We start from the raw sequence: 72,089 nt of genomic DNA, 5'->3' as shown, positions 1-72,089 counted from the left end.
CCAAGGTCGGATAATATGAGGGATTACCTAGAGGCTAGCAATTGAAAGGATATCTATAAGTCTCCTCGTATCCAATATCAAATAATGAGCAAGATTATCCAAAGATTGATAATTAAAGGGAAATTTATAAATCGATCATCAGCTATACCAAAGAGGTTATCATTCCACATGCAACAAGTGATATAGGTAACCAAAAAGGTTTCCACACCAGCACAAGATTACACGGTTGTAGGGACCGTTCCGCAAGAACCCCACTTTGAAGACATATTCGCTCAACAAATACGCTAATTATGAAACAACCAAGAAGGTTGTTGTGTCATTATTGCAAGTTATTTCTTGCCAAATAGGTACAAGAAAGGATGACTTCTCTTTTAGACAACAGCTCACGCGGAGATATGGTAAAAAACTATACACCTCTTTCGTGAATTGGGCTTATTACTAATGATTTCTTTTTGAGATATTGTCGAGAGCATTCGAGTGGATGAAAATCTCAAATCAAAACCACAGGTGCGGATGACTCCAAAACGGACACATCACAACATGGAATTCTTTCTTTGTAGCAAAATGGGACCTAGTCTAAAGAGGGACGTCAAACTCTTTGGATGAGAGCTAAAGGATGATCACCACCACAATCCAAGCACACCCCTGTTAGAAGGCATGTCGGTATTTCAGGATATTCTGGTTTCAGCTTCACCTCCTGGATATTTCTAAACTCATATCCAGGGAAACATTCTCTTTTTTTCAAATTCGGGTGGCAACACAGTTAGAGTCTTGGAAATTATGGCCAGGTAAATTCGAACCTATGGATATGAAGAGCTCCACGTTCATGGTTAAGAGGTTACAAGCCTCTTTTCCTCAACTCAATCAACTTGTCACTCATCTTGAGCCCAAGATCATCTGAAATAAAAGACTATCTTTTCTACCGATTGTCGAACTACAAGCAGTCTAATTCCCTGAGTCTTAGGGATATGTAGGTTGGGCTCTATGTAGAAAACTCAACTGCATTCTGACCTCCCCCAAATCCCTTCATTCCCCGGCTTCTCAGTTTTATCAAAAACTCTAAAATCGTGATAGCTTGTAAATTTTCTTAAAAATTGTGCTTAAAATCAAGCTTTATAAACTACAAGTGGCCTGAATTCTCATGTAACCTGAGATATGTAAGAAACCTAATACCGAGGTTCAGCCATAATTCCATGAAACTGGTGCGAAGATTAACCTCTTTTTAATTTGAATTGATGGTCGGACAAACATTAGGAATGCTAACCTCCCTTTGCCCAGGGTTACTTGCTTCCAACCTACCCAAAGGGAGGGGACGGTTGTTGACCCCTAATTTTTGCCCTCCGCAATCCAATTTAATTTCGAGTTTCTTTAATTTTAAAATAAAATCACAATAATTATTTTATTCCAAAAAATGCAATTTAAAATATTTATTTGAGTTAATTTTGTCATTTAATTTACGATTATACATTTTTGTATTTTTATACGAGAATGTATAAATTTTGTTATTTAAATGAACATTTTTTAATTAAAATTAGACTTTTATTGATTCAATTTGAAAATTAATCCAAATGGACAAAGTTTTGATTTTTACATATAATATATTTTTACACATAATTTATTTGAATAAATATGTGTTTGATTTTATCGAATCAAGAAACTCGGGGTTAAAAATGATGTTAATTCATTTCGAATTTTGACTTAATTGAGTCAATCTATTAGATTTGACCATATTTGAAATAAAATTGGCCCCAATTACGATGCAATTAGCAAATTGATTTTCAATTTTACAAAACTTAAATGAATTGGTCAAATCCCCAATTCCCATAACCTAATCAAAACCAAAATCAGCCCATTCCCTTCACTAATTAATCCAATAACCCAGGCCCAAAATCCCTCCGACCCAGGCCCAAAATCCCTCTGACCCGGCCAACTCCCCATCCATTATCTCCTTCAAACAAAACATACGCATAAATAAGCGTACAATCCTCACTTAAAGCTGCGTACCAACTCCATCAACTTCGCGACCTGCCTCCAACAACCTGATTCAGCCAAAACCGAACCATCTCCAACCCGTTTTTGAAATGACTTAGCCCCAGCCTGTCAGTTTTGTTTTCACACGCGTTTCATGCAACATTTTGACGAAGAGAAGCCTCGAATCTTCTAGAAATGAGGGGTGGCCTCTCCAATGGATCAATCCCGTGATTATCGGATAAGATTGTACAATTTCGTACATATTGGGACGTTTTTCATTGGTTCATGAGGGGAATTGATTTTTCCAAAACCCTATTGGTCCACCCATCGCAAATTTCTCGGAGAAAATCCAAAAATTGGTACGAATTGAGCACGAAAACGGGCTGCGGGTGGAGATTTTAGAATTTAAAAATTCAAAATATCATTTTTTTTTCAAATCCCAAAAGGACCCCTAATTCGGCTTCTATATATAAACCCCTTGGGTCACTGTTTCAGAGGATTTTTTTTTTGAAGGGTTGGAAATTCTTGGGTTAGGAATTTGAGGGAAAAGTTCTCAAAAGGCAGAAACACAAGAGAGGAAATTTTGGGTTTGAGAAATTGAGAGAGAAAAGAATAGATCAGAAAAGAAAGAAAACTCTTGTAAAAAATTCAGTTGTTTAGAAGGAATTCTGCTTTTGTATTCAAAGGTTTATCCACTAGATTAGAGGCTCGATTCACAGGAAGATGTTTTCTTTAGTGTTTATGATTCTGAAGTTAGCCTCGAGGTACCGTTTTGCTGCTTCGTAAAAGGTGAACGTCTTTCCTTTTGTTCTTTCTTCACAGTGTGTGTTTCTTTCTTTTGCTACTATTCTATGAACGTAGTCCAGTAATCGAGTCCAGGCTTCTGATTGTGATGTTGATTTTTCTGTGTTCTCTCTCAAGCTCACTGTCTTATTATTGCTTCTACCGTTAATTCCCTCACTGCTTCCCGTTCTTTCTTCTTCATCTCTTTGTATCTGCGTATGTTTGTTCCGTACAAGTGTGTGAATGAATTACGTCATTGTGCTTGCAGAGGTAAAGCTGGGTACTTAAGTATGTAGCGACAGTTCTATATTGTGCTTTAATGAAAAAGGGGGGTAAATGGGGTCCCTATCACCGATTATTGTCATTGTCAAAATTATAATTTTGGGTGTAATTAGATTTGGTCATTGTTTGACGTTTCTGATGTTGGAAAATCCTTGTAGTTTGCAAACTCTTTCTTGAACCTGGTTTGCATCGTTTCTTCTCCCATTTAGGTAGTGATTTCAGGGTCTAAAACTCTTAAAATTTTGCAAGACCATGTTTTGGAGAATTGCTGCATTCATTTTCATTTCCCGAAAATTGTTATAGACGAAGTGACCAAGAATGATGCATCATTACGATTCATGATAGGTAAATTTGTTAGTTTTGAATGGTGGTTCTTTTTGGGGGGTTTTCTTACCGTCATCGTGGTTTTCAGTTGTTTGGGGGGTTCTACAATTTAAGATGAGAACTTTGAGAATTTTCGTTCTTTTTTTTATTGATTGCTTAGTAGTTGTTCGTATTAATTTAGCTGTTGCTCGTTTCGAATTGGCATGTCATTTACCTAGTAGTATTACTGTCCTTCTTGGTTCATCTATTTTTAGATCACCATAGGTGCAGTTTCGAGCTATCTATGTTGGTTTATAGTTACAGATTCTATTTTGATTTTAGTAAATGCAACCTGCCCACTTGCTAAGTTCTAGTTAATTTGAATGGCTATTTTGTGTTCAAATCGAAATATTTCTTTGTTCTCTAGTAGCTAATTGTCTTCGTGATTAATTGGTTGTATAAATAATTGTCTCGTATAATGACAAATCAATGAAGTTACCACTACACTAGGGATCTATAGAAGCCTTGATCTCTAAAATATCAGGAAGAGCCTTATAGTTATTTCTAGATCAATGATTGTTGAGATGAATAAAGAATTTGTGCCTTTGAAAGTGTATAAAAACAAGTTGTTTGCTGTACCAATTTAAGATTCAAAGGTGTTCGGTTGTTTACCTGCGACATTACATAGTAATATTTGGAAAGACCTACAACTAAATTCATGTAGATTCTATATTCTAATTAACACTTACCCTTCTCAATGTGATAATGGATCTTAAGATTCTCTCAGATCCTCTTTTGAACTGTCTTGGATATAAGTTCTCTAAGTGATCATCATCTGCAGTTTGATCATAATGTGTTTAAATAAGACCAAATCGAATAGTAGAATTGTTAATTATATTTTTCTTTTTTGATGCATGTGAATGTGTTGCATCTGAGTTCGCAATGGACTCTCAATTGCATTTTCCTCGTCGAGTAAATTCTAAGAGAAAGCCCAAACATCGATCATATAGAGTATGGAAGCAAGAAGAAAACGAGAGAAGAAGCAATGGTTAAACCCATAATTGAAGCGGCCAAGAGACTTGCAAGTCTCGATTTTTATTTTTTATTTTTATTTAGTTTTCTTATGTTGCTTATTTACTCATTTATTGTCACCTTTAGTTATTTATTTCATTTATTCCTTTATTTAGGCCTCGAAGCCAAGGTTGTAAATTTAATACAGGTGATACAAACTCGAGCCAAGGGCTCGAGAGAAAAAACTAGACTAGGACAGGTGAAATGGGTCGAAAGCCCAATTAGACTAGGATAGGTCTTATTGATTTTGCCCAATGGCCTAAATCCCTTACTTCCTCCCCTTTCCCTCTTCTTTATGCTTGTTTGTCTTATGCGTTTTACGAACCTATTTAAATCCTCAGTCAAGTCGCTAAAAAACTGATTTAGTATAAATACCAAAATATTCCTAACATTGTTTTCTTTTCAAAAATCAACTTTTTTAAAGGTTAATCACAGATGATTTTCAAACAGTCCGGATAGCCGTAAGTTAGCGGACGTTTTAGGTGCCTAACACCTTCCTAAAATGTTAATAGGAACCACTTATGTAGAATCTCTAAGTTAAACGATTTCCTGTTTTGAATCGTTTGAAATAATTTTATAAGGGTTTCTTAATTCTTTTTCAAAATTAAGTGGTGACTCTTCAAAAGTAGAAAATTTCTCCACAAAACACTTAGTACTCCCCTCATGTTCCAGACCCCGATATTCCAACTTTTCAGTGACCTTTTCCCTTAGGTCAAGTTTGTGATGATGAACAGTTGTCTAGATAGGAAAGAGTAGACATTTCTTGTTGATGAAAGATAGTTGTATCCTTATTTGAGTTAAAGCAGTAATTGTGGAGTAAGATTGAGGCAAAGTCTTCGATACATCTCAAGGTTAGTTGATGTTTTATGTGTTATATTTGGGAAAAATTGTTGTGTTCTTGTTTTATGTAAGTCTATAAGTTGAAAGAATTTTGAGGTGAAGTTTTGTGTATGGCTTGGTTAGTCGAGGATATTATATGTGTATCATCTGAATAGTGCAGGGAAGTTGTTATGGATAGAAGTATTAGAGAATATGAGAAAGATGGTTTATGCGTGTTTGTTTAGAAGTGCATATGTGGGTATGAAGATAGGCTTGAATGTAATGTTTGTATACAACCGGATGGATGCTTTGAGTGTTTGTGAAGTCTTGGTGCGTTTCCGACTATTGAATGAACTAAAACTTCTCATTTTAGAACTGGAAGAGTATGTGACTCTCTATCATATACATGAACATGAACTATGATCATGGAACCGAAATTCAAAGTATGAGGAGGAATTGGGATAGTTGAAAAATACTGAGATAAGAATGGGTTGAGTCCCACCCTCACTTTCTAATGTTCTATATCATATTGGCATTACTATCAGAATCTGAGAGCCTGACTTGGTTATTTGATCTATCATCTCCCCCTTAGCTTCAAGCCATCATATTAAGTTTGATAGATTTCTTTCTAGACTTTAAACTGAACAACACTCATCGCACTCTAGGGTCTGGAAAACGACCATACACGCATATCATAGAACTTAAACCAAATGACTACACCTGGAAGTCAAAAATCCACTGTTAATACTATCTTCTGAGATACACTTTATCTTTCTATAGCCATCAATATTCATCATATAATACTTTCACACTTACTAACTTAGGGTCTTTATAAGTATCCATATAGTCGAAGTGTACACCCTGTAGTGTCTCAACTCTTATTTCAATTAGCTCAATCTTCAAAAACTCAAACTTAGATTCTAATACTTAACATGGATATCACCAAGCCTTTGATGAACCATACTACTTCCGTCATAGCCCACCAATAGCTCAACTCAAAATTGATATCTCTCTACCATGCGAATCAAGATCAAATCATAAGGCTCAACACTATCAATCAAAACTCCTTAACTTGGCTATTTAGAACACCATATACCATCTACTAATATTTCCCTACCTAGCAACTCAACGGTACTACTAGCCACATACAACATGTAATAGCCTTAGAAAATGCCGCAGCTCCATATCACCTTCGCCATAATTCTAAATCATACATACAACATCATACTTTATTACGAATCAAATAAACTTAAGATCTTGTATAAATCGTTCAAGCCTATTAGATTACTTCCATATAACTAGTATTATTAACCAAGAAATCATCACATCCACCTTCATGGACATCAATTGTTCAAACTTAATGTCTAGTGCTAAAAATGATTTACAACCCAACCTTACACATAATTCTCGCAAAACATACATCATTAATCTTAAGCCATTATTCTTACAACCACATTCTACATTAAATTCAAGCCTATAGTCTAACATCAATCATTTACCTCCAATAAAGAATGCAACACAATATACTAGTCCATCAAATTGGGATATTCCATCCCAATACCTCAAAAATCTACTACATACCTTCTCACAAGTAGTACTAGTTTACAACTACCAACGAGAAGAAGGTCGGGGGGGGGGGGGGGGGGGGGGGGGTAAAGTCACATAGTAGACATGGGCAACCTTAATCTTATATTATAGCCCCATACAATCTTATCTACTACACATCTTTCCGACATCACACTTACTTACCCAAGCGTACATTTTGACTACCTTCAGATTCCATAAACAACCATGAGTCTATAAGTATAACTTACTGGCCAATCTAGTCACTTTCATACTTCAGGCAACCAACAATTCACCATGACTAATAACTCCTTCTCTATCTTCTACTAACCTAACATATAAAGACGTATCACTTCATTACCAACTCATTCTCATGCAAAAAAATTTGACTAAACATATATTCAATAAATTGGCCTTACCACTTTTCTTGCCGTTACGCCTCTAAAACCCCAGTTTCAACCAACAAAGGAACAACAAGATGAACATGAAGTTGCTAGTGAATCAAAATAAGCCTCACACGGATTCACTAGACTTTGATTTTCAACAACACAATGATAACAAGATTACAAGAGTTAGAAACTTGACACACAATAATCAATGATCTAAGAATACACATCTTACTCTATATAAATAAAAATCTGAGTCAAACACTTCCCCCACAGACTACCATGCAATACACAAATGCTACTAGCTACCACATTAGTCTATAACTATAAAGGTGTAGATCATCCTCAAACATCGGTTATTCAACTAAAATATTTATTTACAAAAAAGGCACCGTCACTCTAACTTCTAACTTTGTGACTTCACATCACCAACTTCTTGGTCCAACATCACTACAATTAGGTCATGACACTGACACTTAACTTATACTACTACTCGGGTGGAAATACAGTTCCAACATTATGCTACACATCATCCTCCCTTAAGCATAAAATCTGCAACATAAATTTTTGATAAAATAGACTGAATACACTTAATACCATAGGCTAAAAAGCACGATTTTATCAAGATCAAGGTTCACACTAGAATCAAAATACCCCGAAGCACTAATAGACTCTTAACAAGTCCTTGTAAAATTTCAAAATGTTATATGGCTCAATCAGAAAGGACCATACCATTTAAACTCTAAACTTCTGCACTTGAATCACCCCAATAATGAGACATGTCTGAGAACATCATAGTAAGGAAAGAATGGGGATAACTATTACTTTCGTATGGGCGACACCATAGCACAAATTAGAGTATAAAAGAGGAACATTCTGACTCCATAGCACGAACTAGAACATAAAGAAAGGGAGATATTCCTAAACGCCTTGTAGCCTTCGGCTTATAAGTGTGGCGTGTTACACACCCATAAACAAGACTCTACCCGATGTGATTTTGCAGACACCCTGGGACCATGAACCGTGCATTGATACCAAGTTTTTCACGACCCGAATTGGGGCCCTGGTTGTGACGAACATCCCGAACCATAAAGGCCCGAAAGCCCTTCTAACTTGTAATAATATACACCATTCATATATATATAAATAGGGAATACAAAAATAAAATTTGCTTCAAAAATATGGTTAGATTCTAGATTTATCTTAACAATGAGGAATAAAATCCAATATCAACTAAATATCATCTGAAACCATCTACAAAATTTCTACTACATGAAAATCTGACAACTATCTAAAAACTGGGATAAGGCCCATAGTAGACCAAAACTGAAATAAATGACATATTATGAAAGGACAGGCCTTCTGAAACAGAGAAGGCTCACCGCTGCAAAATCTGATCTGTTATCTGAATTATCTACTACTTATTTGGACCCCTAGACTGAGCCTTAGAACCTAAGAGGAAGGGGGAGGAGGTCAATGCAGATGTACTGGTCCGCAAAGCAATCCAAATTAATGCTTCTATATAAATAAAATAGTTGAGAGCTAGTCATAATGATATAAATTCAAGACGCATAGGCATTTTTGATAAATCGTAAAACTTTCTGTCAATGTAGTTTCTGATCTTTGTATTGCTTCTGAGTTAGGTGGCACTCCCCTACGATTCTGATAAACCACGAGCTGTATGGAATCCGCCATTAACTCGGCGAGGAAGCCCCCAACCCGAGTGTACTGCAAGGGTTGGAGTTTCTGATTCTGATATACCACACGACACTAGGCCAGTGTAATATAATATACCCAGATCGGCAAATAACAGTTTTAGGCAATGAGTTATCTGAACTCATGCCTTCTTTGGGGAACCACCTAAGCTCTCTTTATTCCCAATTTAATCCTTTTTTGAAATTATGCATTTTTTTCTAGATTCAACATAAGAAAACTTGATTTCAAACATGTGTTCTATTCTGTTCTGAATTACCATGGCATTATCTAAGCTGTTATCATCACACCAATACTTGCAAGTCCTATTTTCTGAGCCATAATGTATCATGCATGATTCTTTCATGAAAACTCAGCTCAGACCACCCAAACATGCAAATAGTTTAAGAGATTTCATGTTCTGATACATAAGTCAAAACTATCAAAGAATTCCTTAAACATATGGTGGTCATGTGCTTTTCGCAAAATCATGTACTCTTTCATTATATAAATATTTTGACATTTACCAACAAAAACTACTCTCTCTATTTTGAAATCAAAATCATAATCTGAACATAATGTTATTCAAGACCTTTCATATCAATCTTTTCAAAACACATTTGGAACAATCTATAGCATGTCATAAGTAAAGGAAAAATCATAACCAGAGAGGGATTTTACATGGATCATGCTCTCAATTCAATCATCAACATTAAAACATTTACATATATACATATATCACTTTAAATCAATTTGGGGGAAGGTCTAAAGGCCAAAACAATATCTTCAACGCTTCAAAAACATGAATATGTTCATAAGTCTGAAACCCTTTTCCTAAAAACATGATTTCTATGCCCATGAGATTTTAGGAAAACCTCGCGTACCTTAAATTATATGATCTGAAAGATGGAACTCGAATCTAGATAGATGAAACCCGGATCTTGATCTATTTCTTGAATATCTTCACATAGGAAGATGAATTCTTGATCTATGGAAGGGAAGAAAACTTGAATCTTGATTTGTTTCCTAGAGATCTTGAACTTAAGGATTGATTTTCTTGATTTTTTGATCTTGGAGGAAACCCTAGTTTCCATCTTGTTCTTGAGAGTAGAGAGGATTGAGATGTTGTAAAACTGATAATATATGGATTATAATGCTTAGGGTTCAATTTATATTCGTATAGAAGGTTTTTGGATTGAGGGCAAGAGTAAAATACCCCTATGAAATCACATCTCAGTTGCTGAAATTTTTAGCTAACGTCCAAGGCTGATAAGCCGTTAGATCTGTTATAGCCCGTCAGCTCAGGTCGTCATCTCCGCACTGAAATTTATGATTTTATATCCTAGGCTGATGAAATTTTCTGATAAGGCGTCAGAAATATCATCAGAAATATGATAAGCCATCAGATATGTCGTTAGACAGTTTCCCGGCTGATATGCTGGAGTAAAACGGGCATAGCTTTTTACTCCAATATCGTATTTGGGTGAAATTTGTATTGTTGGAAAGATAATTCGAAGTGCTTTCATTTGATATATAGTAGGTCACCGAGTTAGTCATATACAACGAGTTATAGTGGATTGAATATTACCCAAGTTTTAACGCTTACTAAAACTTGAACGATAGGAAAGCTTTCAACTAGTCCTTTAGTTAAGGGACCTCTATGATATTGACTCATGCTAAAATAGATTCCCACACTAAATTAATGATTAACACACAAAATTTGAATTGGATTTATGGCCTTTTGAAACATCTATGCGTCGGAATGACGGTTTATGTTCTAGCCCAAAAATGTGGGGTGTTACATTATCTCCCCCTTGGGATCCTTCGTCCCCGAATTATGGGTAGGAAAGTTGAATTCTTTAAGGTATGGAATAACATGGACATGATATGTCTTCTAAGAAAGGATATAGCCGAGCTGAAACATTGAAACTTTTATCATGAATCTGAATTCTGAGCTGACTTGACTTTACGTCCTTCAAGGAGCTAATTCATGCTGAGAATTTTAGGATTCCCTTGAAATTTTCATCATCCGATCATACATATTGAAATTTGGAAGAGATGACTTGTGCAAGTACGAATAACGAGACAACAAGACTTAGATCGGACTAGGGTATTTATAATGTCTGAGCTAAAATATTTGGAAAATTTTGAGATTATACGTTGAACTCTTATGCACCGAGTCATGAATAGATAGCTGAATCTGAAACATGATGCTTGTATTGAACTGAATTCGCAATTTACATGGATGGAATAGATTATATCTTGGGATGGTCATATGCATAAGACTTCGGTTAGTAGGACCGAGTGAAAAGGTAGAAAACCACAATACTTGTTTGCCCGACTGTTAAACTGAATTGTCTGTTATATAGGCTGAATTATACTGGAAAATTATACTTAACTTGAGTATCTCTTCAACACTCTTTCTAATGAAGTTGTAGTAGCATTAAGGAGCAAAGAATCTTGGGCCTGAGCTACACAAGACATCCAACTAAGGAATCACAAAAATGACATCAATCTATGGCATGGAATAGAGACATATGACTCATAAACTAGGATAGAATTACTAGGCCTTAGGCAATGCAACTTCTTAATTTCAAGCTTCACACACATCTCGAATATCCCTTAACTATACTATTCTCCCCAAATGCCATGCTTATTTGATTCAACTTATAATTCTTATATGGGCATTGATAAATCTTTCTACTAATGTCTAAAGTAGCTTAAATCTTTCATCGTGATCAAGCCTAACTCTAAATCACAAAATACAACATGCCACCCATGATACTATTCTAACCATATGATTCAACCTTCCATATCTTTTTTTTTATCACATCCTAAGCATAATGTGCCCTACCACTTCAATGACTAACTCTAAACTCTTACTATGGATTCACTAGCGCATATTGCGTTTCTCCACTTAAATCCCAACATGACATTCAGGACTATTTAATAACAACCTATGAAATTCAAGGCAAACACCTGTAAATACATACTTCACATAGTCTCTAAACCATTGTCAATATAACTCCCATGCGCTACCCCAGGAACATACACACACAAATTTCAACTAACCATAACATGTATCAAAGACTTCGCCCCAAATCTCACTTCACTCTTATGGCCTTATCTAAAATAAGCATACAATGATCTTCCATCAGAAAGAAACATTTACTCATCACCACTATCATCACATAAGGAGGAGTCACTAAAAGGTTAGAATATAATATCTTGAAGCATGGAAGGATATTATACGAGACTTGACACTTAACTGAGGCCTGAGCAATAGCGAATCAACATCAGGGATTCATCAAAGTAACTATGAATTGAGGGCATACATGGCTATAAGCTAAACCTTTTTTTTCCAATCATTAGGAGTATAGCATGAGTTATAGGAACTAAGCACACTATAAAGCGTGAGTACAAGAGTCATGAGCTACATGACCTCAATTTGGATTTCATAGCACATGGAATGTGATTCTGACTACTAAATGAACTGCAACTCCTCATTTTAGAACTGTAAGAGTATATGACTCTCTATCATATGCATGAAAAAAAACAATGATCATGGAACCGAAACGCAAAGCATGAGTAGGTATTGGGATAGCTAAAAAATACTGATATAAGAATGGGTTGAGTCCCACCCTCATTTTTTAATGTTCTATATCAGACTGGCATTATTATGAGAATCTGAGGGCCTAACTTGGTTATTTGATCTATCATCTCCCCTTTAGCTTCAAGCCATCATCTTAAGTTTGATAGATTTCTTTCTAGACATTAAACTGAACTACACTCATTGCCCTTTGGGGCCTAGAAAATGACCATACGCGCATATCATAGAACTTAAACCGAATGACTACACTAGAAAGTGAAAAATCCACTGTTAATACTATCTTCTGAGATACACTTTATCTTTCTATAGCCATCAGTATTCATCATATAATACTTGCACACTTACTAACTTAGGGTCTTCATAAGTATCCATATAGTCGGAGTGTACACCCTCTAGTGTCTCAACTCTTATTTCTATTAGCTCAATCTTCAAAAACTCAAACTTAGATTCTAACACTTAACATGGATATGACCTAGCCTTTGATGAACCATACTACTTCCGTCATAACCCACCGATAGCGCGACTCAAAATTGATATCTCTCTACCATGCGAATCAAGATCATATCATAAGGCTCAACACTATCAATCAAAACTCCTTAACTTGGCTATTTAGAACACCATATACCATCTACTAGTATTTACCCACCTAGCAACTTAATGGTACTACTAGCCACATACAACATGTAATAGTCTTAGAAAATGCCTCAACTCCATATCACCTTGGCCATAACTCTACATCATACATTCAACATCATACTTCACTGCGAATCAAATAAACTTGAGCTCTTTTATAAACCGTTCAAGCCTATTAGATTACTTTCATATAACTAGTATTATTAACCAAGAAATCATCACATCGATCTTCATGGACATCAATTGTTCAAACTTAATATCTAGTGCTAAACATGATTTACAACCCAACCTTACACATAATTCTCACAAAACATACATTATTATTCTTAAGCCACTATTCTTACAACCACATTCTACATTAAATTCTACACAATATACTAGTCCATCAAATTGGGATATTCCATCCAAATATCTCAAAAATCTACTACATACCTTCTCACAAGTATTACTAGTTTACAACTACCAACGAAAAGAAGGTCAGGAGAGGGGGGGGGGGGGGGGGGGGAAGTCACATAGTATACATGGTAAACCTTAATCTTATATTATAACCCCATACAATCTTATCTACTTATACGTCTTTCTCACATCACACTTACTTACCCAAGCGTACATTTAGACTACCATCAGATTCCACAAACAACCATGAGTCTATAATTATAACTTACTGGCCAATCTAGTCATTTTCATACTTCAGGCAACCAACAATTCACCTTGACTAATAACTTCTCTATCTTCTACTAAACTAACACATAAAGACGTATCACTTCATTACCAACTCAGTCTTATACAAAAAGATTCGGCTAAACATATATTCAATAAATCTCCCTTACCACTTTTCTTGCCATTATGCCTCTAAAACCCTAGTTCCAACCAACATAAGAACAATAAGATGAACAACAAGTTGCTAGTGAATCGAAATAGGCCTCACACGGCTTGACTAGACTATGATTTTCAACAACACAATGATAAAAAGATTACAAGAGTTAAAAACTTAACACACAATAATCAATGATCTAAGAATACAAATCTTACTTGGTATAAATAAAAATCTAAGTCAAACACTTCCCCCACAGACTACCATGCAATACACACATGCTACTAGCTACCACATTAGTATATCATTATAAAGGGGTAGATCATCCTTAAACATCGGTTATACAACTAAAATATTTATTTACACAAAAGTCAGCCTCACTCTAACTTCTAACTTTGTGACTTCACATGACCAACTTCCCATAAACTTTTGAAAAAAAACACTCAACACACTTAATACCGCTGGCTGAAAAGCAAAATTTTATCAAGATCAAGGTTCACAGTAGAATCAATATACCCTGAAGCACTAATGGACTCTTCACAAGTCCTTCCACAATTTCAAATGTTATATGGCTCAATCAGAAAGAACCATACTATTTAAACTCTAAACTTCTGCACTTGAATCACACCAATAATAAGACATGTCTGAGAACATCATAGTAAGAAAAGAATGGGGATGACTGTTACTTTCGTGTGGGAGACACCATAGCATGAATTAGAGTATGATAGAGGAAAATTCTACTCCAAAACACAAACTAGAACATAAAGAAAGGGAGACATTCCTAAATGCCTTGTAGCCTCCTGCTTAAAAGTGTAGAGTGCTACACACCCATAAACAAGACTCTACCCGACGAGATATTGCAGACACCCTGGGACCATAAACCGTGCTTTGATACCAAGTTTGTCATGACCCAAACCGGGGCACTAGCCGTGACGGACATCCCAAACCATGAATGCCTGAGAGCCCTTCTAACTTGTAATCATATACACCATTCATATATATATATATATATATATATATATATATAAAAATATGAAATGCAGAAATAAAATCTTCTATGGAAACATGGTCATATTCTTGATTTAGTTTAACAAAAAGGAATAAAATCCAATATCAACTAAACATCGCCTGAAACCGTCTACAAAATCACTACTGTATGAAAATCTGATAACATTCTAAAAATTGGGACAAGGCCCCAGTAGACCAAAATTAAAATAAATGACATAATCTGAAAGGACAGGCCTTCTAGAAAAGAGAAGGCTCACCACTGCAAAATCTGATCTGTTGTCTGAATTATCTATTGCTTATTTGGACCCCTTGACTAAGCCTCAAAACCTAAGAGGTAGGGAAGGGGGTCAATACAGATCTACTGATATGCAAAGCAATCCAAAATAATGCTTTTATATAAATAAAATAGTTGAGAGCTAGTCATAAAACATCATGTATGATATGAATTAAAGACGCATGGGCATTTTTGATAAATCATAAAATTTTCTGTCAATGCAATTTCTGATCTTTGTATTTCTTCTGAGTTAGGTGTCACTCCCCTACAATTCTGATATTCCACGGGCAGTATGGAATCCGTCATTGACTCAGCTGGGAAGCTCCTAACCCGAGTATGCTGCAAGGAATAGAGTTTCTGATTCTGATGTGCCACGCGGCACTAGGCCAGCGTAATATAATATACCCAGATCGGCCAATCACGATTTTGGGGATTGAGTTATCTGAACTCATGCCTTCTTCGGGAACCATCTAAGCTCTCTTTATGCACAATTTTATCCTGTTCTGAATCATGCATTTTTTCTAGTTTCAACATATGAAAATCTGATTTCAAACATGTGTTCTATTCTGTTCTGAATTACCATGGTATTATCTGAGTTGGTGTCGTCACACCAAGACTTGCAAGTCTAATTTTCTGAGCCATAATATATTATGCATGGTTCTTTCATGAAAACTCAATTTAGACCACCCAAACATGTAAATAGTTTAAGAGATTTCATATTCCGAAACATAAGTTAAAACTATGCAAGAATTCCTCAAACATATGGTGGTCATCTGCTTTTGGCAAAATCATGCACTCTTTCATTATATGAATATTTTCACATTTACCAACAAAAACTACCTTCTCTCTTTTGAAATAAAATCATAATATGAACATAACATTATTCAAGACCTTTCATATCAAGCTTTTTGAAACACATTCGGAACAATCCATAGCATGTCATAAGTAAAGGAAAAATTATAACCAGAGAGGGATTTTACATGAATCATGCTCTCAATTAAATCATCAACCTTAAAACATATACATATATACATATATCACTTTAAATAAATTTGGGGGAATGTCTAAAGGCCAAAACAATATCATCAATGCTTCTACAATATGAATACGTTCATACGTCTGAAACCTTTTCCCTAAAAACATGATTTCTATGTCCATGAGATTTTAGGAAAACCTTGCGTACCGTAAATTATAAGATCTGAAAGATGGAACCCGTATCTAGATAGATGAAAACCGGATCTTGATCCGTTTCTTGAATATCTTCACTTAGGAAGATGAATTCTTGATCTATGGAAGGGAAAACAACTTGAATCTTGATTTGTTTCTTGGAGATCTTGAACTTAAGGATTGATTTTCTTGATTTCTTGATCTTGGAGGAAACCCTAGTTTTCATCTTGTTCTTGAGAGTAGAGAGGATTGAGATGTTGTAAAACTGATAATATATGGATTATAATGCTTAGGGTTCAATTTATATTCGTGGAGAAGGTTTTTGGAGTGAGGGAAAGACCAAAATACCCCTACAAAATCACTTCTCAGTTGCTGAAATTTTCAACTGACGACCAAGGCTGATAAGCCATCAGATCTGTGATAGCCTGTCAGTCCAGGACATCACCTAGGAGCTGAAATTTATGATTTTCTGTATAAGTCTGATGACATTTTCTGATAAAGCATCAAAAATGTCGTCAGAAATGTGATAGACCGTCAGATATGTCGTCAGACAGTTTCCAGGCTACAATGCTGGAGTAAAATGGGCATAATTTTTTGCTCCGATATCGGATTTAGGTAAAATTTGTATCGTTGGAAAGCTTGTTCAAAGAGATTTTATTTTATATATAGTAGGCCACCCAGTTCATCATATACAATGAGTTATGGTCGATTGAAGTTCACCCAAGTTTTGATGCTCACTAAAACTTGAACGATAGGAAAGCTTTCAACTAGTCCTTGAGTTAAGGGACCTCTATGATCTCAACTCATGCTCAACTAGATTCCCACTCTACATTAATTATTTACACACAAAATTTTAATTGGATTTAGGGCCTTTTGGAACATATACGCGTAGGAATGACGGTTTATGTTCTAGCCCAAAAATGCAGGGTGTTACACATCATGCCCAACTTCATCAAAACACAAATCAAACAGGAAAAAATTGCTAGCTCTATATCTTTTTCTAGGACTTGCAATTTTATTAGTCCCCATCATATTTGTGTTTGTATGGATATGGTGTAGAAGGGGTAAAAGAGCTCCTCAACAAGCTGATGATTCATTGTCTACCACGAAACTAGAAAGAATTTCGTACTATGAAATGATTAAAGTAACGGATGATCTTAGTGAGAGTAATCTGCTTGGTTCCGGAAGTTTTGGCTCTGTTTACAAACGCGTTCTCAATAGTGGAACTGTCAGTGCAGTTAAAGTGTTCAATCTGTAACAAGATGAGGAATTCAGGAGTTTTCATACGAAATGTGAAATTTTGCGCAGCATTCACCATAGGAATCTCGTAAAAGTCATTACTAGTTGTTCCAATCTTGATTTCAAGACTTTAGTTCTTGACTATATGCCTAATGGAAGTCTTGAGATGTATTTGTATTCGCACAACTACTTCCTCAATACCAGGCAGAGATTAAGCATAATGATAGATGTGGCATGTGCTTTGGAATATCTTCACCATGGATGCTCGTCGGCTGTGATCCACCGTGATCTAAAACCTAGTAACGTCTTCCTGGATGAGAATATGGTTGCCCACCTCAGCAACTTTGGCATTTCAAAACAACTTGGTGAAGGTCAGGGTGATTTTTACACTAAAACCTTAGCAACATTGGGGTATATAGCGCCAGGTACGTCTCTTAGTTTTGCTGATTATTCCTTTCTTTTTCTCAACCTAGAAAGTGTATTGCATCTTTAAATGAATTGTTCAACTTTAGAGTATGGACTGGAAGGACTAGTGTCAACAAAGTGTGACGTCTATAGTTATGGGGTCATGTTGCTGGAAACGTTTACTAGGAGAAAGCCTAATGAGTTTGAAGGAGATCTTAGCTTGACGCAATGGATTAGTTATTCACTTCCAGATGTTGTAATGGACATCGTAGATGACAATTTGGTAAAACCAATGGGCAAAGGCTTACAGAAGGAGCTAGATGTTGTGACATCAATCATGAAAGTAGCATTAGATTGTGGTGCTGAATCTCCAGCAAGAAGGACAAACATGAAAGATGTTGTAGGAATGCTACAGAAGATCAAGATTCAACTTCTTGCATGTTGAACATTTTTACAATGGTTCTCTCTCATCTTTTAGCACTTGATTTGTATGTGATTCTGTTTTCAGAAATTTTATCTGGTTGCAATAAATCTGACTTAGATTGCTAGTTATCTCAGTGCTTCTGCCCTTTTTTTAATCCTGCCCTGTATCCCCAAACGCCACCCCCTTTGCGGTAGCCTTTCTACCTCTCGAGGTAGTGGTAAGGTTTCAATACATGCTACCTCCCCAGACATCACTTGTGAGATTTTACTGGGTTTGTTGTTGTAAAGTTAGTTGAACTAATCTGTGTTTGTAACCAAGACCTCTTATTATCTGTTTTAAATTCCTACCTATGTTACTCTATTCTTGCATTTATTACTTTTCAAAATTGTAGCCGCACACTTGCAAATATGTATTATTTTTTGAAGGATCCCACATACACTCGATAACAATTTTGAGCAACATAAGTTCCTACTCACTGAAAAAGGAACTCTTAAGGGATTTGTTTCACACGCAGCATCCTGTTTAATGCTGAAAAATCAACTATTACAAAAAGATGCAACTTTACTAGGTTAAATAAATTGTTTTTACTTATTAAGTGGAATTCTTAATCAAATACAAGGTTTTGGGGTCAAAGCTATTGAATTTTGCTAAACTCGTAATTCTCCGCCCGTTTGACATAGATGAAGATAAGAGAAAATGCAAAATGCAACCTCTTGTAAAATTGAGCTTTCGTTGCTTGGACTCTCAAAAAATGTTGCCGCACTCATGTTGAATCTTAAAAAATACACTACTTTTGGAGGCTCAAACACGCATCCATTGACATTTTTGAAGAGTCTGAGCAACATGGACATTTAGTCAATTGCAAGTATTTTGTGGCAACAAGAAAGTTTTCTTCGCTGAAATTCCCTTTTTTATAAATCAATTACCCATATGAGCTCTAAGTCGTGTTGTATTACCAAAAAGGAGAGGAGGAGGATAGGCCAGACCTTAATACAACACACAATCATAGGTGATATCAATCATAAGTGATACCACCCCACCAGATGTCACGACCCGAACCAGGGTCAGACCGTGACGAGCATTTCGAACCATGGAGGCCCAAAACACCCCTATCTATCTGATAATCATGCACATAATTCATGACAAAAGAAATACGGAAGATACACAATATAACGGAAACATGGTCAAGAATCATATGAAAATGAAAATGGGGAATAGCGTCCCACAATCTAAATTAATATCTCTAAGACCGTCGGCGAAATCTCTAACAAATGACTGAGTCAAGTAACCCTATATAAATTGGGACAAGGCCCCCAGTAGACCCCAAAACTGAACATAAGATAAAAGGACTGCAGGACATATTCCGAAACATAGAAGGCTCACCACTTGGCTCTGCAACTCTGTCTGAATGATCTACTGATTCTCTTGACCCCTAGACTAGACCTCTGAACCTTAGAGGTTGAAGTGGGGAGGGGGTCAGCACAAAAGTACTGGCACACAAAGATATCAAAACAAAACATAATATTTTTACAATATATAGTTGAGAGCCATTATAAAGCAAATTTCGTGTCAAATCATTTGAAAACACATGGGTGTAATGCAATGGTTTTTTTTTCTCAACAACAATGAAATGCAACTGAGCTAGGTGGAATACCCTACATAATTTACACCAACAGTCTAACCTTGGTTGCCGCCGAGATTAGAGTATAAGTGAGGGAGAGACACACAAGATTACATAGAATGGTGTCTCGACCCAATGGTAGTGCCCAAGATCACTTAGCCCGAGCTCCTATCTATAGTCCCAATTTGGGAATGACATGAAGTCAAGTACACAAGATCACTTATCCTGGTACCACTATTCCGTGTCGGCAAACACGTTTTCTAGCGATGTGCCCTTGTGTCTCAAACGCCTTCTTCGGGCATCCACCTTTCTCATGTAAAATCAATGCATTCAAATTTCATCTGATTCAATCACATATCATGTTCTGTAAGGTATCATCATACCCGACTTGCAAGTCATCAATATCACATCCACATATGCATAATCATGTAAAAACCAAGGTGCTTCATCATTTACAAGTAGTGAACAGTATTTATTTCAAATTCATGCTCTCTTTTGTTGATCACAATATAATATGGGGTATCAAGACATTTTCATGAGAATTTGAAAGAAATTTATCATTCATATTTATCAAACTTCCATGGAAATTCTCAAATCACATATGTATGGTTTCAACCATTGAAGTATATAGGCAAACAATTCCCATGACATAAAGTAAATGACGTAGAAATCATATTGAAAGCAAGATATTAGCATTTGATTGAAAACCCCCATTTAAAATCATGCATGTTCATAAAAACTACACCTATGAGATTTTTGGATAACCCCACGTACCTCTATTTCCAAGGATAATAGATTTTTCTTGAAGCTTGCGGATTAGTGATTCCGAATATGTAATTATCTTTGAAAACCTACGGTCAAATCTTGAGCTATTTGGGTTTTTATTTTGAAACCCTAAGGAAAATCTTTTAGGACTTTTGATGAATGAATATGTATTTTGGGGTCCTTGGAACTAAATTTCGTGTTTTACGGCTAAGTAAGGGTGGAAAAGGACCACTTTGTCGTCAACACGGAGTGTTTAAATCACTGGAATTCCTTACATAGGCGCAGCCCATCCCATTGCCTATGTTCACATAGGCGCCGCCTAGGATATCGACTATGTTTACATAGGTGCCACCTAGGCTATCGCCTATGTTTACATAGGCTATTGCCTATGCTTTCCAATGGCCATGGGCAATTGGTTGGGCGACGCTTATCACTTTGAAAGGCCATAACTTCTTTCTTGGGTGTCGGATTTTAGCCAAATTAGTATCGTTGGAGAGCTAACTCGAATACCTATCATTTGACACATAGTAGGCTTCCTAATTCGACATATACAAAGAGTTATGGTCGATGGAAGCTGACACACTTTACAACATCCACTAAAACTTAGTCGATCGAAATAGTTTCAACTTGTCCTTGAGTTGAAGGACCTCTATGGTCTAAATTCAAGCTTGAGTGGATTCACATGCTACACAATAATTAACATGCCGTATTGGCATAGGATTTTATGGTTTCGGGATTAACAACGCATCGAAATAATGGTCTATATTATAGCCCGAATTGCGGGGCATTACATTATTCCCCCCTTAGGATCATTCGTCCCCGAATGATGATGCGGGACACAGGAAGACACAATTTCAAGCATAATAAAGGACTAGGAAAGATAAGATAGTAATAGTACCTTCTGTCTTCTCCTCCATCAAAGCAAACAAATTGGGATATCTAATTCTCATGTCATCTTGTGACTCCTAAGTTGCTTCGTCGACTTTCTGATTCCTCCACAATACCTTTATCGAGGCTACCTCTTTGCTCCTCAACTTTCAAACATAGCGATCTAAAATTTCAATGGGCTCTTCTTCGTAAGACAAGGAGTCTGCCACTTTGATACCCTCTACTGGCAATACCATAGAATGATCTCCAATGCATTTCTTCAACATGGATACATGGAATACCGGATGAATGAAACCCAAACTTGCAGGCAATTCCAACTCATATGCAACTGTACCAATCTTTTTCAAAATCTGGTATGGCTCTACATAACGAGGGCTCAATTTACCCCTTTTTCCAAACCGCATAACTCCTTTCATAGGAGAAACCTTGAGAAACACCCTATCACCAATTTCAAACTCTAGTTCTCTTCTCTAAAGATCGGCAAAGGACTTCTGACGTCTCTGAGCAATCTTGAGTCGTTATCTAATGATCTTCACTTTCTCCATCGCCTGATGAACAAGATCAGGCCCATACAACTGAGTCTCACCCACTTCATACCATCCTATCGAAGACCTACATCTCCTCCCATAGAAAGCCTCAAAAGGAGCCATCTTGATGCTGGCATGGTAACTATTATTGTAAGCAAATTCAACCAGTGGCATGCGATCTACCAAACTACCTTTGAAATCAATGACACATGCCCTCAACATATCTTCGAGGGTCTGAATGGTACGTTCAACTTGCCCATCCGTCTGAGGGTTCAAGGTTGTGCTCAAATTCACTTATGTACGTAAACCTTTCTGAAAGGATATCCAAAATTGAGATGAAAACTGCGTACCTCTATTGGATATAATGGATACTGGTTCCCCATGAAATCGAACTATCTCCTCAATGTAAATCTTAGCATAAACCTTTCCCGAATAGTTAGTCCTCACAGGCAAAAAGTGGCGGACTTGGTCAACTGATCCACAATCACCCATATAGAATCATACTAGTTTCGGGATCTCGAAAGTCCTGTAATGAAGTCCATGTTTATCATCTCCCACTTCCATAAAGGTAGGGCTATCTCTTGGGAAGTACCACTTGGCCTCATGTGTTCTACCTTCACTTGTTGACAGTTCAAACATTTGGACACAAAATCAGCTACATCACGTTTCATGTTATTCCACCAATAAAAGGTTTTCAGATCATGGTACATCTTAGTAGAGCCTGGGTGAATGACATACCTTAAAGTGTGCGCCTTATTAAGGATTCTTTCCCATAGCACATCAACATTTAGAACGTACAAACTACCATAAAATCTCAGAATACCATCACCACTGATTTCAAACGACATAACCTTTTGTTGACCCACATCTTTGTTGATTTGCATCAAGATGGGATCTTCAACCTGCTTCTCCTTAAATTCAGCACAAAGAGATGACTTAGCTAACTCATGAACAATCATCTCTCCATCTTCGAAATCTAAGAGTCGCACTCCCAGATTTGCAAGGCGATGAATATCCTTCACCATCTCTTTCTTTCTTTCTTCTACATGAGAAAGGCTGCTGCATCGGCCACAACATTTGCCTTGCCCAGATGGTAATGCAGACTCATATCGTAGTCGTTCAAAAGCTCCATCCAATGCCTCTGCCTGAGGTTCAATTCTATCTATGAGAAAACATACTGTAAACTCTTATGGTCAATATAAATATCAACATCCACTCCATAAAGATAGTGCCTCCAGATTCTAAGTGCAAACACCACGGTTGCTAACTCTAAGTCATGAGTGAGGTAATTGTGCTCATGCACCTTTAACTGCCTAGACGCATAAGCTATCACCTTTCCACACTGCATCAATACACAACCAATTCCCACACAGGATGCATCACAATAAACCACAAAATCATCTACACCCTCAGGAAGGGTCAAAACAGGAGTAGTAGTAAGCTTGTCCTTCAATTTCTCAAAAATGTTTTCACAAAAGTTAGACCACACAAACTTCATCTTTTTCTGAGTCGGTTTAGTAAGCGGAACAGCTATGGAAGAAAACCTCTCTACGAACATTCTGTAATACCCCACCAAACTCAAGAAGCTCCGAATATCGGTTGGAGTCGTGGGTCTGGGCCATTTTCTTACTGCTTCAACTTTCTGGGGATCCACTCTTATCCCCTCACTGGACACAATATGCCCAGGAAGTCAATAGCATCTGACCAGAATTCACACTTAGAAAATTTTTCATACAGCTGATGATCCTTAAGGGTCTGAAGGATAATTCAGAGGTGATTAGCGTGATCCTCTTTGCTCTTAGAATAGATAAGAATATTATCAATAAATACAATGACGAATAAGTCAAGAAACTGATAGAACACTTTATTCATAAGATCCATAAAGGTTGCAGGGGCGTTAGTCAACCCGAAGGACATAACTAGAAATTCTTAGTGACCATATCAGGTTCGGAAGGTTGTCTTGGGTATGTCTGACTCCCTAACTTTCAACTAATGATAACCCAAGCGAAGGTCCATTTTTGAAAAACACTTAGCACCATGAAGCTGGTCAAAAAGATCGTCAATCCTAGGAAGAGGATATTTATTTTTAATCGTGACCTTATTCAGCTGACGGTATAGTCTATGCACATCCGAAGAGACCCATCCTTCTTTCGCACGAAGAGCATGGGTGCACCCTATGGGGAAACACTAGGACGAATAAAACCTTTGTTTAGGAGGTCTACAATTTGTTCCTTTAATTCCTTTAGTTCCGCGGGAGCCATTCTATATGGCAGAATAGAAACAGGACGAGTGTTCTGCAACACATCAATGCCCAAATCTATCTCCCTATCAGGGGGTATCCCTGGGAGATCTTCGGGAAAGACTTTTGGGAATTCATTCACTACAGGGATTGACTGCTGAGGAAGGTTTCCAACTTTTAAATCTTTTACTCGGATTAGATAATACATACAACCTTTGGAGATAAGCTTTCAGGCTCTAAGATAAGAGATATAGTGACCTCTAGGTTCTACAGAACTCCCCGCCCATACAATTGGCGTCTCATTTGGGAAGAAAAAGTGACCTTTTGGGTTCTGCAATCAAGGGTGGCATAACATGAATGGAGCCAGTCCATCCCAAGGATGGCATCAAAATCTATCATATCCAGTTCTATAAGGTCTGCCACCATTTCCCTACTATGAATAGACATGACACAATTTCTATACACCCTTCTATGAATAACAGAATCACCTACATGAGTAGAAACAAAGAAGGGTTCTACAATAACTTCGGGATCAAACCCGAGACCAACAGCCACATAAGGGGTCACATAAGATAAAGTAGACCCGGGATCAAGCAATACATGAACATCATGAGAAAAGATTCGTAACATACCGGTGACAACATCTGGTGAAGCTTCCACCTCCTGGCAGTTAGTCAAAGAATATAACCGGTTGCGACCGCTTCCGGCAGCTGAAGGGGCACCCTTAGAAAAAGGAGATGTGGAGGCGGCTTGGGACTTGGGTCCCCCCTACATTTACTCCAGCAGAAGGACAATCTCTCTGATGGTGACTCACTTTTCCACAAGTATAGTAGTTTCTTCCCTCAAACCAGCACTTTCTTAGATGATTCCTTCCGCAAACCTCATACCACGGATAAGTACGACGCTGCTGGGCTACACTGCCCTGAGACTGTGTACCTAGAGCTTTGGACCCATGATAAGTCTGAAAAATCTGAGTTTATCTATCTATCAGTGGTCTGGGTGTTGGGGCGCTAGCTGCCGACTGTACATTATTCCAAAACTTCTTCTTCTTCGACCACTTATTACCCTAGTTACCACTCTGTGGCTGACTCTGGTGTTGGTCCGCAGATCTAGCTCTCTTAGCCTGTCTATCTTTCTCTCTAGATTCAGTAATCTTTTTCTTCTTCTCTTCCACCTGCTGCATATGAACGGTCAGTCGAGCAAAGTCTAACTCCTTATTCAACATAGCCCCTGACACTCAAGTACCAGGTTATCAGCAAGGCCAGATGCAAACTTCCTCATCCGGGCTCTCATATTACTAGTCAACTCTGGTGCATAGCAGGCTAGTTTATTAAACTTCAAAGTGTACTCCTGGACTAATACTACCCTGCTTCAGATTCATAAACTCTTCCTCTTTGGTCTCCCTCAACTCTAGAGGAAAGAACCGATCAAGGAAAGCTTCCACAAATTCTCCCCAAACTATGGGCTCAGCACTTTCACTTTTTGCATCTTCCCAGTCGGCATACCACTAATTCGCAACGTCTTTAAGCTGATAGTTTGCTAGCTCTACCCCTTCAACCTCATCCACATGCATCACCTTAAAGATCTTTTCTATCTCATCCACGAACACCAATGGATCTTCCTCCACCTTGGTGCCTGTGAATTTAGGTGGGTTCATCTTCATGAAATGTTTGACTCTAGTAGCCTCAGACGTAACAGATGCAGACCTAACACCTTTCGATCATTGAGCCTAGTTAGCTACCAACTGTGTCAGCATATGAATGGACCGTCTGAATTCTACATTTGAAATATCTCCCTGAGCAGTTGGGGGACGGTTAGCATTAGTCCGCAGAGCCCGAGGTTGACTGATCGGGACTGGAAGGACTACCGGAGTAGGATGCAAATTCTGAAGTGTGAGCCCTATTACGGGTCCGCATCCCATAGATGGGACAGACCTCATCTGCCTTAGTATTCTGATCGACGATACGACGTGAAGGTATAACTATGTTTCTAAAACATAAGTGATCATTGATTAGGGGACAGTTCAGACTCTGAAGCACGAACTAAATCACAAAGAAGGGAAACATTTTCTAAATGCCTAGCAGTCTTCTGCTTATAAGTGTGGCGCGCTTTTGCAGACACCTTGGGACCATGAACCGCGCTTTACTACCAAGTTTGTCACGACCTAAACCAGGGTCTGGCCGTGATGAGAATTTTGAACCAAGAAGGCTAGAAACACCCCTATTTGTCTGATAATCATGCATATAATTCATGATAAAGGAAATGCGGAAGATACACAATATAACGGAAATATGGTCAAGAATCATATGAAAATGAAAATGGGGAATAGCGTCCCACAATCTAAATTAACATCTCTAAAACCATCTGCGAAATCTCTAACAAATGACTGAGTCAAGTAACCATATATAAACTGGGACAAGGCCCCCAGTAGACCCCAAAACTGAACATAAGATAAAAGGACTGCAGGACATAAGACCTTCCAAAACATAGAAGGCTCACTACTTGTCTTTGCAACTCTGTCTGAATGATCTACTGATTCTCTTGACCCCTAGACTGAGCCTCTGAACCTAAGAGGTTGGAAAGGGGAGGGGGTCAGCACAAAAGTATAGACACGTAGAGATATCAAAACAAAACATAATATTTTTACAATATATAGTTTAGAGCCATTATAAAGCAAATTTCGTATCAAATCATTTGAAAACACATGGGTGTAATGCAATGGTTTTTTCTTCTCAACAACAATGAAATGCAACTGAGCTACGTGGAATACCCTACATAATTTACACCAACTGTCTAACCTCAATTGCAACCGAGATTAGATTATAAGTGAAGGAGAGACACACAAGATCACATAGCATGGTGCCTCGACCCAATGGTAGTGCCCAAGATCACTTAGCCCAGGCTCCTACCTATAGTCCCAATTTGGGAATGACATAAAGTCAAGTACACAAGATCACTTAGCCTGGTACCAATATTTTGTGTCGGCAAACACGTTTTCCAGCGATGAGCCCTTGTGTCTCAAAAGCCTTCTTCGGGCATCCACCTTTCTTATGTAAAATCAATGCATTCAAATTTCATCTGATTCAATGATATATGTTTTGTGGGGTATTGTCATACCCGACTTGCAAGTCAACAATATCGCATCTATATATGCATAATCATGTAAAAACCAAGGTGCTTCATCATTTATAAGTGGTGAATAGTATTTATTTCAAATTCATGCTCTCTTTTGTTGATCACAATATAATATAGGATATCAAGACATTTTCATGGGAATTTGAAAGCAATTTATCATTCATATTTATCAAACTTCCACAGAAAATCTCAAATCACATATGCATGGTTTCAACCATTGAAGTATATAGGCAAACAATTCCCATGACATAAAGTAAATGACTTAGAAATCATATTGATAGCAAGATATTAGCATTTGATTGAAAACCCCCATTTAAAAGCATGCATGTTCATAAAAACTACACCCATGAGATATTTGGATAACCCCACGTACCTCTATTTCCAAGGATAATAGATGTTTCTTGAAGTTTGCGGATTGGTGATTCCGAATATGTAATTATCTTTGAAAACCTACGGTCAAATCTTGAGCTATTTGGGTTTTTATTTTGAAACCCTAAGGAGAATATTTGAGCACTTTTGATGAATGAATATGTATTTTGGGGTCCTTGGAACTAAATTTCGTGTTTTAGGGCTAAGTAAGGGTGGAAAAGGACCACTTTGTCCTCAACACGAAGTGTTTAAATCACTAGAATTCCTTACATAGGCGTAGCCCATCCCATTGCCTATGTTCACATAGGCACCGCCTAGGATATCGCCTATGTTTACATAGGTGCCGCCTAGGCTATTGCCTATGTTTACATAGGCGCTGCCTAGGCTGTTGCCTATACTTTCCAGTGGCCATGGGTGATTGGTTAGGCGACGCTTATCACTTTGAAAGGTCATACCTTCTTGATCGGATGTTGGATTTTAGCCAAATTGGTATCGTTGGAAAGCTAACTCGAATACCTATCATTTGACACATAGTAGGCTTCCTAATTCTACATATACAGAGAGTTATGATCGATGGAAGCTGACACACTTTACAACGTCCACTAAAACTTAGTCGATCGAAATAGTTTCAACTCGTCCTTGAGTTGAAGGACCTCTATGGTCTAAATTCAAGCTTGAGTGGATTCACATGCTACACGATAATTAACATGCCGTATTGGCATAGGATTTTATGGCTTCGGGATTAACAACGCATCGAAATCATGGTCTATATTATAGCCCGAATTGCGGGGCGTTACACCAGAAGGCTTACACAATTATTATATTGCCTTATGGTACCTACACAAATATATACTAGCTAACAAAAAAGTTGGATTTGTAATATTTACATCTAAGACTAGGCATCATCCACTTATCTAATCGAATGTAGCCTCTAGCCTGTCTAGGAAGATGAGAAAGGGACTGAGTAATAATATTCTGCGTATAGGTGGAAGCCAATTTAGCTAAACAGTCAGCAACTTGATTCCCTTCCCAGAAAAAGTGATTTACTTGAATCCAAATTCTATTCTTGATACTTTTGATGTTGTCCACCACTTGTTTCAGCTTCATATTAGTGACAAGATTATTTTTCAACATGTTGGTTATGATCGTGGAGTCTAGTTCAAGAGTGAAATCAGTGTATCCTTGATATTTACACCATTTCACTCCAAACTCGGCTGCCAAAGCCTCTGCCATATTACTGGTACTACAGCTGACAGAAATGGAAAATGCCATAACCATATCGCCTGGACTATTCCTTACAATTCCACCAATACCAGCCTTACCACTTTCATGCAAGTAACTACCGTCTGTATTGATTTTAATACAGCTAGCTTGAGGAAAACTCCAAGTAACCTGATGTAACTTTTGAAATGGCCTGAGCTTCTTTAATATGAAACACAAAGTTGGCCAGTGATTGATATCTTGCAAGTCTTTAAAATGTTTCATCAGATTTGATAAGACCAAAAGCTTGATAAATCATATTACTGTAGCAGAAGTGTCTTTGGCCTCCAAATTTACAAGAACACCATTGTTCCCAAATTTCCCAACAAATGATATTAGGAGTGATCTTCAACAAAATTTTATGGATATCATTCTCCGGTCTTACACTCCACCAAGTGTTAAAGATGTCGATAATTGATTGATTTACATGTTGAATTCCGAGGGATTTCCCATGGTATTCCATATGTGCTTTGCTGCGTCCCCTTCACCAAAAACATGATGAATAGTATCATTTTGTACAATCCTACAACAAAAACAATCACTTTGTGAGTTAATATTGAATTTAATGATAACATCATTAAAAGGTAATCTCCTTTTAAATATCCTCCACTCCAGAAAAGAGATTTTAAAAGGAACTCTATTATGCCAAAGATTAATTGGAAAACTAATTTTTGGTCTTTGATTCCTCACAATCAAAGATTTGGAAAGAGAACTCAAAGACCTTTCATTTGATATACAGTAGGCTCTCTACTTCGATATATACAAAGATTTATGGTCGATTGAAGTTGACCCAAGTTTTGACGCACACTAAAACTTGAACGATAGGAAAGCTTTGAAATAGACCTTGAGTTAACGGACCTCTATGATCTCGGCTCATGCTCAACTAGATCCACACACTACATAATTGATTAACACACTATATTTACATCGGATTTATGGATTTTGTAACATTTACGCGTAGGAATGACGGTTTACGTTCAAGCCCGAAATGGGGGGTGTTACATTTAATTAGTGACAGATCCAACCATTAATTCACAGACTCCCTAGAATGCAATGTTTTCAGCGAGATGCGTGTGAGATTTGTCACATAGGATGAGTATACCTACTTATTCAACTTTATGATACTTTAAACACCTACTTGTGCATACTCAAATTGGAGGGCATAAACATTTATGTAAATATTATACCTTTAGAGAATCCTTAGTTTAGCTTAAAAGACTAATGGTTTTAACTCATGTACTACTGCATTCTCATTTTCAGCAATGTGAGAGACACACCACAAGAATGTCAAGAAAAGTTGAATTCTTGATGTGCCCACACAAGCAAAACACACATTTGTGTCCATACTTTAGTATGTGCCGGAACGTAGGTAGAAGGTTGTCTACGGGTTCGACTGAACTCAGTAGCTTTAGGCCAAATTCAATATTTTTATTACAAAAATTCACTAAATGTGTACAAATTTAAATTCAGAACCAGGTTATCGACACCTGACACATGTCGCTATTTTTGAATTTTAACCCATAAAATTCAAGTTCTGACTCCCCACTACTGATGGTTCAGTGTTACATTTTTATTGCCAGCTTTACTTGCTTTTCGATGAATTTGTGTAAAACATGTTGACACACAATCACAGTTTCTAAGACTTTGTTGATTTGGTTTGTTTCAAATGGTCAAGTCCTTGGGCCCTACCTAAGCTGGAAAATAAATTAAGCTGGGGAACAATATTCAAAAAAGGATTTAATAGAAAAGTATCCAAAACAAGATATTCTTAAAAATTATCACTGTATAAAAATTATCTCTATTATTGCATTCTCCTTTTCAACAATGTAAGACACACACCAAAAGAATGTCAAGAAAAGTTGAATTCTTGATGTGCCCACACAAGAAAAACACACATTTGTGTCCACACTTTAATATATGCTGGAAAAAAGGTAGAAGGTTTTCTATGGGTTCGACTAAACTCATAATCTTTAGTCCAAATTAAATATTTTTATTACAAAAATTCACTAAATATGTACAATTTTAAATTCAGAACCAGGTTATCAACAACTGACACATGTTGTTATTTTATAATTTTAACCTCTAAAATTCAAGTTCTGACTCCCCGCTTCTCACAAGGTTCAGTGTTACATTTTTATTGACAGCTTTACTTGCTTTCTGATGAATTTGTGTAAAACGTGATAACGACACAATAACCATTTGCAAGACTTAGTTGATTTGGTTTATTTCAAAAGGTCAAGTTCTTGGACACACATAAGCTGGAAAATAAATTAAGTGGGGAACAATATTTATTGACATGATAGAGTAAAAGAAGTAAGTTGATCCTAAAAAATGATTTAAAAGAAAAGTATCCAAAAAAGATAATTCTTAAAAATTATCACTATGTGAAATCCCAATACTACAGGTTACTAGTGATACCATTTTCCTACTAATTTATGCAATTATGGAGAAAACATTAATCTCTTTTCTCTTGTTGTTTCACTAAGTTTCGGTTAGTTCAGCTATGACCCAAACCAACACTGCTTCTTCTGTTTATTGCAATGAATTATGATGGTTTTAGTGTGTCTAAAGTTTGAAATCTGGCAGTTTTTACCATCAAGAAAAGTTATGGAGAAAGCCCAAAAGCTTAGAAGTACTCTAACTAAAGAGATGCTTTCCGGCACGATGTCTACTAATATACTTGCCATGACATTTAGACAAGTGACTCTGCAACATCTTTGGAACTTTGAACTAGTACTTTTTATAACAGGAGCAGAAAGAAATATGAATGATCTAGAAACACAGAGAGAGGTGGGGAGCTTTTTTAATGTCTCTATCTTTTTATTTTGTCTTTCCCTTCATATTTCTCTTTTATACATCGGATTTATAATGTTTACCTTGCAGGTGCTGCAGGATACTGATAGGTTGAGTTCTGTTATTCCTTTCGTATCAGCAGGTACCTCCATCTTTTGCCATCACCTCATCAGATGAACGGAGATCGAGATCCCTCTCGTGCCTACGAATGAGATAGGCTAGTGTTGTGTGTAGTATTAAAGGTCCAAGGGTGTAACAATTCTTCAGTTGTTAATATTATTCCATCATTTGGTCTATCTATCTACCTTTATCTTATTGCACTTTGTAGATTCATAGTGGACTGTTTTGTGTCCTTGAATCCGAAATTTGTTCTCATTGTGTTCATCTTTTTATCATTGTGTTGTTGCTGTTTTTGGTGTCAAATGCACCGTTGTTATCTCGTATTGTTGTTGTTGTAGTGAATCCGAGAGTGGTCTCCATCTTAGTCCTCAAATCCTTAAGATTAGTGGACTGTTGTTGTTTCGTGTTTCCGTTGTTTTTCCCGTATCAATTAGCTTACCCCATAGGGTAACAAGGTTCTTTCTCCTTTAGTGCAGTAAAACCATCGATAAATATTGGAGAATTTAATGGTTGTGAATTAATCAAATCAACAAAGCAAAGCACAAGACGGTGAAACAAATACTTACCATATGCATGTGTTTATTAATAACTGTCCACAAATATGAAAACAAGATCAACACCAATGATAAATAATGTCTATTCGAGTAACTTATGACTAACTAGTACCTAAAGACAAAGGAACTACCTGAGTTATCTTTATAAGATACTTTTTGATGAAGTATCTGTTGTATAATAAGCATTTCATTAACCCTAAATGTGATGCAAGAAACTGAAATGCAGAGAACATGGAGTTACCATTTGGGAGTGAGTTAGGAAAACCTCCCATTTGTTTGTTGTTGTTTCCTTCCACCCTTCAAATTTCACATTGCCAAGTTTCTCAGCATCAATCTGCAATTTGTAAGCAGGTACATACTCACTAAGCCAAGCAATAAATTCACGGCCTCCAGTTTGTTCCAGTTTGGAGTATTCATTTGAAGTTAACCAATTGACCATCCATATTCCCTCCCTTGGTCTGTAATTCGCCCTTTCTGAAGAAAATTTCGGGAGCAAAATATCAGCATTTGCAACTATCTCACATTCCATTAATTTGTATAGAGTAACAGAGGAATCTTTTGAGATAATGCTTTTATGTGTGTGAAACCAGGGGAAAAACTTCTTTGCTACTCCAGGAGTTTCATCAAACAAATGTCTTTTAGTGCTTGTGAGAGCAGAAAGACAAATAACTTCTTCAATAACAGAAGGTTGTATTATATAGCGTATTACAAGAATAGTGTCAAATGTCCAAAATGATCCCTTAGTCAAAGTCTTCAAGTGGGCTCCCTTGGAGTGCATTGTATGGATTGATTTTGGAGCCTACTTAAGCCTTCCATTGTACTTCACGTGCACACTCCAAGTCTCGGGTTCATTCACTCTCGCACTCACCCACCTCACTCGGCAATCTTCACAACATGAACTGGTTGTCCATACAAGCTAATCAACTTACGGGTTCTATACCACTGTCAGTTTTCAACATTTCTAGAATTGAAAATATAGCATTTACCATGAATAGCTTATCAGGAAATCTTTCCAATGGTTTATGTAATGGTCTCCCATTCCTGAAAGGGCTTTATCTATCTGGAAACAAGCTTCATGGTCATATGCCTACAAGCTTGTCAAATTGTTCACCACTTCAAGTATTGTCTTTATCAAAAAATGAGTTTGATGGACCAATACATAGTGAAATTGGAAGATTGAGTAACTTGCAGTTATTGTGTCTTGGACATAACCATTTCACAGGTATGTTTTTATCTTCTGAATTCCTTCAGAATTTTATTTTATTACATAGTAACTGCAGGGATAATTTCAGTTGTTGAATTAATTGAGGTATCTAAGTTTGGTGTTTTAGGCATGGAGAAAAGCCAATTAATGGCTCTGTTCAAATATGTTTATCTTCTATACGTTTTTTTTTCCCTTTAATACTTTCATATCACCAACAATATAAAAGTTAAAATCTTAGTGGATTCTACCATGGGAGATTGACAACTTAAACAAGACGCAATTCTTATATCTTAGCAAAAATAGATTGAACCAACTATTTAAACTCACTAGTAATCTCACTAGTATATGTGTTTCAAAGGTGAAATACCCAAAGACATAAGCAATCTCATTGAGTTGGAGCAACTTAATCTTCAGAATAATAGTTTTAGTGGTTCACTTGATATGGAGATCTTCAACATATCCGGGCTGAGAGAGATTTCTCTTTCATGGAACAATCTATCAGGATCCTCCCACCAAACATGTGTTCTAGCTTACCCAACATTGAAGAGCTTTATCTGACCTTTACCAATCTTGTTGGGACTATTCCTCATTCCATCTCCAATTGTTCAAATCTTACTCATCTAGAGCTTTCAGGCAACAAACTCACTGGCTTGATTCCCAACTCACTTGGATATTTGACTCATCTACAAATTCTAAACTTGGAGGAAAACAATTTAACAAGCGACTCATTGTTAAGATTCCTGGCGTCCTTAACCAATTGCAGAAATTTGACATTTCTTGATATATCTTTCAACCCTCTAGTTGGAGTGCTTCCAGCCTCCATGGGGAACCTTTCCACATCTCTTATAATCTTTCAAGCCAGCAGTAGCAAAATAAAAGGGAGAATTCCAAATGAAGTTGGGTACTTAAGCAGCTTAATAGACCTTGATCTTTCTGCAAACAACTTAGCAGGATCGATTCCTACCTCAATCGGCAACTTGATAAACCTGCAGGGATTGTTCTTGAGTAAGAACAAACTTACAGGATCTATCAGTGATAATCCATGTAAATTGCAGCGCTTGGATGTCATCGACTTGACTCAAAATCAACTTTCAGGTTCTCTTCCTAATTGTTTAGGAAAAGTTACTTCCCTTAGAGAGATACATATGGGTTCAAATATATTGAGTTCCAATACACTACCAAACTTAGGGAACCTTAAAGATTTAGTGGTTCTTGACTTATCGTCAAACAACTTCGTTGGTTCTTTACCTTCAGAAATTGGAAATCTAAAGGTTGTGACACTGATAGATCTGTCAATGAAACAATTCTCCAATGTAATTCCTCAAGAAATTGGAGGATTACAAACTCTGGCGTAGCTTTCTTTGAAACCTAACAAGTTACAAGGATCTATACCCGACTCAATGAGCAACATGCTAGGTTTGGAATTCCTAGACCTTTCTCACAATAATATATCTGGAATCATTCCTAAGTCTTTCGAGAAACTTCAAAACTTGAAGTATTTCAATGTTTCTGTCAACAAATTGTATGGTGAAATACCCTCAGGGGGTCCTTTCAAGAACCTCTCGACACAGTTTTTCATCTACAATGAAGCATTGTGTGGTTCTTCAAGATTTAGTGTCCCGCCATGCCCCACTTCATCAAAGCATAGATCAAAAAGGAATAAATTTCTAGCTCTATTTATTTTGCTAGGAATTCCGCTTCTGTTTGTTCCTATCATTTTTGTATTTGTATGGGTAAGGTATAGGAGAGGTGCTCCCGAACAACAAGCTGATACACTGTTTACCATAAAAAGAGAAGGAATTTCATACTATGAATTGCTCCAAGCAACTGATGCACTTAGCGAGAGTAATTTGATTGGTTCTGGGAGTTTTGGCTATGTTTACAAACGCGTTCTCAGAAGTGGAACTGCCATTGCAGTTAAAGTGTTCAATCAACAACTGGATGCATCATTCAGGAGTTTTGATACAGAATGTGAAGTTTTGCGCAGCCTCCTCCATAGGAATCTTGTAAAAGTCATTAATAGTTGTTCAACCCTTGATTTTAAGGCTTTGGTGCTCGAGTATATGCCTAATGGGAGTCTTGAGAGTTACTTGTATTCATACAACTACTTCTTAGACATCATACAGAGACTAAGCATTATGATAAATGTGGCATGTGTGTTGGAATGTCTCCATCATGGGTGCTCGTTGCCCGTGATCACTGTGATCTGAAGCCTAGTAATGTCTTGCTCGATGTGGATATGGTTGATCACCTAAGCGACTTTGGTATTTGAAAAATGCTTGGTGACGACGAGAGTGATTTATATACTAAAACCTTAGCAACATTGTGGTATATTGCACCCGGTAATCTCTTAGTTTTTGGTGACTTTTCCTTTCTCTTTTTTCCCACCTAGAAAGTATATTGCATCTTTATATTAATTGTTTGATTGTAGAGTATGGACTGGATGGATTAGTGTCAAAAAAATGTGATGTTTATAGTTACGGGATCATGTTGCTGGAAACGTTTACCAGGAGAAAGCCTACTGATTTGGAGGGTGATGTTAGCTTGAAGCAATGGGTGAGTTATTCACTTTCAGAGGCACTAATGGACATCATAGATGCCAACATGATAACTTCAACTGGTAATCGCTTACGAAGGGAGCTAGAAGTTATGTTGTCAATCATGAAAGTGGCATTAGATTGTTGTGCTAAATCTCCGGCGAGAAGGACTAACATGAAAGATGTTGTAGGAATGCTACAGAAGACCAAAATTCAACTTGAATGTGGAGCATGTAGTTCCAAATGACTTGTTTGTTGCAAATTTTTGCTACATTGTTGGTTATTTTTTTTGGTTTTAGCACTTGAGTTGTGCATTGATTCTGTTTTCAGCAATCCTGGGTACCTTATATAAGTGGTCCAATAATATCCAAATGATGTGCCTCCTTCATCAAGTTTTCGAACATCAAAGAAGGCAGTTTCTCTTGTTCTGCTACTATCCTTTGTTTAGTCCTTCCTTGTATCTCCATAAGTCACCCTGACTGAGATCATACCATATGTGACCTATTCTGTTCTATGAGTTATCTGGTGGGAGCAGGCAATCAAGTGATTTGACAGTTTACACCGGTAACTGATTCATGACTGAAAGTGCATAAACTAAGAGGACTATAACAGTTTCATGAGGAAAGTAATTGTAGTTGAAGCCAATAAAAGGGCAGCCTGGTGCACAAAGTTCCCGCTATGCACGGGTTCTAGGAAAGGATTGGATCATGAGGGTCGATAGCATAAGAGCTAGAGTTGCTATTACCTGAGAAAAAACTAGTATCATCAACATAGCCTAAGTGAGTGATAATGGGGCATTTTCTCATGAACATTATAATCAATAAAATCTTTTTTTAAAATTAAATTATTCATCTTTATAGAAAGTAATTCATCGGACAAATTTGACTACTCATTGCCTGGGATAAATCCACTAGTGCTAGGTTGACTAAACTTTATTAATATTGAGATAAGTTAGTAAATGTGGCACTGCTCTTCACCACACAATTGTACAGAATATGAAAGCAAGGCAATTTGAAAAGGCTTGGTTGACTTACAAGTCTTTGGCTGATTAAATTGCGTATGATATTTATAATTCTGATTGAGATGTGAAGGCTTGGTTGATTTGGTGATATTAGTATTGGTATGACCAAAAGGGAGATCTCACTGCTATTTAAAGTCTCAAATCCACATGTTATAGAGCATACCTACTAATTATTGCAATAATGGAGAAAGCCTTCACATTTTTTCTCTTAACACTCTTGTTGCTTATGGCTAGTTCAGTCATGACCCAAACCAACATTACCACTGATCAATTAGCTCTTCTATCCTTAAAATCCCAAATTATTTCGGATCCCTTTCATTTATTGGATGAAAGTTGGTCTCCCGTTAGGTCTGTTTGCCAGTGGGTTGGAGTCATTTGTGGTTCTCGTCACCAACGAGTAAAGTCCTTGAATCTTTCCAACATGGATCTTTCTTTGAAAGCTACAATTTCCATGGAAATTTGCCTCAAGAAATGACACTCTTGTGTTGGCTTAAGTTTCTTGATTTAAGTTTCAACAACTTCAGCGGGAAGGTTCCTTCTTGGTTTGGATTTTTACACCAAGTTCAAGTTCTAAGTCTTAGGAATAATAGTTTCACCGGCTCCCTTCCCTCTTCAATTTTTAATATTTCAAAGCTTGAAATGTTGAATTTGGCATTCAATTCCTTAGAAGGTCATATCCCTGTGTCTCTCTCGAATGCCTCAAGGTTGCAGACGTTAGAATTATCTTATAATTCACTTCAAGGAGACATTCCAGATGGGATCGGCAATCTTACTAACATGAACTGGTTGTCCATACAACATAATCAACTTACGGGTTCTATACCATTCACAGTTTTCAATATTTCTAGGATCGAAATCACTGCATTTACACATAACACTATGCAAACAATATCTAGATTGCTATAGAAAAGAAGCAGGAGAATGAAGAAGATCACTGAGAGAGAGAAACTTGTGCAGAGAGATTTACTTTCTGTCCAAGAGTAGTTACATAAAGTGTTCTTTTTTAAAAAACTGAAATACATAATACTTGCAAGTCAAGTCTCTGAGCCATTAATAGCATATAATAATCTCTGTTTTCAAAATATAAGTTTGGGACCACCATATCAATAAATCAATTCAAAGAAACTCTTTCTCAAACCTCATGTAAGCACATGCAAGGCACTCTCTTTGTCAAGCATTTCAATAATACAAGTGTGGTCATGTCAAATTTCTCAATCGGATGCAACTCTTTCTCATTTAAAACAAGGGTGAAATTATATCAAGATGCTCCCTCTCATCATCTCTAAATCATACTCAAACACTAAGGTATTGAGTAAACTAGTTTCAAAACCATAAATCATGCATTTCAAATCATTCACAATAAGATCATAAACTTGAGTTTATCACAAGAGAGGGACTTCATAATCTGTGCTCCAAACAAATCTTAAATTTTAATTTCATACATATACATATACTTGTAAATCAATTTAAGGGGATGAGGCCTAAAGGCCAAAACAACAATATCAATAACATGCATAAAACATAATAAAAATCATGGATTTCAAACTCCTTTAACAAATTCATGCTTTATAATCTTTAAATCATAATTGAGTGTTTTCAACAAGCCCATGCATTTTTAAGATAAACCCCGCGTACCTCAATTTGGAAATTTGATGGATGATTCTTGAAGCCTACGATTTGGGGATTCCAAATCTTCAATCAATCTTGAAAACCTATGGCTAAATCTTGAGTTATTTGGGTGTTTAGTTTGAAACCCTAGAGAGTGTTCTTGAGTAATTTGGAAGATTGTGAATGTATCCTAGTGTCTTTGGGATTAAATTTCGTGTTTAGGATGATAAGGGGATGGAAAATACCCAATATACCTGTAATGAGATGGAATAAAAAATATAACTGGGAGCCCGATTTCATGGGTCACCGCGATGCGCCACAATCGTGGTGGCTCACTGGAAATTAATGAATGGGATTCTTAAGGTCACCGCGATGCGGAGCCATCGTGTTGTCCCACTGGTTGGGACCTAAAACTTCAGCACGATGCGCCACAATCGCGCTATGCGACTGGAATTTGAAAATTTCTAAATAGGCTCCCTCTGCGACGCGCCAAGCTCCAAAATAATGGTGTTTTATTACTAGAACTTAAATTATCCATAACTTCTTACCCGGGTTTCGAATTTGGCCGAATCTTATATCGACGAAAAGCTCATTTAATTTGTCAGATGATAAAAAGTCAAAATTAGGGAAATTCTATATGGTTTAAACTTTACTCACTTTGAAAGTCAAAAAATGAGACTAAGTTTCTTTGACATAATTCTAGTCATTTAACTCTAAAAGCATATTACCACGAGCTAACGCATGGACGATTTTTGTAGGGTGTTACATTATCCCCCTTTGGATCATTCATCCCCCAATGATGATGCAGAATACAGACAAGCATGATTTAAAGAATACTAAGGCCATAAAAGAATAAGACACGGATTGTACCTTCCATTTCGTCATCCACCGGATCAAACAAGTCTGGGTATCTATCTCTCATGTCATTTTTTGATTCCCAATTTGCTTCCTCAACTTTCTAATTTCTCCACAACACCTTAACTGACACTATCTCTTTGCTCCTCAACTTCCAAACTTGGCGATCTAACATTGCAATAGGTTCCTCTTCATATGCTAATGAGTCTGTCACCTTGATCTCCTCTACAGGAAACATTATGGAATGGTCTCTAATACATTTCTTCAACATGGATATGTGAAATACCGAATGAACAGAGCCCAATCTTGCAGGCAACTCTAACTCATAAGCAACTCCCCTTATCCTTCTCAAAATCTCGTATGGCCCTATATAGTGAGGACTCAGCTTACCAACCTTCCCAAAATGTATGAATCCCTTCATAGGAGAAACTTTGAGAAACACCCAATCACCAACCTCAAACTCTAAGTCTCTTCTCCTAACATCGGCGTAGGACTTCTGTCGACTCTGGGCTGTCTTAAGTTATGCTCTAATAATTTTCACGTCCTCTATTACCTAATTAACAAGATCAGGCCCAAACAACTAAGTATTACCAACTTCATAACACCATATTGGTGACCTATATTTTCTCCCATACATGGCTTCAAATGGAGCCATCTTAATACTTGTAATACCCCGAGAAATTTTGTGCGTAAACGTGTTGAGTTCAATCTTCTAGAATGAATTATAAATTTTTCGTGTGGAATGTCTTAGATTATGACCCACCATTGCGTAGAGTATCAAATAAGATTTCCAAATATATGTGGATCATCAAAAACGGAAACCCGAGCGACGAATTATGAACATTTTGATCGAACCGTGAATAGTAGTGAATACTAAAACGTGCAGGAAAAAGTACTGAGGCCTGGCGTATTTTTGCTCCAACTTTAAAAGATCACAACTCCTTGTACATAATGATCTGGGTGATCTACTATATATCAATGGAAAGCTCTGAGAATCCTCTTTCTAATAAAATTAGTTTCATCCAATTTGTCTATCGGAACAAAAAGTTATGGTCGATCTACTTCAACCTATCAAAAGCAAATTTTTGGGTCCACTTCAAATGATGATAATTCCTCGTACACAATGATCTGGGTGATATACTATCTATCATCTGAAATATATGTGAGTCCTCTTTCTAATGAAATTGGTTTCATCCAATTTGGATATCGGAGTAAAACGTTATGGTTGATCTACTTTAGACTATCAAAACAGTCCACCAAAGGACAGATTCGAGAATTATTTGATATTTAGGGCCATTTCGGTCATTCCCCCTCACCTAAAATCCATCCAAACCCTATATTAAAGCCTATTAGAAGCATTATATGTTATATTTCATCAAATTCCCTCAAAAAGAAAACCCTAAGCTCCTATATCCAACTTCAAGAACCTCCAAAGTTCACCATTAATTCTGCAAATTTATTCAAGATTCCAAGTTCCTAGTTCAAGAACTCCAAGAACCATCATTCAAAGGCACGATTAACATCTCAAAAATGAGTATAGATCTAAAGTTCATCATTCAAGTTATGTGGGGTTTTTCAACAAGAACTCTCTTTCGTTCTTGTACCCAAAAGTAATTTTCTTTACAAAGGCATGATTTTATTTGATTTTTTATGAATTTGAAGCATGAACCCATATCTTATGATGATTATTATGAAATATTGATATTTATGATTTTGAAAGATGAATTTACATGTGTGGAGATATAAAGCATGAATCTTGATCGATATTTATCATGATTTTGATATTTGAGTCGTGAATCCCCATTAGAAATTGTGTTTTTTGAGAAAGTGTGTGTTATAAGCACGTTGATGTTGAATATTTGAGATATTTTGAATGATTTGACCTTTTGGTCTTAATGGAGTTGTTTTGAACTCGAGTGTGAAAGAAATCCACAACGTGGTTGATTTTGATAGATGGGAAGCATGATGACTCCCGATGTATATTTATATATTACTGAAATTGTTTTGTTGTGGATTGTCTTTGAAATGATCTGAGCTAAGTCCAGGAGAAATCTTTAGCACTGTGTAGGAGGTATAAAGCGACCTTACTTCCTTAGAACTACGTACCCCCGTAGGAGTGAGCCTGAGGTTGATTTATATAGTGATCACTAGTTTGTGTGGATTTGATATCGATAGTCCTACTCCGATGGAAAGGATAGGACGGCTCTCCTCAATGTGGGTTGTACGTTGGAATCCATGTAGCTCACATGGTTTATGTCAGTTATAGGATCTCCCAGTGTGTGTGTGTTTTCTTGTGTCTATGGTGAATGGTGAAGTGATTTGAAAGTGGAATTGTGAAAGTTATTCTTTCGAAAAATTTAAATGATATTTACATTATGAGAATTGATATTCTTGATGAACTGAAAGTGATTGACAAATTATATGATGACTCATATGTGTTATTGTACTTATTTCATCCTCTCATGATTATGATGATTTTCTTCGGGCTATGTGAGTCTTTCATACATCCTGCATATTTCTTATAAATATTTATGATGATGATGTTTATATAACTACATACACCCCCATATACTTGTTCCTTTCCATGGTACTGACCCACATCTTCGGATGTGGGCTGCATTTTCTCGGAATGTAAGTTCAGGTGCTCAGTTCCAGGTTCGATAGTGATTATTCGGGCACGCTGTTCTACATCCTCTGTTGTGGTGAGTCCTCATGTTCCGAGGATGTGATGTCTGATGTTGGTTTCACGAAATTGTTTACATTTGATAACTGAGTATGAGTCAGTTGGGGCATGTCTCAATGGCTCGCTGGTTTTATTGATTTTCTTAGAGGCTTGTCAGACTAGTATAGATGTTAGGAGTTGACTAATAAATCGTATTTTGTTATCTTTCTGAAATTATTTTATTCTTGGATCATGATTACTCTGTTGATATTTGAGGGTTATTTATGGAAACCCCGTTGATTTGTGTTGAACTGAATGAAAATGGCTCAAAGGGTTAGCTTGGGGCTACTCGTAGCCTCAAGCACCATGTGACGCTCTGGGACCCATTTTCCAGGGCATTACAATACTGGCATGGTAGCTGTTATTATAAGCAAACACTATTAATGGCAAGTGATCTACCCAGCTACCTTTGAAGTTAATTACACAAGCCCTCAACATATCCTCAAGGGTCTGAATGGTGCGCTCATCTTGCCCATCAGTCTAAGGGTGGAAAGCAGTACTTAGGTTAACTAGGGTACCTAAACCCTGTTAAAAGACCTCCAAAACTATGAAATGAATTGCATACCTTAGTCAGATATGATGGATATAGGTGATCCATGCAAACGGACTATCTCCTTAATATACAGCTTGGCATAGTCATCTCCCGAATAGTTAGTTCTAACGGGCAGAAAGTGGGTTGACTTGCTCAGTCGATCAATAATCACCTAAATTGAATTGTATTGGCTTTGGGACCTCGAAATTCCCATGATGAAGTCCATACTGATCATCTCCCATTTCCAAAAAGTCAAGGCTATCTCTTGGGAGGTACCACCTGGCCTCATATGCTCTACTTTTACTTGTTGACAATTCAGACACTTGGCAAAAAAATTAGCCATATCACGCTTCTTATTATTCCACCAATAAATAGCTTTTAGATCATGATATATCTTAGTAAAGCCTGGGTGAACAATATACCTCAAAGTGTGAGCTTCATCAAGGATCCTCTTTCGTAACCCATCTACATCTAGCACACAGTCTGCCCTGATATCTCAAAACTCCATCACCACTAATTTCAAAGGACATCATCTTCTGTTGACCCATATCTTTCTTGATCTTTATCAAGATGGGATCTTCAACCTGCTTCTCTTTAACTTCAGCACAAAGGGAAGATTTAGGTACCTCATGAACAACCACTCCCCCATCTTTGAAATCTAAGAGTTGCACTCCTAGATTTGTAAGTCGGTGAATATCCTTCACCATCTCCCTCTTTCCCTTTTCAACATGTGAAAGACTACCTATAGATAACCTACTGAGGGTGTCGGATACCACATTTGCCTTTCCCGGACGGTAGTGCAGGCTCATATCATAATACTTTAAAAGTTTCAACCAATGCCATTGCCTGAGGTTCAATTCTTTCTGCGAGAAAACATACTGCAAACTCTTATGGTCAGTAAATATATCAACTAATACCCCATAGAGATAATGCCGCCAAATTTTGAGCGCAAACACCACAGCCGCTAACTCCAATTCATGTGTAGGGTAATTTTGCTCATGCACATTTAACTGCCTAGATTCATAAGCTGCTACTTTACCATACTGCATAAGTACACACCCAAGTCCCACACGGGATGCATCATAGTACACAACAAACTCTTCCGTACCTTTCAAAAAAGACAAAACGGGAGTAGTTGTCAACTTATCTTTTAACTTCTCAAAACTATTCTCACAGGAGTTAGACCACACGAACTTCACCTTTTTCTGAGTCAACTTAGTAAGTGGTGCAGCTATGGAATAAAAACTCTCTACAAATCTTCTATAATACCCTGCCAAACCCAAGAAGCTCCGAATATCAGTTGGAGTCATGGGTCTGGGCCATTTTCTCACTGCCTCAATCTTCTGGGGATCAACCTTTATCCCATCACTAGACACGGTATGCCCCAAGAAAGCAATAGCATTAAGCCAGAATTAGCACTTGAAAAATTTTGTATACAACTCATGATCTTTGAGAGTCTGAAGGATGATTTAGAGGTGATTGGCATGGTCCTCCTCACTCTTGGAATAAATTAGAATATCATCAATGAAAACTATAACAAATAGATCTAGAAACTGATGGAACACCCTATTCATAAGGTCCATGAAAGCCACAGGGGCATTAGTCAACCCAGAGGATATGCCTAAGAATTTATAATGACCGTATCGGGTTCAAAAAGCTGTTTTAGGAATATCTGACTCTCTAACCTTCAACTGATGGTATCCCGAATGAAGGCCTATTTTTGAAAAATAATTAGCACCCTGAAGCTGGTCAAAAAGATCATCAATTCTAGGAAGAGGATATTTATTTTTAATACTGAGCTTATTCAGCTGACGATAATCTATACACATATGCTGGGAACCATTTTTCTTTCACACGAAGAGTACAGGTGCACCCCAGGGAGAAACACTAGGATGGGTAAAGCCTTTATCTAGAAGATCTGCTAGCTGCTCTTTTAACTCTTTCAACTCTACAGGAGCCATCCTATATGGCGGGATAGAGATGGGATGGGTATCTAGCAACAAATCAATACCAAAATCTATCTCCCTATCAGGTGGTATTCCTAGGAGATCATCTAGAAAACTTTTGGGAACTCATTCACCACTGGGACGGACTGAAGAGAAGAGCTTTCAGTATTCAAATCTTTAACCTGAATAAGATGATACAAACAGCCCTTACAGCCCTTAGAAATGAGTTTATGGGCTCTGAGACAAGAGATGAACTTCCCACTAGGTGCTAAAGAATGTCCCTCCAATTCAATTGTTGGTTCATTTAGGAAAGAGAAAGTAACTTTTTGGGTTCTACAATTCAGTGTGGCATAGCACGAATGAAGTCAATCCATCCCTAAGATATCATCAAAATCAACCATGTCTAAGTCTATGAGGTCTGCCGCAGTATCCCGCCCACAAATAATCACCACACAATTTCTATACACCCTTCTACCTATTACAGAGTCTCCCACCAAAGTGGAACTTGAAAAAGGTTTGGTAATTACATCAGGCTCAAACCCAAAACCAATAACCAAGGTTCGCACTTGAAAAATTTTGTATACGACTCATGATCTTTGAGAGTCTGAAGGAAGATTTGGAGGTGATTGGCATGGTCCTCCTCACTCTTGGAATAAATTAGAATATCATCAATGAAAACTATAACAAATAGATCTAGAAACTGATGGAACACCCTATTCATAAGGTCCATGAAAGCCACAGGGACATTAGTCAACCCAAAGGATATGCCTAAGAATTTATAATGACTGTATCGGGTTCGAAAAGCTGTTTTAGGAATATCTAACTCTCTAACCTTCAACTGATGGTATCCCGAATGAAGGCCTATTTTTGAAAAATAATTAGCAACCTGAAGCTAGTCAAAAAGATCATCAATTCTAGGAAGAGGATATTTATTTTTAATACTGAGCTTATTCAACTGACGATAATCTATACACATATGCTGGGAACCATCTTTCTTTCGCACGAAGAGTACAGGTACACCCCAGGGAGAAACACTAGGATGGGTAAAGCCTTTATCTAGAAGATCTGCTAGCTGCTCTTTTAACTCTTTCAACTCTATAGGAGCCATCCTATATGGCGGGATAGAGATGGGATGGGTATCTAGCAACAAATCAATACCAAAATCTATCTCCCTATCAGGTGGTATTCCTAGGAGATCATCTAGAAAACTTTTGGGAACTCATTCACCACTGGGATGGACTGAAGAGAAGAGCTTTCAGTATTCAAATCTTTAACCTAAATAAGATGATACAAACAGCCCTTACAGCCCTTAGAAATGAGTTTATGGGCTCTAAGACAAGAGATGAACTTCCCACTAGGTGCTAAAGAATGTCCCTCCAATTCAATTGTTGGTTCATTTGGGAAAGAGAAAGTAACTTTTTGGGTTCTACAATTCAGTGTGGCATAGCACGAATGAAGTCAATCCATCCCTAAGATAGTATCAAAATCAACCATGTCTAAGTATATGAGGTCTGCCACAGTATCCCACCCATAAATAATCACCACACAATTTTTATGCACCCTTCTAGCCATTACAGAGTCTCCAATCAAAGTGGAAACAGAAAAAGGTTCGGTAATTACATCAGGCTCAAACCCAAAACCAATAGCCATATAAGGGGTCACATAAGACAGGGTAGACTTAGGATCATGTAACACATAAACATCATGAAAAAAGATTTGAAAAATACCAGTAACTACATCCGATGAGGCCTATGCCTCTTGTCGATTGGTCAAGGCATACAATTGGTTGTGGCTATTTACGATGGCTGAAGTGGTACCCTTTTGAGGCGGTGGTAGTACAGAATAATTAGCCTATGACTTGGCTCAAAAAACATTACCCTTTACTTTCAGACATTCTCTCTGGATATGGCCTAGCTGGCCACACGTATAACACACCATAGCACAAAACTGACATCTCCCTGATGATTTCTCCCACATTTCTCATAGCACGGGCATTTCTGAGAGGTCTAAGCTACACTTCCTTGAGACTGTAAACCCTACATCCTCGGCCCCTGCCTATACTAAAAATCTTGAGTGCGCTGTTTGATTGGGGGTCTGGTCATTGAGGAACTAGCTGTAGACTGTGCATTACCCTAATTCTTTTTTTCTTGCCATTTGTTACCCCAATTCCCACTCTACTGCTACTGACTATAGCTCTAGTGTACTATTTTGGCTCTTTTTTCTTATCTGTCCTTCTTTCTAGATTCAGTGATTTTCTTTTTCTTTTCCTCAACTTACTGCATATGGATTGATAGTATGGCAAAATCCATGTCCTGGTTCAACATTACTCCCTGACATTCAAGACTAAGTCATCTGAAAGGTCGGATGCAAATTTTCTCATTTGGGCTTTTATGTTACTATTCAGCTCTGGAGCATAACGGGCTAGTTGGTTGAACCTTAGAGTGTACGACTGGACACTCATCTTACCTTGTTTTAGATTCATATACTCTTCGGCTTTGACCTCTCTTAGCTCGAGAGGAAAGAATAGATCAAAGAAGACTTTCACGAACTCGACCCAAACTGTGGGCTCAGCATGCTCACTTTTTGAATCTTCCCACTCGTTATACCATTGGTTCGCCACATCCTTAAGCTGGTAAGTTGCTAAATCAACCCCCTCTAGCTTATTTATATGCATCACCTTAAAGATCTTCTCCATCCCGTCCACAAACTCCTATGGATCCTCTTCTACCTTGGTACCAGTAAACTTAGGCTGGTTCATCCTCATGAACTGGCCTACTCTTGTAGCCATAGAGACAACAGATGCATACCCAATATCTTCCGACCGTTGAGTCTATATGGCTACCAACTGGGCAAGCATGTGAATGGACTGTCTGAATTTTGTATTAGATACCTCTCTCTCGCAAGGCTGAGTGCGGTTAGTCCCCATTTGAGAAGCTTTGGGTGCCCTAAGTGGGCTGGTCTGGGTAGGTGAGACTCCTGGAGTAGCATCAATCTCTGGAGTCTGAGCTCTATTTTGGGTCCTCATCCCATGAGTGGGAAGGACCTCATCTGTCTGTGCATTCTGATCGATAGTACGACGGGGAGGTATGATTATTTTCTGAAACACAAGAGATCATCGATTAGGGGAAAACTTAGACTCTAAAGCACGAACTAAACCACAAAGAAGATAAACATTCCTAAACGCCTAGTAGACTCCTACTTATAAGTGTGGCACGTTACACACCTATAGACAAGATTCTACCCGACGCAATTTCGCAGACACCCTAGGACCATGAACTGTGCTTTGATACCAAGTTTGTCACGACCCAAACTAGGGCCTGGCCGTGGAGGCCATCCCAAACCATGAAGGCCCGAACATCCTACTCTATATGGTAGTCATGCACAACATTCATATAATATGAGAATATGCGTAAATACAATCTAATATGGAAACATGGCCATTAACTCTGAGTTTCAAGACATGAGAATGAAAGTTACAATTTAAAACATCTGAATAAGCTCTGAATCAGTCCGTGAACTCTCTACTACATCTCAAAACTGTTCTAAAAATTGGGAAAAGGCCCCCAGTAGACCGAACTAATGGAATAACATAATCTGAAATAACAGGCCTTCTGGAACAAGGAAGGCTCACCACTGAACGGATCACTTCTCTCTGGAATACTCTATTGATTAGCTGGACCCTTGGACTGAGCCTTTGAACCTTGGAGGTAGGGGGTCAATACAGATGTACTGGTATGCAGAGCAGATCTGTAATACCCTGAATTTTCTTCCTAGCTAATTTCATCCCAAGAATGCCTAGTATTAGCTTTTAAAGTGAATGATGATTATTCCATGAGTAGTTTTCAAGATTTTCACTTTTTTCTGTGTGGGAAATTCAATAAGCTTTCCATCAATATAAAATTCGCCCAAATTCAACACCAAGGTGAAGAGTTAGAGACTTTTTAGTGAGACAGTGTATCACTTGAGCCTCCAGCGCGTCTCGAAGATAGCTCAAATGGCAATTGTCAATTTCCAGTGTTGCTCCGCGATAGTGGTGCATCGTACCAAACTTCCAGGTCAAAGACAAGTGGCAACGCAATAGCTCCGCGTCGCTCCACTGTGCAAATTCCTATTTGTCATTTTCCAATGACTTGGCGCGATAGTGGCACGTCGCGCCAAGGATGAAAATCAGAAAATTTTCTCAGAAATTAAAGACGTGTCCTAGGGTTAAAAGGGTCAATTTCCCCACCCTATATAATCCTTATAACACAATATTTGGTCATAATTCAGCAACTTATACTCAATTACTTTCAAAAAAACTCTCAAGAACAAGCCCTAGGGTTTTCATAGAAGGATCGATTCCAATGGAATGTATGTGTAGTGTTCATCCACGGATCCCTTTCATTCATGGAGTCAAATAATCATGTTTTAAATACCCTATTGTGATTTGATCATGTTCAAGTTAATACTTATTATTTATGTTTCAAGATGGTGTCTTGATGACTTTCCATGAAGTATGTGAGTTTGTTGATTGAAAACCTATGAGTTTGGGTAGTTTTAGATTCTTAAATTGATGATTTCACCTATGCTATAAAGTGTGTATGTAAGGTGTTTGAGAAAATTCCTAGAATAATAGAATATGTTACTTATGACTTAATAGTATGTAAATGACAAGTCCATGGTAACCCTTATGATGCAACACAATTTCCATGCTCTTGTTGTGTATTGACTATTGTGTTATGCAACGTTCATGATATTTAAATCATGCAAGTATGTACATGCTATATGCATTCCCTTTCATGATCAAGACTATGATAACTATGTGAAGCATGAAATCCCTTATTTATGGTATTATGAATTATAAACTCTATTCCTATGATCAAGAAGTATTATGGATTTTTGGTGTTGGTCATGTATTCAGGAATGACATGCCGTGTCAGTTTTATTCTATCAAGTCCTAGGGGTACTTGTACTTGAAAAATATAGTTGTATACCTAGAACTATGTCATGTTTTCACAATACTCTCAGTCAATCCATGTTCCATAGAAATCAGTCAGTCATGTGACTCAAGAAATTTTAGAAATCTCATGAACTCAGTACTCAGTAAGATCAGTAATCTCATGAACTCAGTCAGTTATAAGATATCAATAGTATTCCATCAGTCATGGAATTCAGTAAACTCAATCCATGTGCAATCAGTCAATCATGTTCAGTCTCTTCAGATGGGAGTAGAAATTAGAACCGAGTGAACCCAAGGATGGGAACACAAACTGTCAGATGAGGGTGTGATTCTTAGCAGTCATCCTTGTGTCCAAAAACTATGTAGCCAGCATAGGTTAAGACATCAACACTGTCAAATGAGGGTTGATGAGATGGATAAGCACTGTCAGATGAGGTCCCCACCATTTTCTTTTGGGGATACTGTCAGATGAGGGTACCCACAGTTGTCCTTACCAGTGGCGCGGTATTGACACCCTTTTAATCAGGGCACAGATTGGACCTCAGCTCAGCTATTCTAGCGCATTTGGGGTATGTCGATTAAATAACTATTCCCATAGTTCTATATCAGTCTCAGCAAAAGAACTCAGATAGTTCTTTAGATTTTAGGACTGTCAGATACAGTCAACTCAATCACAATACAAAACTCAGATAGTTCAATCAAATTTTGGACTGTAATACGCAGTCACTTATGTTATCAGTTATTTCAGTTATCGAAACTCTAGTATCAGTCATGCTATATATCAGTAAATTCATGTCATCAGTATATAGATTTAGTTATCATGTTCTCATGATCTCAGTTACTATGTATTCATGTGTGCACTCTCATGTTCATATTAGTCAGTCAGTTATTATCATTTATACATGTAAGCCCCATGTATTCATCCTACCTCACATGTATACTCAGTTAATTCTTTTGTACTGATGCATTTGCGCTATGGTGTTTTCTTTTTATGTTACACCTTAGGTTTAGAGACACGACTCCCAGATCAGCAACAGCAGTAGCATTCCAGGGTTTAGAGTTTTAGCAGTGAGTCCTCATTTTTTGATGACGTGATCTTATTTTATTATATCAGTTTAGTTTTCAGTTGACGGAGTTAGTTGGGGACATTTACCATCAACTCCTTAGTCAGACAGTTAGAGGCTTTCAAACAACTACAATATTTTTCATGTTTTTTAGACTTCAGTATTTCAGTTTTGTTTTGGTATCGAGATACCACTCTATGTCAGACATTATTGTTAATATTTAGTTATGTTCAGTATTAAACCTTATGGCCTCTCAGTGCATGTTTCTGTATTTTCATGTCATATTATGTAGTGTATAGGTATAGATATCAATCATGGGTTAGCTTGTGGTATTTTGGGATCATGAGCACCGTGTAGCATTCCGGTTCAGATAATTGGGGCATTACAAACTTTGTATCATATCCTAAGGTTCAACAGAGTCCTAAGAAGTGTGAAAGCCGTATCTAGTAGAGTCTTGTACATGAGTGTGTTGCGCGCCACATTTATGTGCAGGAGGCTATGCGATGTTTTAAGAAATAGTTTCCCTTCTAAAAGTATTCGTGTCATGCCTATGAGCATAATCATAAGTCAATCTCTCTGTCTAATCCATTTCTCCTCTTAATTTCAGAACATGCCTCCAAAGAGAAGAAACCAGTTAGCTCCTCAGCCTGAAGATCCTTTGGGCGAGAATATTTCTCATGCAAAATTCAGAACCGTATTTACCACCCTTGCTCAGTCATTAGCTGCTATAATGAGTGGCCAATAGTTATTCCAGCCAACCCAGTGACCAACTCAGCCGCAGCTAGGATTCGGGACTTCACCCAAATTAATCTTCCAACGTTCCTTGAGTCTAAGGTAGATAAAGACCCTCAAGAATTCATAGATCAAGTCCAGAAAGTGACAGATATTATGGGGGTGACTACTGTTGAGAGTGATGAGTTAGCCATATACCAGTTGCAAGATATGGCTTATACTTGGTACAAGCAGTGAAAGTCCAAAAGGGTAGATGGTTCAGGTCCTATAGAGTGGGAGAAGTTTGTCACGGCTTTCTTAGACAGATTCTTTCCCCAGGAGATGAGGGAGGCGAAGGTTCTAGAGTTCATCAACCTCAGGTAGGGTAATATGATGGTGAAAGAGTATTCTCTCAGGTTTACTCAATTAGCCAGATATGCCCCTCATGTGGTTACAGACAACAGAGCTAAGATGAGCAAGTTTGCTTCAAGGGTAAATAATAGAGTGGTTAATGAGTGCAGATCCATGATGCTAAATAGTAACATGACTTTAGCTCGACTCATTACTCATGCTCAGTAGATAGAGGAGAAGAAAATTAAGCAGAAGGAAAAGCATAATAAAAAATCTAGGACAGGTAGCTTCAATTTTAGACAGCCTAAATCACAAGGAGGAAACCGTTCCCAGTTTCACCCTAAGTCATCAGTTTCATCTCCTTCTACAACCAGTGCTACAGTTTCTAAGTTCAGATAGGGTAACAAAGATAGAGTGCCAGGCTCTAAGTCTTAGGGCAGTGTCAGTAATACCCGAACTAATCCCCTATGTCAGACTTGTGGTAAGAACCACAAAGGTGCTTTTACAGAGCAGGTAGCAATGTCTATTTCGGTTGTGGAAAGATAGTCCAGAGAGTCAGAGATTATCCCCAACCAGGTTATCAAGGTCAACAGAACCGTTCTACAACTCAGTCCGGTCACACGAACTAGCAAGGTGCCACTTCCAGTGCTACTAGTTGTTACTGGTATGTTATAGATCTTTCATGTTCATGTTTACGCTTTGCTAGATCTAGGTGCATCCTTGTCTTTTGTTACTCCTTATATAGCAGGAGATTTCAGAGTCAGTCCTGAAATTCTAGCAGAACCCTTTTTAGTATCTACCCTACTGGGTAAAACTATCATAGCTCCGGGGGTATACAGGAACTACTCGGTTATGATATTTTAGAAAGTCACATTAGCAGATTCAGTCGAGGTAGAAATGACTGATTTTGATGTCATTCTCGGTATGGATTGGCTTCATTCCTGCTATGCCACAGTCAACTGTAGAAACTAAATAGTTTAGTTTCAGTTTTCGAATGAACCCATCCTAGAGTGGAAGGGTAATACTTTAGCGTTCAGAGGTCAGCTTATTTCCTACGTTCGAGCAAGGAAAATAATATCTAAGGGGTGTGTTTATCATCCCATTCATGTTAAGGACTCTAGTTCTGAATCTCCCAGTCTTAAATCAGTCCCAATGGTTAATGAGTATTCAGATGACTTTCTCAAAGATCTTCTAGGCATTCCTCTTGAAAGGAAAATAGACTTCGACATAGACCTTGTTCCAGACACTCAACCTATCTCTATTCCATCATACAAAATGGGACCATCAAAACTCAAAGAATTGAAAGAACAGTTGAAGGATCTGTTAGATAAGGGATTCATTAGACCCAACATTTCCCCATAGGGTACACTAGTCTTATTCGTGTGCAATAAAGACGGTTCCCTCAAAATGTGCATAGATTACCGTCAACTCAATAAAGTCATGGTCAAGAACAAGTATTCTCTTCCTAGAATTGATGACTTGTTTGACCAACTTCAGGGTGCCAGTTATTTCTCTATGATAGACCTCAGATTAGGCTACCATCAGCTCAAAGTTAGAGAATGTGACACTTCGAAGACAGCTTTCCCTACTCGATATGGTCACTTCAAATTTCTAGTCATGTCCTTTGGTCTTACCAATAGCCCAGCCACTTTTATGGACTTGATAAACCGTGTATTCAAGCAGTACCTGGACATGTTCGTGATAGTCTTTATAGATTACATCCTTGTTTACTCCCGCGGTAAGAAAGACCATTCAAACCATCTCAGAATTATATTCTAGACTCTCAGAGATCATCAGTTGTTCACCAAATTCAGTAAGTGCAAATTTTAGATGAGGTCAGTAGCATTCCTTGGTCATATCATTTCCAGTGATGGCATTATAGTAGATCCTCAGAAGACCAAAGTGGTAAGAAACTGGCCTCACCCTATCTCTCCATTAGATATTAGGAGTTTCTTAGGCTTGGCTGGCTCTTACAGACGATTTGTTGAGGGATTTTCTTCTATTGCATCCCCTATGTCTAGATTGACTCAGAAGAAGGTCAAGTTTTAGTGGTCAAATTCTTGCGAGAAGAGTTTTTAGGAGTTGAAGACTCGACTCATCTCAGCTCCAATTCTAGCTCTTCCAAATGGTTCAGATGGGTTCATAGTGTATTGTGATGCATCTAGAGTAGGTTTGGGTTGTGTCCTCATGTAGCATGGTAAGGTCATAGCCTATGCCTCTAGACAGTTAAAGCCCTATGAGAAGAATTATCCTGCTCATAATCTTGAGTTAGCAGCCGTAGTATTTGCCTTGAAGATTTAGAGGCATTATCTCTATGGAGTTCATGTAGATGTTTTCACAAATCATAAGAGTCTTCAGTATGTATTTTTTGAGAAAGATCTTAATCTTCGTCAGAGAAGGTGGTTAGAGCTCTTGAAAATTTATGACATGAGTGTCCTTTATTATACAGGCAAGGCCAATGTAGTGGTCGATGCTTTCAGTAGACTGTCCATGGGTAGCGTTTCTCATGTTGAGGATAGTAAGAAGGAGTTAGTTCAGGAAGTTCATCAGTTTGCCAGACTAGGCATTCGCTTAGTCGATTCTTCAGAGGGTGGTGTATGTGTTCAGAGTAGTTCATAATTATCTCTAGTTTCCGAGGTAAAAGAAAATCAAGACGGGGATCCTAGCCTTTTCAAGCTAAAGGAGTCAGTCAGAGATTAGAAAGTAGAGGTTTTCTCCTAAGGGGGGATGGTGTCCTTCTTTGTCAGGGTCGTTTGTGTGTTCCAGGTGTAGATGACTTGAGGCAGCAAATTCTTACAAAAGCGCATGGTGCGTGATACTCTATTCATCCACGGGCCACTAAGATGTACCGCGACTTGCAGAAGATCTATTGGTGGAGTGGGATGAAGAGAGATGTTGCAGAGTTTGTAGCCAAGTGCTCTACATGTCAGTAAGTTAATATAGAGCATCAAAAGCCTAGTGGTTCTATACAGGAGTTCACCATTCTTACTTGGAAATGGGAAGAAGTGGACATGGATTTTGTAATGGGTTTGCCTCGAACTCATCATCAGCATGATTCAGTTTGGGTCATAATAGATTGAATGACGAAGTCAGCTCATTTCCTTCTAGTTCATACCTCTTATTCAATCGAGGATTACACCAAACTCTATATCAGGGAGTTGGTCAGATTACACGGCATTCCATTATCTATTATCTTAGATAGAGATACCCAGTTTACCTCTCACTTCTGGAAAGCATTCCAAAAGGGTATTGGTACCCAAGTTTATCTCAGTAAAACCTTTCATCCTCAGATAGATGGTCAAGAAGAAAGGACCATTCAGACTCTTGAAGATATGCTAAGGGCGTGTGTAGTTGATTTCAAGGGTAGTTAGGATGACCACTTGCCTTTGATTGAGTTTACACACAATAATAGCTAGATGTAAATCTCTAATCAGTTGGTTCAAAGTTAGTGAGGCCTCAGTCATAGGTCCTGACTTAGTGTTTGATGCCTTAGAGAAAATCCAGTTGATTAGAGAAAGACTCTGGGCTGCTCAGAGCCGACAGAAGTCTTATGTAGATGTTAGTATAAAGGATCTTGAGTTAGAGATTGGTGATTATGTATATCTAAAGATTTCTCCCATAAAGGGAGTGAATAGGTTCGGCAAGAAGGGAAAGCTCAGTCCCCAATATGTCGGCCCTTTCCAAATTCTCAATCACTTCAGCAAGGTAGCTTATGAGCTCAATTTACCTTTAGATCTAGCCTCAGTTCATCCAGTATTTCATGTATCATTGCTCAAGAAGTGCATAGGTGACCCATCAGTCGTAGTCCTTATTCAGATCATTGATGTTCAGAACAGCCTCTCTTATGAAGAGATTCCAATCGAAATCCTAAATTATCAGACTTGTAGACTGAGAAACAAAGAAGTCCCTCTAGTCAAAGTTCTTTGGTGAAATCAATCTGTTGATGGAGCTACTTGGGAAGCAGAAGCAGACATGTGCACTAAGTACCTTCACCTCTTCTCCACCAATCCATATTAAGCTCAATGTAACAGTTCTCCTTAAGCTTATTTAGCTTCACGTTAAGTATTCAATACAACTTAGTATTCAGTTTCATGCTCATGTTTCATCACAAATTTGGTATCAAGTACCATTGCATATTTGGTCATGCATTTATGTACCAGCTCAGTTATGAAATTATGCATCAGACATGCATTCTCATTGTGAGAAACTTAGTTCTTCAGAACACTCAGTTATGCATTCATGAATCAGTTACACATGCATCAGATATGTATGTTCAGTATGTTATGTTCAGCTTGTCAGTCATGAGATCATGTTCCAGTTATCCATGTTCAGCTCATTTTTAGCTTATTGTTCCCCCTCTCAGCCAGTCCTATTCGAGGATGAATGTTCCTAAGGAGGAGATATTGTAATACCCCGAATTTTCTTCCTAACTAATTTCATCCCAAGAATGCCTAGTATTAATTCTAAAGTGAATGATGATTATTCCAGGAGGAATTTTCAAGATTTTCACTTTTTTTTCATGTGGGAAATTCAATAAGCTTTTCATCGATATAAAATTCACCCAAATCCGACACCCGGGCTAAGAGTTACTTGAACTCAAACCTTCTTCGGGTAACCAACTAACCCTCTTTAAGCCCGCTGTTAACTCTTTAAAGCATGCATTCTCTGAAAATATATTCTAGAAACATACTCTATTATGGCATACATGATTATGGTATCGTCATACCATTGACTTGCAAGTCACGAATGTGAGCCATTAATAGCATATAATAATCTTTTTTTACAAAACATAAGTTTGGTATCACCATATCAATAAATCAATTCAAAGAAACTCTTTCTCAAACCTATTGTAAACACATGCAAGGCACTCTCTTTGTCAAGCATTTCAATAATACAAGGGTACTCATGTCAAATTTCTCAATCTCATGCAACACTTTCTCATTTAAAACAAGGGTAAAATTATATCAAGAAGCTCCCTCTAATCATCTCTAAATCATGCTCAAACATAAGGTATTGAGAAAACTTGTTTCAAAACCATAAATCATACATTTCAAATCATTCACAATAAGATCATAAACTTGAATATATCACGAGAGAGGGACTTCATAATCTGTGCTCTCAAACAAATCTTAAATTTCAATTTTATACATATACATATACTTGTATATCAATTTAAGGGGATGAGGCCTAAAGGCCAAAACAACAATATCAATAACATGCATAAAGCATGATAAAAATCATGGATTTCAAACCCCTTTAACAAATTCATGCTTTATAATCTTTAAATCATAATTGAGTGTTTTTAACAAGCCCATGCATTTTTAGGATAAACCCCACGTACCTCAATTTGGAAATTTGATGGATGATTCTTGAAGCCTACGATTTGGGGATTCCAAATCTTCAATCAATCTTGAAAACCCACGGTTAAATCTTGAGTCATTTGGGTTTTTAGTTTGAAACCCTAGAGAGTGTTCTTGAGTAATTTGGATGATTGTGAATGTATTCTGGTGTCTTCAAGATTAAACCCCGTATTTCGGCTGATAAGGGGATAAAAAATACCCAATATACCCTTAATGAGATGGAATAAAAAATACATATGGGAGCACAATTTCATGGGCCGCCGCGACGCGCCACAATCATGGTGGCTCACTAGAAATTGACGAATGGGATTCTTAATGTCACCGCGACGCAGAGCCATCGTGTTGTCCCACTAGTTGAGACCTGAACCTTCAGCGCAACGTTCCACAATCGCACTATGCTACTGAAATTTGACAATTTCTAAATAGGCCCCCTCCGCGATGCGCCAAGCACCAAAATGACGGTGTTTTACGACTAGAACTTAAATTAGCCATAACTTCTTGCCCAGGTATCAGATTTGGGCAAATCTTATATCGACAGAAAGATCATTCAATTTTTCACATGATAAAAAGTCAAAATTAGGGAAATTTTATATGGTTTAAACTTTACTCACTTTTGGAAGTCGAAAAATTTGACTAAGTTTCTTCGACACAATTCTAGTCATTTAACTCTAAAAGTATATTACCACGAGCTAATGCATGGAAAATTTTTGCGGGGTGTTACACTTTAATTTTGTATGGGCGGCACCATAGCATGAACTAGAACATGAAGAAAGGGAAACATTCCTAAACACCTTGTAGCCTCCTACTTATAAGTGTGGCGCGCTACACACCCATAAATAGGATTCTACCCGATGCTATTTCGCAGACACCCTGGTACCATAAAGCGTGCTCTCATACCAAGTTTTTCACGACCCATTATAATGCCTCATGTTTCGAGCTAGAATAAAAATCATCATTTCTATGCATAGATGATCCAAAATCCATAAATCCTATGCAAATTTTCCATGTTAATCAAGTATGTAGTGTGGTAACCAATTTTAGCATGAATTGAGATCATAAAGGTCCCCTAACTCAAGGACAAGTTGAAAGCTTTCCTATCGTTCGAGTTTTAGTAAACATCTAAAATTGAGTCAACTTCAATTGACCATACCTCCTTGTATATAATGAGTTGGGTGACCTACTACATATGAAATGAAATATCTTCGAATTAGCTTTCCATAGATACAAAATTCGCCTAAAACGGACACTCGTTGAAGAATTTAGAGCATTTTTAGTGTCAGCATTCTCGATTGACTAACCACTGTGTTGTGATGAGCCTTAAATTGACAATTATCAATTTCAGCAGCTCACCACGATTTCCAATGCATCGTGGTGAAGCTTTTAATGGTGTTCCAGTCCCAAATTTTAAATTCCAAGGTCAAACTAGACATTTCCCATGCACTAAACACATCCAAACACGGGATTTAATCCCAAATACACCTAAATGCATACACTTTCTTCAAAATTCATCAAGAACTCTCTCTAGGTTTTCAAGCAAGAATCCAAAATAACTCAAGATTCAACCTTGGGTTTTCAAAAGCACTTGAAGATTTGGAATCCCCAATCCGCAAGGTTCGATAATTACCTATTATATTTAGAGGTTAAGGTATGCGGGCTTTTCCAAAAATTTCATGGTCGTAGAAATCATGATTTTAAGAAAGGGGTTTTCAGATTTATGAATACATTCATGTTTTAGAAATCTTCACGATATTGTTTTTGTCTTTTGACCTTCCCCACATTGATTTGAAATTATATATATATAAATGTACGTGATTTAAGTTAATATTCGAATTGAGAGCATGACTCACATGAAATCTCTCTCTTGATGTGATTGTTCCCATGTTTCACATGATATGGATTGTTTTTAAAATGCATCTGGAAAAGCACATTACGAAGTATCTTGATTTATAAATGATTTGGTTATAAATCTTGAATTCAAAAGAGAGTGTTGTTTGTATTGAAAATGTTGAAAATACATATAATGAAAGAGTGCATGGATTTTGCCAAAATCACATGACCATCTTATGTTTGAAGAGTTCTTGCGTAGTTTTGACTTATGCTTTTGGAACATGAAATCTCTTATACTATTTGCATGTTTGGGTGGTTTGAACTATCTTTTAATGAAAGAAGTTTGCATGATGCATTATGGCTTAGAAATAAGACTTTCAAGTCTTGGTGTGACGACACCAGTTCAGATTATGCCCTGATAATTTCAGAACAGAATAGAATGCATGTCTGAAATCAGACTTTTCAGATGTTGAAACTAGAAAATACATGCTTCAGAACAGGATAAAAATGGGCATAAAGAGAGCTTTGGTGGTTCCCGAAAAAGACATGAGTTCAGATAACTCATTACCCAAAACCGTGATTTGCCAATCCGAGTATATTATATTACGCTGGCCTAATGTCATGTAGCGTATCAAAATTAGAAACTCCAACCCTTAAGGCACACTCGGGTTGGAGGCTTCCCCGCCGAGTCAATGGCGGATTCCATACCGCCCGTGGAATATTAGAATTGTAGGGGACTGCCACCTAACTTAGAATTTATACAAAGATCAAACATTGCATTGACAAGAATGATTTGTGATTTTCAGAAAGTGCCCATGTGTTTTAGAACTATTTCATGAATGGTATTTGACAAATTGCTCTCCAACTATTTTATTTATATAAAAGCTTTATTTTGGAATACTTTGCATACCAGTACATCTGTATTGACCCCCCTCCTCCCTCCAGGTTCTGAGGCTCAGTCTAGATTCCAGAAAGGTAGTAGATTTTTTCAAACAGAGTTGTTGTGTCCAGTTAGTGAGCCTTCTCTATCCCAGACGGCCTGTCTATTTAGATAATGTCACTTATTATTATTTTAGTCTACTGGGGGCCTTGTCCCAGTTTTTAAATAGTTGTCAGATTTTTATGTAGTAGAGATTTCATAGACTGAGTCAGATGTTATTTAGATGTAGTTGCACTATAGTTTTCGTGCTTATGTTGAAATTAGAATTTGACCATGTTTCTGTAGCTAATTATGTTTCCACATCTTCTTTATTTATATGAATGTTGTGCATGATTACCAAATAGAGAAGGGTGTTTCGCGTCTTCATGGTTTGGGATTCTATCATTTCTAGGCCCTAGTTTGGGTCGTGACAAACTTGGTATTAGAGCACAGTTCATGGTCCTAGAGTTTCTGCAAAATTGCGTCGGGTAGAGTCCTGTTTATGGGTGTGTAGTGTGCCATACTTATAAGCAGGAGGCTACTAGGCGTTTAGGAATATTTCCCTTTCTTCGTGTTCTAGTTCGTGCTATTGAGCCAGAATGTTCCTCTTCCATACTCTAATTCGTACTAAGGTGTCCCCATTTGAAAGTAAAGTCATTCCATATCTTTCCTTACTTTGATGTTCCCAGATATGTCTCATTATTGGGGTGATTCAAGTGCAGAAGTTTACAGTTTAAATGGTATGGTCCTTTCTGGCTGAGACACATAAGAGTTTAAAATTTGTGCAAGGACTTGAGAAGAGTCCATTAGTGCCTCAGAGTGTATTGATTTTAGTGTGAACTTTGATTTTAATTAAATCATGCTTTTTGTCCTACGGTATTAAGAGTATTCCATTTTTTTTAGAATTTATATTGCAAATGTCATGCTTAAGAGGGGACGATGTGTAGCAGAATGTTGGAAATGTATTTCCACCCGAGTAGTAGTATAAGTTAAGTGTCGGTGTCATGACTTATTGGTAGTGATATTGGACCAAGAAGTTGGTGATGTGAAGTCACAAAGTTAGAAGTTAGAGTGAGGTGACTTGTGCGTAAATAAATATTTTAGTTGAATAACCAATGTTTGAGGATGATTTACCACTTTATAGTGATATACTAATGTGGTAGCTAGTAGCATGTGTGGATTGTATGGTAGTCTGTGGGAGAAGTTTTTGACTCAGATTTTTATTTATATAGTGTAAGATGTGTATTCTTAGATCATTGAATATTGTGTGTCAATTTTCTATTTCTTGTAATATGTAATCTTGTTATCATGGTGTTTTTAAAAAATCAAAGTCTAGTGAAGCCGTGTGGGACTCTTTTGATTCACTAGCATAGTTGCTTTGTTATTATTTCATTTTCTTGTTCAAAACACAAAAATCAAAGTCTAGTGAATCAGTGGGAGGCCTATTTCGATTCACTAGCAACTTGTTATTCATCTTGTTTTTCTCGTGTTGGTTGGAAATGGGGTTTAGGGGCGAAATGGCAAAAAAGGTGGTAAGGAGATTTATTGAATATATGTATAGACGAATCTTTTTGCATGAGATTGAGTTGGTAATGAAGTGATATGTCCTTGCGTGTTAGTTTAGTAGAAGGTAAAGAAGGAGTTATTAGTCAAGGTGGATTATTGTTTTCTTGAAGTATGAAAATGGCTAGATTAGGAAGTAAGTTAGGATTATAAACTCATGGTTGTTTGTGGAATTTAAAAGTAGTCTAAATGTATGCTTGGGTAAGTAGGTGTGATGTGAGAATACCGTATAAGTAGATAAAATAGTATGGGGTTATGATATAATATTAAGGTTGACCATGTCTATTATGTGACTTTACCCCTTCCCCCCCCCCCCCCCCCGACCTTCTTTTTGTTGGTAGTTGTATACTAGTACTACTTGTGAGAAGGTATGTAGTAGATTTTTGAGGTATTTGGATAGAATGTCCAAATTTAACGGAGTAGTATATTATGTTTCCTTCTTCATTGATGGTAGATGATTGATGCTAGACTATTGGCTTGAATTTAATGTAGGATATGGATGTGAGAATAGTGTCTTAAGATTAAGGACGAATGTTTTGTGAGAATTGTGTGTAAGGTTGGGTTTTAAATCAAGTTTAGCACTAGATATTAAGTTTGAACAGTTGATGTCCATGAAGGTGGATGTGATGATTTCTTGGTTAATGATATTAGCCTTATGGAAGTAATCTAATAGGCTTTAATAGTGTATGCCAGAGCTTAAGTTTGTTTGATTCATAATGAAGTATGATGTTATATGTATGATGTAGAAGTATGCCCAAGGTGATATGAGGTTGCGATAATTTTTCTATGGCTATTACATGTTGTGTGTGGCTAGTAGTACCATTGAGTTGATAGATGGTATATGGTTTTCTAAATAGCCAAGTTAAAAAGTTCTGATTGATAGTGTTGGGCCTTTTGATATGATCTTGAATTTTCATGGTAGAGAGATATAAGTTGGGGTCGCGATATTGATATGTTATGACGAAAGTAGTATGGTTCACCAAAGGCTTGGTGATATCCATGTTAAGTGTTATAATCTATATTTGAATTTTTGAAGGTTGAACTGAAAGAAATAAGAGTTGAAGCGCTATAGGGTGTGCTCTCAAACTATTGGAATACTCATGAAGATACAAAGTTAGTAAGTATTCAAGTATTATATAATGACTATTGGGTCTATAAAATGATAGGGTGTATCTCAGAAGGTGGTATTACCAGTGGGTTTTCCACTTCTAGGTGTAGTTATTCGGGTTAAGTTCTATTAATTACGTGTATCGTCATATTCCAGACCCCAGAGTGTAATGAGTGTAGTTCCGTTTAGAGTCTAGTAAGGGGTCTTACGAACATAAGATGATGGCTTTAAGCTAAGGGGGAGATGATAGAACAAGTGACCAAGACAGGCTCTCAGATTCTTGTAGTGATGTCAATATGATATAGAACATCAGGAAGTGAGGGTAAGGCTCAACCCATTCTTATCTCAGTATTTTTCAGTTCTCCCAATACTTACTCATGCTTTACGTTTTAGTTCCATGATCATAGTTCATGTTCATGTATATGATATAGAATCACGTGTTCTTCCAGTTCTAGAATGAGGAGTTCCAGTTCATTCAATAGTCGGAATCATATTCCATATGTTGTGAACTTCAAATTGAGGTCATGCAGCTCATGACTCATGTACTCACTCTTTATAGTGTGTTCAGTTCCCATAATTTATGCTATACTCTTTATGATTGACGAGATTCATCTTATAGTCATGTATCCCCCAATTCAGATCACTTTGATGAATCCCTGATGTTGATTTGCTATTCCTTCAGCCTCAGTTAAGTGTCAAGTCTCGTATAATATCCTCCCATATTTCAAGGTCTCATGTTCTAACCTATTAGTGACTCCTCCATATATGAAGATAGTGGTGATGAGTAAATTTTCTTGTCAATGAAAGATCATAGTATGCTCGTTTTGGATAAGGCCATAAGTGTGAAGTAAGATCTGGGCCAAGTCTTTGATAGATGTGATGGTTAGTGGAAATTTGTGTTTGTATGTTCTTGGGGTAGCGCGTGGGAGTTATATTGATAGTGGATTAGAGAATATGTGAAGTATGTCCTTATGGGTGTTTTCCTTGAAGTTCATATGTGGTTATAGAGATAGGATTGTATGACATGTAGAGATTTAAGTGGAGAAACGCATTATATGCTAGTGAATCCATAGTAAGAGTTCAAAGTTGGTCATTGAAGTTATAAGGCACGTTATGCTTAGGGTGTGATCTCTAAAGAGGATATAGAAGATTGAATCATATGGTTTAGACTATTATCGTGGTGTGGCATGTTGTATTTTGTCATTTTTAGTTAGGCTTGATCATGGTAAGAGGACTTATGTTACTTTAGGCATTAGTAGAAAGATTTATCAATGCCCATATGAGGATTACAATTTAAATCAACGAGTATGGTATTTAAAGGGAATAATATAGTTAAGGGAGTATTCGAGAAGTGCGCTCAGCTTGAAAGTAAGAAGTTGCATTGCCTAAGGCCTGGTATTTTTATCCTAGTTTATAAGTTATATATCTATATTCCATGCTATAGGGCAGTGTCATTATTGTGATTCCTTAGTTGGATGTCTTCTGTAACTAGTGCCCAAGATTCTTTGCTCCCTAGCGCTACTATGACTTCTTTAGAAAGAGTGCTGAATGAGTTACTCCAGTTAAGTATAAGGGTCTAGCATAATTCAGTCTGTATAGCCAGTAATTCATTTTAACAGTCAAATAGACAAGTTACTGTAGTTTTCCACCTTTTCACCCAGTCTTACTATTTGAAGTCTCAAGCGTATGACCATCCCAAGAGATAATCTATTTCATCTATGTAAGTTGCGAATTCAATTCAGTCAAAGCATCATGTTTCAGATTCAGCTACTTAGTCATGCCTCGGCTCATAAGAATGCAGAGCATAATTTCAAATGTTTCCAAGTATTTTAGCTCAGGCAGTTCAGTAACCTGGTGCGATCTTAGACATGTTGCCTCATGATTTGTACTTGCATAAGTTATCAATTCTCAATTCAATATGTATGATTTGATCATGAACACTTCAAGGGAATCTTAAACTCTCAGTATGAATTAGCCCCTTGAAGTAAGTGAAGTCAAGTCATCTCAGAATTCAGTTTCATGATAGAAGTTTAAATGTTTCAAATCAGTTATATCCTTTCTTAGAAGACACATCAGTTCAAAGTTATTCCATACCTTTAACCTTCAACGTTCCTACCCATCATTCGGGGATGAATGATCCCAAAGGTCAGATATTGTAATGCCTTATGTTTCGGGCTAGAATGAAAACCGTCATTGTTTTGTGGAAAAATTTTGACTTTTTGAGAAGAGTCGCCACTTAATTTTGAAAAGGAATTAAGAAATCTTTAGAGAGTTACTTCAAACGATTCAAAATAGAAAAATTGTTTTAAGTTAGAGATTCTAGATAAGCAGTTCCTATTAACGTTTTAGGAAGGTGTTAGGCACCTAAAACGTCCGCTAACTTGCGGTTATCCAGACTGTTTGAAAATCGTCTTTGACTAACTTTGGAAAAAAGTTTATTTCTGCAAAGAAAAGCAATTTTAGTGATATTTTAGTTTTTATGCAAAACCAATTTTTAGGCGACTTAGTTAGGGATTTTAACTAAGTTCTCAAAGAAACATGTAAATAAGTAAACGAAAAGAAAAGGGGAGAAAAGTGGGGAAGTAGTGATTTAGGCTTTCAAGCCCAAACCATCGGCCCTGTCCTAATCTAGTTAGGTTTTCAACCCATTTCACCTGTCTTAGTCTAGTTTTCGAGCCTTTGGCTCGAGTCTCGCTCCACCTGCATTAAATTTACAACTTTGGCTTCGAGGCCCAAATGAATAAAGGAATAAATAAACGAATAAAAATAAACAAGGACAACAATGATTAACTAAAATAAAATAAAATAACAAATGAGACTTTTGTCTCTTAGCCGCTTCGAATGTGGGATTTCGACCCCTCCTTCTTCTTTCGACTCCTCTTACTTGTTCTTTATAATCAACGTTCAAAGTCTTCTAAAGGGGGTGAGCCTCAATGACCCAATTCATAATGTGAGAGTCCAACGGGACTCCCAAGCGGGTCCATGCAAAGAAAAAGGTGAATGGATTAATGTATGTTCTCAAGAGTCCTTACATTTATAGATAAATTATTCAACAAAAAATACAACATTTTAGGCAAAGGAAAACAGTGATTCACTTGCTACCTATAAACATGTGGACTATAAAAAATGTCTAAATACATCAATCTCGAGATTATGAAAAGTATGGCTTGTAATCGAGTCAATTAGTTAAAGAATATGTCAATCATAACACTCACACAAATAGATCCACACACTACAATCTCCACATTATTTCAAAGAAATGTTAAGGAGCTTAATTGACCAAGTCTCCGCTACTTTTGATCACGTATGGTACCAATATAATCATAAAATTTTCAGAAAAGAGTTAAACCAGATTATTCAACAAATATATGAGGCAAATCAATTCACTGCCTTAAGTTGGGACCCAAAAAAAAAAGAAAGCTAATCAACGAAGGGAACAGTCAGCTTTATGGAAACTAAGATCCTGTATTATTTGTATCAAAAGAAAGATAAGAGCATTTTCATAACATGATACTTGCAGACATTAAAGACAAAAAGTAAGGATTTGACACCTGAAAGGTAAATCCCAGTGTTTTCTTCTTGACATTGTAAGTCAGGAAAAACAAAGTGAAGAGTCCTCTTTTAACCAAGAAACGACGAGATGAACGATGCTAAAATGTGCGTAGAACTCGAAACATCTTTTAAAAAATATCACTCAAAAAAGACATAAAATTTAAATCATTCCATAATAACCAAGAGATATAAGATTTACATCATTCTATAGTAACCATTCTGAGCAATTAAGTATCAATAGAGTATGAATAATAGCATCTCCAGAGAGGGTCAAATAATTTTGAATAGTGCAAATTTTGGGCAAATTTGCGCAACGTTCATCAAAGTACAAACTTAACTTCAATCATCAAACCAATCATGACACAGGTAAGATGATGGAAAAACAATTTAATGCCTCATACTCTAACAGTACCTACACTAGGGGGGAAATTAACTTGAACATGCAAAGGGAATGCATTTTCTTTTAGCTATAGCAACTTACAACCAACAAGAAATGAATGTGTTTAGAAAATTGCAAAGAAAAAAATGAACATATCAGCATACCAAAACGTCAATTGTCACCATATAATAGTGAGATAAAGCTGAAACATTTAAGAACTGAATGGAAAGAATGTTACCTGTTCGAGGATCAGCAAAATGGGAACAAAAGAGCTATCATCAGTGTCTCAACCACCATAGATCATTCCTCAATATTTCGGACACCAATACAAAAGAAGTGAGAACAAAACTCCCTCAAAATCCTCTTTGAAGAAAAGAAAGAAGACCCCAGATTTTCAACTACGATTTTCGACCTAAATTTTGAAACAGAATTCGAGTTCCCAAAGATTTTTCTAAACACAATTCTAGACCCTACAATTCTTCCCCTCTTAGAACCCTAGAGTCAAGACCAAAAAAAAACTCTCCCTCACAGTGACCTGATCGATCTTTATATAGGGCTCCAAATTCGGGGGGAATCTAGGTATTTCGAAAGGGGAGTAATTTAAAATTTCACTCGGATCAGGCTACCCCTAATAGATTGTACCCTTTGTACCAAATTCTTGGATGATTCCCAAAGAGGTGGACCAACCACCATTGGAAAAAACGAATCCCCCCTTCCAACCACTAAAAAATACCCAAATATGTACTACATTCGTACCCCTATCCCGAAATTCATGGAATTGAATGTTGGAGGACACCTCAACACTATTCTAAAAGATTCGAAATTCCTCAACGTATGCATTCACATGGGGGTCACGCAATCCATACGAACTGATAGTGAAAGGATGTATTTGGGTTTTCTTCGGGTTGAAAATAAGTTGAACTTGGGTCAATGGATTTAGGGTTGATTTTGCAATTGTTGCTGTTTTTCTCTTTTATTCGATATTGCTCACCGTTGTTTGAGCGTATTGTGAAGAGAAAGGCTGAAGGATAATCGAGTATTTGGAGCTAAAGGGATCGGGTTACACCGTTGTTGGGGAATAGGTCATTTGGTTGAGATCGTTTATGGCTAAAGGTTTGAGAATGGGTGTTGTTGAGAAGATAAGGGGGGTTTGGTCCGAGTTCTTGAGAGTATTGGGCCAATTTGGAGGTTGGTATTGCTGATTGGAAAAAATGAAGGGGAATGGGCCACTAGAGTTGGTTGTTGCTTGGGCCCAGAATTGTTAGTGTTGGGCCTGTTTAATTGAAAAGGGAGAAATGGGCTACTATTTGAAGAAAATATGAAATGGGCCCAGGTGTTTGGCAAAATTGGGTTTAAAATTGGGATGGATAGTTTAGAAAAATAGTTTCAATTAACATTTAACCCATTCTAATTAAATTTTAATCAAATTAAAGGCTAATTGGCCAAATTTATTGCGATTGTGGCCAATTTTATTTTCAATTTATGATCAAATTTAATAGATTTATTAAATTGAATTGAAATTAAATACGAATTAATACTTCTTTTAATCCTGAGTTTCTTGATTTAATAAAACCAAACAAGTAATTCTCCAAATAAATTATTTGTGAGAATAAATTATAGTTAAATCAAGATTTAATTATTTAAATTATTTTCCAAATAATCCTTAATTTAAAGTCCAATTTTGATGAAAATGTTCATTTAAATGACATCATTTGTACAATACAAATACGAAAATAAATAATTATCACCTGAATGACAAAATTAGCCCAACTACCTATTTTAAAATGCATTTATTTGAAAAAAATAATTGTTGTAGTTTTATTTGAAAATTGAAGAAACTCGAGATTAAATGTAGTTGTGGAGGGCAAAAGTTAGGTGTCAACAACTGCCCCCTCCCTTTGGCTGTGGTGGATGTAAGTAACCCTGGGCAAAGGGAGGTTGACGTTCCTAATTTTTGTCCGACCACAAATTCGTTTCTAAAAAAGGTTGGTTTTCCGTACGAGTTTCAGGAATTATGGTCGAACCACGGTATCAGGTTTCCTACATATCTCAGGCTTCATGAGAATTCAGGCCACATGTAGTTCATAAAGTTTGATTTTGAGCATGATCTTCAAGAAAATTCACCAACTATCACGATGTTAGAGTGTTTTGGTTAAACCGAGAAGCTGGGGAATATAGGGATTTGGGGGGAAATTGGAATGCAGTTGAGTTTTCTACATAGAGCCCAGCCTACATATCCCCAAGACTCAGGGAATCAGACTGCTTGTAGTTCGACTCAATCGGTAGAAAAGATAGTCTTTTATTTTAGACGATCTTTAGCTTGGGATGAGTGACAAGTTAATCAAGTTGTGGAAAAGAGGCTTGTAACCTCTTAACCATGAACATGGAGCTCTTCACATCCATAGGTAAGAACTTACGTAAGCATAATTTTCAAAACTCTAAGTGTGTTGCCACCCAAATTTGAAAGAAAAAGAAAGCTCCCCTCAGTATGAGTTAAAAAACATCCCAAAGGTAAAGGTGAGACCAGAATATCCGAAAAATAACCACATGCCTTCTAATAGAGGCATGGTTAAATGGTGGTGGTGATTATCATTTTGCTCGCGTCTAAAGAGTTCGAGATCTCTCTCCAGACTATGTCCTATTTTGCTGCTGAGAAAGAGTTCCACGTTGTGCTGCATCCTTTTTGGAGTCGTCCGCACCTGTGGTTTTGATTTGAGATTTTCATCCTCTCGGATGATCTCGACAATGCTTCAGGAAAAAGTGTTAGTGTTAAACATAATTCACGAAAGAGGTAAGTAATCTTTTATCATATCTCCACGTGAGTTGTGGCCTAAAAAGCGAAGTCATCCTTTATTGTACCTATTTGATGGGAAATGACTTGCAATAACAGACGCAATAACCTCCTTGGTTGTTGTATAGTTAGCTCATCTGTCGAGCGAATATGTTTTCAAAGTGGGGTGGCCCTTTTGGTTACCTATATCACTTGTTGTATGTGACATGATAACCTCTCCGATTGTAGCCGATGATCGATTTATAAATTTTCCCTAAATTTTCAATCTCCAGATGTTCTTGTGCATTATTTGATGTTGGAAATGAGGCGACTTATAGATATACTTTGAATTTCTAGGTTTTAGGTAATCCTGCAAATCATCCGACTTTGGATAAGAGATGATTTACAGATATCCCTCCAATCGCTAGCTTTCAGGTCTTCTTGAACATCATCCGACCTTGGATACAATATGACTTATAGATAATCCCTCAAATTGGTCATCTTTGGGTAATCCTAAACATAATCAATATTGGATATGACGCGGCTTATAGAGAACCCTTGGACGTATCAATTTAACAATATTGCATATCCTCTGGTAAGGATTTAGTTGCGACTTACGAATAACCTTTGAACTATCAACTTTTGGGAGATCTTGCACACTATCTGATTAGGATGTTACTGTGGCTTACGGATGACCTACATGCTATCAACTCATAGGTGATCTTGCACACTATCGTATTTCAAATAATATGACTTATAGATGACCTTCAAATTATCAATTGCTAGGAAATCTTATATATTATTCATCCTTAGATAGCGACCTGAAGGCGTCCCTACAAATCATGTACTCTTAATGTATTCAGATGCTGATTTATGAAAAGATGATGATATCCTCGACGCCAGTGTTGTGTCTTGCGTGTCAGCAAATATATTGAATGCGGATGATATCCTTGATGCCAGCATTGTGTCTAGCATGTCAACAGATATATTAAATGCTGATGATATCCTCAACGCCAGCATTGTGTCTAGCGTGTCGACAGATATATTGGATACTGATGATATCCTCTATGCCATCATTGTGTCTAGCGTGTCAATAGATATATTAGATGTTGATGATATCCTCTATGCCAGCGTTGTGTCTAGTGTGTTGATAGATATATTAGATGCTGATGATATCCTCTATGCTAGCGTTGTGTTTAGCGTGTCAACAGATATTGAATAATGATGATATCCTCAATGCCAGCATTGTGTCTAGCGCGTCAATCGATATTGAATGCTGATGATATCCTCGACGCCAGCATTGTGTCTAGCGGTCAACAGATATTGAATACTGATGATATCCTCGACGCCAGCGTTGTGTCTAGTACATCAACAGATGTATAATGGCCTCTGCGGCAATGATATGTGATGGCCTTTGCGGCAATGATATGCAATGGCTATTGTGGCAATGATAAAATAATTTTACCTAGCTTCATTTATCAGTGTCCTTCTTTCTACATGTACCTGTACTCAGTAGACACAAACTCACTTTTACTAGCGACTATTTTTAAGAAACTTCTAAATATGATACTTGTAATGAAGACAAAGTGCTTTTGTTTGTCGCCTACGATCTCAAGAAATGAGATGGACAAATCAAAAGGTCCTCAATAAATGGGCATTAAACCTATTTTCAGGGCTGCCCTAAAATACCATTCTTGGGCATTAATGATTTGTGGTGGCTCCCAATTTGCTTAGGGATTTTTGAAAGAGACTCTCATTTTGCGTATTGATCCCTGCATCCACAGAAAAATGATTAGTTGAATGAAATTACTCCATGTTGACCTTCTTCGATCCTTGATTTGCTCCTTGCCATCTCTTAGGCATTCCACCATATTGAGACTTCCACCCTGACACTCTATCCCAAATGATGTCTAGGCAAGTACTAAGTAAGTGAGTCGTAAGATTTTTGAAAATAGTCTTAAATTTTGAAAATAATTTTGAAAACTTTTGTAAAATTTTAGAAAATTTCTGCCAGTCATGTCATGTACTAGCTCAATGAACATCTTCCTCGCGGTTCTGGCTATATTCGATGGAGGGTTTCTTCAAGTAGTTCTATCATACCCAAAAATTGAGTCTACCCAGACTTTGTTACAGTTGGTGGTTTCCAAAGATTTAACCTCTGGTGCTGGGGAATTTGGAATATGTTCCGGCATTTGGTGGAAATTTTGAGATCTTCCTTAACATTTCTGCCTCAGTTTAAACTTGTTTGAGATAATACCAATCTGAGTGGATCTGAAATCTTTGCTGATCTTCATTCTCTTTGTTGGATGTCAATCTTATCTTGTGAATTTTCGGGATTCCTTCTCAAAAATTCTGCCTCAGTTTCCATTTCCTAGGGTTATATGACCGAGCTGTTGGGGCGCCTAC

At 37.3% G+C, this 72,089-nt stretch overlaps 3 protein-coding genes and 1 long non-coding RNA gene across 4 annotated transcripts; all 4 read left to right on the top strand.

The window, feature by feature from the left end:
• Window positions 1–31,384: 31,384 nt before the first annotated feature.
• Window positions 31,385–32,431, top strand: LOC107856105. Its single transcript, XR_007054363.1, has 2 exons — window positions 31,385–32,038; window positions 32,132–32,431. It is a non-coding gene; the product is annotated as an uncharacterized LOC107856105 (long non-coding RNA).
• Window positions 32,432–33,574: 1,143 nt separating this feature from the next.
• LOC124897601 (probable leucine-rich repeat receptor-like protein kinase At5g63930) lies at window positions 33,575–35,221 on the top strand. The gene is made up of 2 exons (XM_047410597.1): window positions 33,575–33,937; window positions 34,278–35,221. Exons 1-2 carry the CDS (start codon window positions 33,610–33,612, stop codon window positions 34,475–34,477), a joined length of 528 nt encoding a protein of 175 aa, XP_047266553.1. The 5' UTR covers window positions 33,575–33,609; the 3' UTR covers window positions 34,478–35,221.
• On the top strand, window positions 34,741–35,274 carry LOC124897847 (probable leucine-rich repeat receptor-like protein kinase At1g35710). The gene has a single exon (XM_047411448.1). The coding sequence runs from the start codon at window positions 34,741–34,743 to the stop codon at window positions 35,272–35,274; it is 534 nt and encodes a 177-aa protein (XP_047267404.1).
• Window positions 35,275–35,319: 45 nt separating this feature from the next.
• Window positions 35,320–36,703, top strand: LOC107856100 (probable LRR receptor-like serine/threonine-protein kinase At3g47570). The gene is made up of 3 exons (XM_016701093.2): window positions 35,320–36,004; window positions 36,046–36,183; window positions 36,351–36,703. Exons 1-3 carry the CDS (start codon window positions 35,320–35,322, stop codon window positions 36,701–36,703), a joined length of 1,176 nt encoding a protein of 391 aa, XP_016556579.2.
• Window positions 36,704–72,089: the final 35,386 nt, after the last annotated feature.

This window comes from Capsicum annuum, chromosome 4 (assembly GCF_002878395.1).
Source record: "Capsicum annuum cultivar UCD-10X-F1 chromosome 4, UCD10Xv1.1, whole genome shotgun sequence".
In the NCBI taxonomy this organism is placed as follows: Eukaryota; Viridiplantae; Streptophyta; class Magnoliopsida; order Solanales; family Solanaceae; genus Capsicum; species Capsicum annuum.
Note: the sequence above shows the minus strand (reverse complement) of the source record. Positions and strands in the feature narration are given on the sequence as shown.

Excerpts from the sequence above, each read along its gene's own strand:
- LOC124897847 (XM_047411448.1), top strand. The coding sequence starts at position 34,741 with ATGGGGAACCTTTCCACATCTCTTATAATCTTTCAAGCCAGCAGTAGC.
- LOC107856100 (XM_016701093.2), top strand. The coding sequence starts at position 35,320 with ATGAGCAACATGCTAGGTTTGGAATTCCTAGACCTTTCTCACAATAAT. Across the intron at positions 36,005-36,045 it reads GCCTAATGGGAGTCTTGAGA|AGACTAAGCATTATGATAAA; the intron begins GTTACTTGTATT and ends GACATCATACAG. Across the intron at positions 36,184-36,350 it reads TGATCACCTAAGCGACTTTG|AGTATGGACTGGATGGATTA; the intron begins GTATTTGAAAAA and ends GTTTGATTGTAG.
- LOC124897601 (XM_047410597.1), top strand. The coding sequence starts at position 33,610 with ATGAACTGGTTGTCCATACAAGCTAATCAACTTACGGGTTCTATACCA. Across the intron at positions 33,938-34,277 it reads TGGACATAACCATTTCACAG|GTGAAATACCCAAAGACATA; the intron begins GTATGTTTTTAT and ends TGTGTTTCAAAG.